At 34.4% G+C, this 72,089-nt stretch overlaps 3 protein-coding genes and 1 long non-coding RNA gene across 5 annotated transcripts; 3 read left to right on the top strand and 1 right to left on the bottom strand.

Annotated features, from left to right (window-relative positions):
• Window positions 1-39,498: 39,498 nt before the first annotated feature.
• On the bottom strand, window positions 39,499-44,898 carry LOC107644369 (kinesin-like protein KIN-13B). The gene is made up of 12 exons (XM_016348207.3): window positions 44,282-44,898; window positions 44,045-44,191; window positions 43,595-43,744; window positions 43,366-43,467; window positions 42,516-42,593; window positions 42,345-42,426; window positions 41,758-41,917; window positions 41,375-41,677; window positions 40,982-41,200; window positions 40,379-40,877; window positions 40,230-40,295; window positions 39,499-40,152 (listed from the first exon to the last, which is right to left on the bottom strand). Exons 1-12 carry the CDS (start codon window positions 44,366-44,368, stop codon window positions 39,973-39,975), a joined length of 2,073 nt encoding a protein of 690 aa, XP_016203693.1. The 5' UTR covers window positions 44,369-44,898; the 3' UTR covers window positions 39,499-39,972.
• Window positions 44,899-45,820: 922 nt separating this feature from the next.
• Window positions 45,821-47,226, top strand: LOC110262594 (uncharacterized). 2 transcript variants are annotated; one of them, XR_015883527.1, is made up of 2 exons: window positions 45,821-46,492; window positions 46,962-47,226. It is a non-coding gene; the product is annotated as an uncharacterized LOC110262594 (long non-coding RNA). The 2 variants fall into 2 exon arrangements; XR_002347424.2 differs by having other exon boundaries at window positions 46,959-47,226.
• Window positions 47,227-55,841: 8,615 nt separating this feature from the next.
• On the top strand, window positions 55,842-56,451 carry LOC148566170 (uncharacterized protein At2g29880-like). The gene is made up of 2 exons (XM_088487411.1): window positions 55,842-56,186; window positions 56,389-56,451. Exons 1-2 carry the CDS (start codon window positions 55,842-55,844, stop codon window positions 56,449-56,451), a joined length of 408 nt encoding a protein of 135 aa, XP_088343537.1.
• Window positions 56,452-68,826: 12,375 nt separating this feature from the next.
• On the top strand, window positions 68,827-69,847 carry LOC148566169 (uncharacterized). Its single transcript, XM_088486493.1, has 4 exons — window positions 68,827-68,952; window positions 69,312-69,424; window positions 69,495-69,588; window positions 69,674-69,847. The coding sequence occupies exons 1-4, from the start codon at window positions 68,827-68,829 to the stop codon at window positions 69,845-69,847; spliced, it is 507 nt and encodes a 168-aa protein (XP_088342619.1).
• Window positions 69,848-72,089: the final 2,242 nt, after the last annotated feature.

The raw sequence follows: 72,089 nt of genomic DNA, 5'->3' as shown, positions 1-72,089 counted from the left end.
CATCTACTAATAAAGCATATTATAGTTCACCTTTAGATAAAATTCTACAATATACTAACATACAAATAAATGTCATATTTATTATATTTGAAGATTGAAATTCTCTGCCAAATACATATACCATCTTTGGATAATATATATATCTGACTCAAAAATAATAAATTTTCTCTTTTTAAGTCTATTAATAATAAAAAAATCTTTGGGTAAATCTAATTCTAAAATTAATTAACACATTATTAACTATACTGACATTTTACATTATAATTTGGTCACTTTGGTGTAGTAAATAATCAAAATAAACTTAATACTATAAATAAAATATTTATAGATTTTCATAAAATTAGAGTACATTAGTACCCAAAATAAATTTATAATCGTCATCAACACTAAACATGAACTCAAAATTAAATTTATACATAAAGTATAATTTATGGCTAAATTAAAATTTTTAAAATAAAACATATAGAACATATACGATTACGAATATCCAATTTTGATAGACCAAAGAAAATTACATACTTTCAAAACACATAATTCTGATGCCACATGTAAACTTAATTTAAGCAGAAGTATTAATTAGGGTCTTAAAAGTTGTGATTTTTACCTGAATTGGTTGTCATAAGAAATTTTGGTTATGATAGAGTTGAACTTTAAAATTGGTTTCTCTCTCTTTTCTTTTCTTTCAAATTTTAACCAAGATGACAATTTTTTAGTATTTTCAGTAAAATAAAAATGGTAAAACGAATATTGGGTAGATAAAACCATGCATCTTTATATATGTCATTACCTTTAAATCTAATATGTCCATCAAACATTAATATTAACGAATAAGATTAAGTCATTAATAATTTATAAATAATTACAATTAAACCTTGTTTAAATTACAATGAACTTTCAACAATTCTAGGAGTTATAAGGCAGAAATTTAATTGATTATTATATAAGAGATTAATAAAATTTATATTTCTAAAAATAAAAATTTTAATTGGTGATTTTAAAAAGTTAGAGATTAAATTAATTTATTTATTTAATATTGAGAAAAAATAGACTTATATTTATTAAAAGTTTTAAATAAATTTTTAATATCTATAGAATATTATTTTTCATTTTTTCCTTATAAAATTTTTCTTTTAATTTTGATTTAACAAAATTTAAAACATACTCTATCTTTATTATTAATTGGTTTACCCGAAAATAATTCATGTTTATCAAAATTCTAATACTACGCATGATTGAAGTGTTGTAGACTAGAGTATCGCCTAAATATAAAGACTTAGAAGACTCTTTTATAAAACCTTGTGTCAATTGTATCTAATATAAATTTCAAAACGCATCATGCTTATGTCATTTCTATCGTCCAATGTGTCTTTGGCAAAGATTTCTGTACTTACCAACAACAATGATTTTCTTTAAAATTTTAAGCGTTTTCTCGACTAAATACTTATTTTGGTCCCTAAAATTCACGTGATTATTTAATTTGGTTCTCAAAATTTAAAATTATCTATACTAGTCCTCCAGATTTAAGTCTGGACATTAATATAGTCCCTCGACTTTTTCCGGCGATGACTAGGCAAACGGAGTGTTGAGATGGCACCCTCCCTACTACGTTGAATGATGAGTAAATAACATCGTTTACTCTTAGCGCCCAAACAAGTCAGAAATGAAGAATAGTGGAGGTAGAGAAAAAGAAGAATTCTTTATTTTGGGTCTCCATCATTTCTTCTCCCTTCTTATACAAAACGACGACATTTATGACTTGTTTGGATGCTAAGGGTAAACGACGTCGTTTACTCATCATCCAACGTGACAAAGAGGGTGCCATCTCAGCATTTCGTTTGTCTAATCATCGTCGAAAAGAGTCGAAGGACCACATTGGTGCCTGAACTTAAATCTGGAGGACCGTATAGATAGGTTTAAATTTCGAAAACCAAAATGGATAATCCCGTAATTCTCAAGGACCAAAATAAAAATTTAGTCAAGTTATTCAACAATGATAATTCATTAGCACTTGAAAGGATTAACAGTAAATTAATCTTTGAAAAAGAGTTTTTTTTTTAATTATTTTTAAAATATTTTTTTAATTAAATTAATTTTTTAAAATTATAAATTAATTATTTTATTTTTTATTTTATTAATAATTTTTATTAATGACTAATGATATAAAATATTAATTAATAATATATATGATACTTAATATATTTAATTAGATGTTGACCAAATATATTTATAAAAATATATTAATTTAGTTATTTTTTAATTATATAAACTCTAATTTCAATATAATTGAATGATTAAATTAATAAATTTTTATAAAGATATTTATTTAGTGTCGAATTGAACATGTTAAGTATCATTTATATTATCAGTTAATATTCTATATCATTAATTGTAGATAAAAATTATTAACAAAATAATTAAAAAATAAAAATAATTAATTTATATTTTTTAAGAGACTAATTTAATTAATAAAATTTTTTAAAAATAAATTTAAAAAATAATTTATTTTTCATAGACTAATTTAATCGGCTATACATAACACATAATGAGCCGAAAAGGCAAAAGGAAGCCGAGAGAATAGAGATGGAGGTGGACACGCGCGGCACGTGAGAGTGTGAGGGTAGAAAAGTGAAAGACCACTATTAAACAATAAACAAATAATAACAAAGATAGAAAAGAAAAGAGAGAGAACTGAAAAAGGAACTTGTCCAGCCAAACAGTGCCTTAGATTCGTGCGCTCGCAACTGTGATTCGCTTTTTTAAGGCATTTTTACTTTTTGGAGTTGATGTGGTGGTTTCTCTGGTGTCTGGTCCATAAACAATACAACTCTCTCGCCTCGTGCCTGCTCCCCATTGGTCCAAAACTTTTTTTATTCATCCTCTTAAGTTTCATAGATATCAATATTATTTCTAGAGATTTAATTTTATCCTATTTTTAATTTCAATAAAAATATTAACTAAAAAATCATATATCTTAAATTCTAATTTTTTATTAATTTAATTAATAAAGTTTTAATTTTATATTATCAATAGTCCCATCTCTCTCCCAAAAAATCAATTTTTTTTTAAATTTTATTTTGATGCACGGTAATATAAAATAATTTTACACGTATATTCAATTACATAATATCACAACAACAAAAATAATTACTTTTTACATTAATCGCGTGAATGGTTATTCAAAAAAACGGATGAGATTGTATAACTCTATAAAATATTTTACACCGTCAATACATCAAAATTAATTTTTTTAATTAGTATAATTTTAGAACCGTCCCACTACACATCCAAGTCTTTTTGGCAACTAAATCTAACCAAGTTGATCCCAACCCAATAAAAACCACTTCATTACACATAGCGTGTACACACGCGTGCGTGCTTCACTAATGCAAACATATCCTTCTTCTTCTTCACGTTCCTTCTTTTTCTCCGAGCTCTTCCTTCTTCTTTTTCGCATTCCTTCTTCTCCTTCGCGTGTTTTCTTTTCTTCTTCATTCATTTATTGCTGCTGTTGTTGCTGCGATTTTTCTTTTCCTCATTTTTTTCCTAGTAATTTTGCAGCATTGATTTTTTTTTCTTCTTTTTTATTTTATTCTTCTTAAGAGAATGAAATAAGAAGAATTATGAAAAAATGAAATAAGAAAAAGATGATGAAGAAGAAGAAGAAGCAGCAAAAGATGAGAAAAAGAAAACGGAAGAGGAAGAGTTTTGAATTATGCAGAACTTATCAGAATAAAAATACACCGAAATTTCTGAACAATAACACATAAATTTCTTAGTTTTTACACCTAAATTTTACTACAAAAGCACAAAAATGTCTTCTTTAATGCTGTATTTTTTTCTTATTTTTTTTCTTTACTTCTTTTTTCTTTTAGTTAAATGAATGTAGGTTTATTTTCTTCCTAGTAATTTTGCAGCATTATATGTTTCTTTTTCTTCTTTGTTTGATTTTTTTGTTAAGAGAGTAAAATAAGAAGAAACTTGAGAAGATAAAATAAGAAGAAAAAGATGATGATAATGATGAAAAAAAATAAGAAGAAGTTGCAGCAGAAGATGAGGAAGAGGAAGAGAAATGATTTTGAATTATGCAGAACTTATTAAAATATAAATACACTGAAATTTCTTAACAATAACACATAAATTTCTTAGTTTTTATACCTAAATTTTATCACAAAAGTACAAAAATGTTTTCTTTAATGCTATATTTTTTATTTTTTTCTTATTTCTTTTTTTGTTTTAGTCGAATGAATATAGGTTCATATTCTTTCTAGTAATTTTACAGCATTATATATTTTTTATTTTTTATTTTTTATTCTTATTAAGAGAGTAAAACAAGAAGAAATTTGACAAGGTAAAAGAAGAAAAAAAGATGAATAAGAAGAAAAAAGAGGATAATGATGATAAAAAGAAGAAAAAAAAATAGCAGAAGATGAGGAGGAGTAAGAGGAAGATTTTTGAATTATAAAGAACTTATCAGAATAAAACTACACCAAAATTTCTTAATAGTAATACATAAATTTCTTAGTTTTTATACTGAAATTTTGCTATAAATGCACAAAAAATGTTTTCTTTAATGCTCCACTTTTTTCTTTTTTTTTTTCTTATTTCTTTCTTTCTTTTAGTTGAATGAATGTAGGTTTATCGTCTTTCTAGTAATTTTGTAGCATTATGTATTTTTTTTCTTTATTTGATTTTTTGTTTTTATTTTTGTTAAGAGAGTAAAACAAGAAGAACTTGAGAAGATAAAACAAGAAGAAAAAGATGAATAAAAAAAAGGATAATAAGATGATGAAAAAGAAGAAGAAGAAGCAGCAAAAAATGAAGAGGAAAAAGAGGAAGAGTTTTGAATTATACAAAATTTATTAGAATACAAATACAACAAACGTTCCTAATAACAACACATAAATTTCTTAGTTTTTACACCAAATTTTTTTACAAAAACACAAAAATATCTTCTTTAATATTATATTTTTTTCTTTCTTTTGTTTTTCTTTATTTCTTTCTTTCTTTTTTCTGTTTATATATATATATATATATATATATATATATATATATATATATATATATATATATATATATATAAGACGACGATAATAATAATGATGATGGAGGAGGAGTAGGAAGAAGAGAAAAAAAGAAGGAGGAGATCGAAAAAATTTAAATGAGAAAAAAAAGAAGAGAAGGAGATGGAGGTGGTGGTAGTGACGATGAGACAATAAAAGAGAAAAAAAAAGAGAAAATGAAGTAGACGATGATGAAGAGAATACATAAAAGGATCCCGCTAGAGAGACAATGGACTATTTGTACAATGTGTACAATAAGTTATTGAGTTACAAAATGAACATCCTGATACCATCTAAAATAACCATCTGAGTACTCGAAATAATAAACATCTTCCCAAAAACTTAAACTCTTTTCGGATCTAGCGTTCTAATACCATGTCATAATACCACTCATCCCAAAAGTTTCAGCTGATGGGAAAAGGTAACACTAATGATTATATCTTTAATACTTCATAAACCTCCATTGTACACATGGTATAAATATTCCATTGGCTCCTCATATTTTCCCTACATAAAATGAAAAGAATACAGAAAATGCATATGTATATTTACACTTTAAATCAAAAGTTTGTTAAAAATAATAACACATAAAGATAAATTAAATTATAGCAATTTGATTGAACTTGGTTAATTAAATGATTTAAATGTTAAACTTTACTGATTTTTCGAATAACAATGATGATATATAAACATAGTTATACGTAAAAATACCTGAAGATGTAATGAAGGTAAAAATAAAAATGTTTAAAAGATAATAAAAATTAATTTAAAGTAGTCCAAATTTTTTATTTTATATTTATTAATTATTATTAAAATAAATAAATATTTCTGAATATAATAAATATATAATTATAAATACTACATATATAAAATTATAAATATTAAATTAAATAAAATAATTTCGTATTATTATCTTTCTATTATTACTCAAACAAAAATTATCACGTAAAAATAAGGACGGGAATAAAGATCTTCCTATGGAGAATTTTAAAATAGGGATAGTACTCTATTCTCTATCCCGGAAGGGTGGCATCCGAAAACAGTTATATATTAGTTTAATTTAGTATATATTAAACCAAGGTAATAAAAAGAAAAAAAAAGTTGCCATGTAGTCGGGTAAAAATAATAGCTATACTACTTTTTATGATAAAGATATTAATGTTCGCTTGAAGATTGAAAAATATTTTAAATATAAATTATTTAGTATTTATAATATTTTTTTTCAAAATTATATTATATACTTCAATTAAGATTTGAGTATTTGACTTTTATTATTTTTATTATACGATATAATTGAAAAAATATTAAATTTATTTTTATCTTAATTATAATAAAATTAGTGTAATTTTTATATTAAAATGAATAAACAACGTAAGGACTCCATAAGAGTATATTTCTCTACAAAAAATAAGGATGAAAAAAAGAACTTTTCTAACATGAAAAACGAGAATGAGAATTGTTTCGTCCTGGCACTGGAGTGGCCGAGCTTAACAACTCCGAGCAAGCGTCTGTCGGAGAGGAAGAGCTATACGTCGGCTTGGAACGAACACCGCGGCGGGAATACCTGCAAAAGATACTCCGACGCTCAAGTTAGTGATAATCTCGAGTGAGAGTAATGAAGTAAGTATGAAGACTGAGAATGGAACCTGAGACCTAACCGAGGATATTAGCTTGGTTTTATAGGAGTTGTTTTTACCTGTTGTGAATAAGTCCTAGTTTGTAGGTTGGTTATGATATTCTGTTTTGACGATTAAGTTTGTTTGAGCATGTTTCCTATTTCTTCGAATGGGTGAGGCCGAGCTTATCTGCTCACGTGCCGAGTATTACGGGCGGCTGATGCGGGACCGAGCTTAGTTGCCCACGTGCCGAGCTTTTCTGTCGACCGAGGATAAGGGTGACGTATCATAGCCCCAAGCTTGCCTTGGTTTGGACAGGACTAAGGCGAGCTTTCGAACCAGGAATGCCGCAATCCTCGGTCGCTGAGTTGTTGTCGTATATGCTCCTTACATCTGTTTATATAGGCGTTTGAGGTTGCTTAGTTTGAGTTAGTTTCGGGATTCTCCGGTTTTTCCGAAGTTATCCATAAGGATAACGTTTGACTTGTTCGCTGTGGTTCCGAGCTTTACATAGCTCGTCCGGATTTTGCGGGTTGTTATTATTTGATTTTGTTTTGTGCTGAGGTACACGTTTGTTATGATAGCCGAGGTATACGTTATGTACCATGAGTCCGAGAATCTCGCAGAGAATCATTTTGTGACTTCTTTGAAAAGGTCTTTTTAGGGTTCTTAACAAGTAACCGTTCTCTTTTTGAATTTGCTGCACGTGGCCGAGTTATAGCACATGCGGCCGACTTATACGGATGGATCACGAACTGCTCTGTTTTGAATTTGCAAGTGGCCGAGCTATAGCTTACGTGGCCGACTTATAAGGATAGATTAGACCTAATCTCCGAATTATAGCTTGTATTCGCCGAGTTATAGTGACCGGATCATAACCTCCAAGCTTGACCTGTTTATTTTTAAGAGAAGCATGTTGAGCTTTTGAGGTATAACTCGGCAGGATATAGAAGAGATGCGGTTGTGTTATAATTCGGAGATATGAGGATTAGCCCCCAAGATCAACCTAATAATCTTGAAAATAAAATTGGACAAGTTTGTCATGGGAAAATGGGTTGCTTATTTCAATATATTTTTGAACAAGCTTATAGATGATTGTTTGTTGGAATGGTGCCGACTTATAGGTGTCGGTTTGCTTTGATTGATTCAAACTTATAATCATCAATTTGTTTGGAGTGATTCCGACTTATAGGTGTCGGTTTGTTTGGATTGATTCCAACTTATAGGTGTTGGCTTGTTGTATTGACTCCGACTTATGGTTGCTGATTTGTTAGATTGGTTCCGACTTATAACTGTCGGTTTGTTTTTGTATGCCGACTTTAATATTAGTTTGCCATAATATGTGTAGAGCGTAAACAATAGCTGAACTAAAGGCATAGATAAAAATAAAGAATGATGAAGTTAAAAATAATATACTCTTTATTGAGAATTACCCTCTTAATATAAAAGATATAGGATGAAAGTGCCTCATTAAAAAGCTCTCCAAGCAAAATCCGGTGTAGAAAAAAGTCGTGTGAGTGAAAAAAAAGTACATCTTCGAGCCATAGTTCTTTGCCTAGTAGTGCTTGAAGGGTATAAGTCTCTTGCCGATCAATTTATTGATTCACAAAGATCCTTCTGGTCATCTTCTTTTGATTGAATTGGTTTATTGATCTGCCGAGCTTGTCTTAGCTCTTCTATTTCCATCTGGCCCGTGGCCCTTTCTCTGAACTCCTTAAGTGACTTTAGTTTGGTTATTGCAATTGTTTCTCAAAATTTTTCGGGTCGGAGGCCGGTCTTGATTGCATGTAGGTGGACTGCGGGGTCTAAGTCTGGAATCTCCATAGTGGCTTCGGCAAATCGGGTCATGTAGTCTTTTAGACCTTCGTGTTGTTCTTGTTTGATTGTGCCTAGGTAGTCTGATCCATGGACGTAAATTCTTGATGCAGCAAAATAATCAATGAATGATCTGGCGAGATCCTCAAAGGAGAAAATTGAACCTGCAGAAAGTTTAGAAAACCAGAGTAACGCAGCACCATCGAGGTAGGTGGGGAATGCTCGGCAGAGAACGGGCTCATTGTTAGGGCCGTTGAAGAACATCATTGATTGGAACTTCTTCACGTGGGCTCGGGGGTCGTCGAACCCCTTGTATGGCTCCAGTGCGGTGGGCAGCGTAAAATTTTTTGGCATATGGTAATTTGTGATCTTCTCGGAGAAGGGGTTGTCGAGGGTGAGCTTCTCCTTTGGCGGGACGATGTTTAAAGGGTCTGCAGCGCCTTGAGCCGAGCCTTTGGAGCTTTCTCTATTGTTTTGTGTAGACAGCTCGGCTATTCTTCGTACTTCCGCCTGAAGCTCGGCGATTCGAGCCAAGAGGTCGTCCTGTGAGAGTTGTGGACTTTCCTTGTCAGCCATGTTCGAGGATCGGGAATCCTGCAAAATAGAGTAGAAGACTAAACGAAGGAAAAAGTGGGGTTAGATGTACTCCGGCCCCACGGTGGGCGCCAAGTGTTTCGTCCTGCCACTGGGGTGGCCGAGCTTAGCGACTCCGAGCAAGCGTCTGTCGGAGAGGAAGAGCTATACGTCGGCCTGGAATGAACACCGCGGCGGGAATACCTGCAAAAGATACTCCGACGCTCAAGTTAGTGATAATCTCGAGTGAGAGTAATGAAGTAAGTATGAAGACTGAGAATGGAACCTGAGACCTAACCGAGGATATTAGTTTGGTTTTATAGGAGTTGTTTTTATCTGTTGTGGATAAGTCCTAGTTTGTAGGTTGGTTATGATATTCTGTTTTTGTGATTAAATTTGTTTGAGCATGTTTCTTATTTCTTTGAATGGATGAGGCCGAGCTTATCTGCTCACGTGCCGAGTATTCCGAACGGCTAATGCGGGACCGAACTTAGTTGCCCACGTGCCGAACTTTTCGGTCGACCGAGGATAATGGTGGCGTATCAAGAATCATGAAGAAAAATTCCATGATATGGAATGGAAAATAAGATATTATCTCGCATCCCGACTTTCTTATATTACCATCCCTAGAATAATTAATCTAACAACAAATTAAAGTAAACAAAGCACTATTAATTATATACACACATTACACAACATAATGAGTGGTGGTTACGTGTGGTCATATCCACAAGCAAACAAGAAGTTTTGATGGTTCGAACAAAATCAAAGTTAATTAAAGGGTTGCCTTCTCCATACCTTCTTTAATAGGAAGTGTTGATTTTTCAAATTTGTGTTCACCATCTAGTATTTTTTATTTCTATATAGTAGTGTATGTTTGTTACTATATATGTATACAAATAGTTTATTTGGAGGGGTGAGAATATAATATAATATTATACAGGATTCTACGGACCCCAGAAATCTATAATGCTATGGATACCTAATATTTTATTGTTAGGATAATTAATCATGTGCTGATTGCTTCTTTCCATTCGGGCAAAGTGATAAGATCCATTCCTTGCCCAAAGCAGAAATAGTGTCGCTAATTTGGCCATTGATTGAACAAAACACCTTTAATTTCCTTTAAATATATTAATTCACATTATATTCAATGCTGAAGCATAAGCTCCAAGAAAAGAATACTTGGCTACACCACCACTAATTCTTTCCTTTCTATCTATATAATAACGCAGGTAACTAAATTCGGTTGATCGAATGATTAGATTACTCATTTATTTAAGTAGATATTAAAAGTTTAAATTTTATTTTATACATTTAATAATTTACTAATTAGTTACAAGATTTTTATATAAAACTCAAATTCGTAGTAAATTAGTCTCTAATTTATCACTTTGCAAAAATACTGTGAGAAAAAAAATATAATAACCCAGGTAGGTCTACTAACTATTAGTAGATACGTGTGTACATGGCTATATCATTATTGACTATGTAGGTAGTTCACTAATTGGCTGAAATTAATGACTATCTTTAATTTCATATTAATCTAGTGGTGGATAAATTAAAGACAATAAAAAAATGAGTGACAATAATTCAGCTAAGGTTTATGATTTAAGATAGCACATAATAATAATAAATAAAAGATGCTTAGTTAATGGTTAAAACTTAAGAGGCCAAAAGGATAGGCAGTATCCATTATCATCTTTTGCTGGTTGGTACGGTTGGAGTTTCTAATATTAGTATTATTGGTTGGATGCTATAAGTGCTGTTCTATCTGTTGACTTTCTACTTTAGCTCATGGCCTCATATATAAATTTATTCCCACTAATTTCATTCGGAATCTTGTTTGCCAAACTATGAGAACTATTATTATAATGTACTTGGGGAATGGAAAAACCATATTAATGTAGTCTGACTGATATCTAACTCAGAAGAAAATAAAATCTAAATTATTTGGCATTTATGATAGAAGGCGAGTTCTCTAAATTAAATGAGTTTTTTTATTATTATTTATTGTTTGTTCTAGCCTCTTCCTTCATCAAGACCTCCTGATGGCCTCCGGGTATTTCTGAAAGTTGTGTTTGAGAAATGGGATTTTGGAGAAAAATAAAAGTGAAAGTGATAAGCGTTTTAAATGTTTGTAATATAAAAATTTAAGTATTATTTAAAAGTTATTAATTTATTAAGAAAAATTCTGTCAATTTTTTGTCAATGTTTATTAGGTTGGATTTTAGAGTCTATTTAAAAAAAAAAATACATGTTCAATTATTTATGGTAAATTTAATTTACTCTAATTACTACTAGTTTTCGGAAGTATATTTGAGTGTTGTTATTGTTGTACAAGACACTTTCTGTATTAGGGGTGTTCAAATCCAAATCGATTCAAATTAAACTGTTCATTCAATCTAATTCAAATCGAAAACCGATTAAAATCGCACTAATTTGAATTTGATTGGATTCTATTTTTTGCAAACCGCTAGATCGGATCGAATTTTAGATCTACTTTTCATAACCGATCCGATCCAATCCAAACCGCACAATGTGATCTAATATTATTATTTTATTATTATATTTATAATTATACTTATAACATGTTCAATTTTTTATACATTTTTATATTATTCATGTATTATTATTATTTAATGTTACGGCCTTGGATTCCCGCGGGTCAATCCGACCCGAGCTCCACCCGGCCCGACTACACGCCTCTCAACCGACCCGGACACGCGTCCCGTACGGCTCTCCCATAGCTATGGGACAGCGTCCTTGGGAATATGAGCCTGCCCTCCAGAGGGGCCCAACACTGACATGTATATAAGGGGAAGACTGGCTCTTCCCCCAAGGTACGTCACATCCCTACGCCACATTCATTCCGCCGGCACGTATTCTGACAAGAGCGTCGGAGTGTCTTTGCAGGTGGCACCCCCCTCACACGAAGTGCTCGGGACCTCGTGCTCTCGGACCGAAAGACCGTGATCAGACGAGCCCCTTCCTTCACCCCTGATCCTGACCTGAACCGTCCAGTAACCGACCTACCGAACATTGGCGCCGTCTGTGGGGAGGCTCGTCCATGGACTTCGTACTAGTCCAGACTGGGACTGGCAGCGAGGCCGCGCCTCCCGTGCTTGGGGGAGGCGCCGTTTCGACAGAAACTCGGCAACAGCAGAGGTCGCCTCCAAGGGACATGACGCAGACTCACGAAAGACGCCCCTTCGGAGGAACTGGCGACAACCACGCCAGGATAACGCAAGAGTTGCGCCATAGGATGCAAGACTTAGAACGCCGGCTAGCCGAAAGAGAACGCGACCAACGCACCCCGGAGCGGAGCCCCACCCGCTCCCGTTCAAGGAGCCGCTCGAGGCGCTCACCCAGCCCCCAATACGAGTCGGAGAGCACGGGGGGACGGGGATGAGCCAGAAGAAGAAGTCGGGACCCCATCATTTACGCCCGACACGAGAGACGACGTGCGTCGAACAGAGGCGAAGAGGACGCCCGTCGGGAGAATGACGAGCCGGGGAGAACTACCCGGGGAGAACTACCCGGGGACCAGTGATAATAGGAGTGACCCCTTTCCACCGTTCCGTACTCGAGGTCCGGCTGCCGAAACACTTCGACAAGCCAACGGACATGAAGTATGATGGAACACAAGATCCCCTGGAACACTTGACGGCCTTCGAGGCCAGAATGAACTTGGAAGGGGTGGCAGACGAGGTTAGATGTCGCGCCTTCCCGGTCACCTTGGCGGGCCCAGCGATACGGTGGTTCAACAACCTCCCGCAGGGCTCGGTGACTCAATTCTCCGACATCAGCCACGCCTTCTTGGCTCAATTCACGACCAGGATTGTCAAAGCCAAACACCCAATCAATTTGCTAGGGGTGACACAGAGACCCGGAGAGCCGACCAGGAAATACCTGGACCGTTTCAATGACGAGTGCCTAGAAATTGACGGTCTAACGGACTCGGTGGCAAGCCTGTGCTTGACGAACGGGCTCTCGAATGAGGACTTCAGGAAACACCTTACCACAAAGCCCGTTTGGACAATGCAAGAGATCCAGTGCGTGGCCAAAGAGTACATCAATGACGAAGAAGTCAGCCGGGTCGTGGCTGCCAATAAACGGCAGCCCGCCTACAATCAAGCACGGCACTATGAAGGCAGAGAAAGACCAAAGGAACACGCCAGGGATGGCGGTCCGAGTAAAACACCCAAACCGTTCCCCCGAGTTGGGAAGTTCACCAATTATACCCCCCTCACGGCACCAATCACCGAAGTTTACCAACAGATAACGGAAAAGGGGATACTGTCGAAGCCCCGACCTCTGAAGGACAGGACGGGAGGAAACAAGAACCTCTACTGCGAGTACCACAAGGGTTACGGGCACAAGACCCAAGACTGCTTCGACCTAAAAGACGCCCTGAAACAAGCTATCAGGGACGGGAAACTTGCCGACTTCTCCCACCTTATCCGGGAACCAAGGAGACGCAACCGGGACCACGATAGCGAAGACAGATCCCGGTCGACAAGGCGACGGCAGGAACCAGAGGGTGACGACCACGGCCTTACAGTGGTAAACGAGGTAACGGCCAGGAATACTGCCCCAAGGTCAAAGTCAGCACAGAAAAAAGACGCCAAAGTCCTAGCAGTCTCCACCTCAACTGTTAGAAGTTTCCGAGGTATCCCACCCATCTCCTTCGGCCCAGAGGACCAATGGTTTGACGAGGCACCGGAAAGTACGCCCATGGTCATCACGGCCAGGGTCGGAACGGGCCTCGTCAAACGAATCCTGGTAGATACGGGGGCAGACTCGAACATCATGTTTCGAAACGTTTTCGATGCCCTGGGACTAAGGGACGCCGACCTGACGACCCACCAGCACGGTGTGGTAGGGTTGGGGGACCACTTCATCAAGCCGGATGGAATCATCTCACTCCCGACCTCTGTGGGACAGGGGCAAAAACGACGAACAGTCATGGCGGACTTCGTGATATTACGAGACTCCACGGCTTATAACATCATCATGGGGAGAAAAATCATCAACGACCTGGGGGCGGCCATTAGCACAAAGCTGCTGGTGATGAAGTTTGTCACCGATGACGGATCCGTAGGATCCATCAAAGGCGACTTGGAAACGGCGGTCGCTTGCGACCACGCCAGCCTTTCTCTCAGGAAAAAATCCAAAGAAGCATCTGGGGTCTTCCTTGCTGACCTGGACACCAGGATAGACGACAAACCTAGACCAGAGCCAGAAGGAGACTTGGAAAAGTTCAGGGTCGGCGAGGAGGACGATAAGTTCACATTCATAAACAGGAACCTCCCCCATGAGATGAAGGAGCCTTTGATGGAAATGATCAGGGCTAATCCCGACCTCTTTGCCTGGATGCCTGCCGATATGCCCGGGATAGATCCCCAGCTCATATCGCATCATCTGGCCGTCAAGGCGGGAACCAAGCCAGTGGCCCAGAGGAGGAGAAAAATGTCACAAGAAAGGGCTGAAGAGGTAGCCAGGCAGACGGCCAGCCTCCTAGAAGCAGGATTCATCCGAGAACTGGACTACTCGACCTGGTTGTCGAACGTGGTCCTGGTTAAAAAGCACAATGGGAGATGGAGAATGTGCGTGGACTACTCTGACCTCAACAAGGCGTGCCCCAAGGATTGCTACCCCCTACCTAACATCGACGCACTCGTCGACGCAGCGGCGGGGTACCGGTATCTGAGCTTCATGGATGCCTACTCAGGATACAATCAGATACCGATGCACCAACCCGACGAGGAAAAAACGGCGTTCATAACGCCAGGGGGAATCTATTGTTACAAGGTAATGCCTTTTGGTTTGAAAAACGCTGGGACCACGTACCAAAGGCTGATGAATAGGATATTCAGTGAACTTATAGGCAAAATAGTAGAAGTCTACGTGGATGACATACTCGCAAAGACCACACGACCCGACGACCTCCTGAGCGATCTTGATGGCGTTTTTTCGTCCCTACGGCAACACGGCATGAGGCTTAATCCGCTCAAGTGCGCGTTTGCCATGGAGGCCGGAAAGTTCCTGGGATTCATGATTACTCAAAGAGGAGTGGAAGCCAACCCCGAGAAGTGTCGAGCAGTTCTCCAGATGAAGAGTCCGGGTTGTATCAAAGACGTCCAACGACTTGTCGGGAGGTTAACGGCTTTATCCCGATTCCTCGGCGCGTCAGCAGCAAGAGCCCTGCCTTTCTTCAATCTAATGAAAAAAGGAATGACGTTCGAATGGATCCCAGCATGCGAAGAGGCATTCAACCACTTCAAGCATATCTTAGCGGCACCACCATTTCTCGGAAAACCCAAGGCCGGAGAACCGCTCTACCTCTACTTATCAGTAACCGAGGAAGCACTTGCCACAGTGCTCGTTAGAGAAGAAGGGAAGACCCAACAACCCGTTTACTTCGTGAGCAGGGTCCTCCAAGGACCAGAATTGAAATACAGCAAGCTGGAAAAACTGGCGTTGGCGCTCCTAGTCTCTTCCCGAAGGTTAAGACAATACTTCCAGAGCCATCGTATAGTCGTGAGGACGGATCAGGTGATTCGCCAAGTACTGCAAAAACCTGACTTGGCCAGTAGGATGATGACCTGGGCCATCGAGCTCTCCCAATACGACCTACAATATGAACCCCGACATGCAATCAAAGCCCAGGCAATGGCAGACTTTCTGGTAGAGGTGACGGGGGACCCCCCCGAGGAAACGGGCACACGGTGGAGGCTCCACGTCGACGGGGCCTCCAACCAAACGTCCGGGGGAGCAGGGGTCATCTTAGAAAGCCCTGCAGGGGTCATCTATGAGCAATCAACTAAGTTCGAGAAATGGGATTTTGGAGAAAAATAAAAGTGAAAGTGATAAGCGTTTTAAATGTTTGTAATATAAAAGTTTAAGTATTATTTAAAAGTTATTAATTTATTAAGAAAAATTCTGTCAATTTTTGTCAATGTTTATTAGGTTGGATTTTAGAGTCTATTTAAAAAAATATACATGTTCAATTATTTATGGTAAATTTAATTTACTCTAATTACTACTAGTTTTCGGAAGTATATTTGAGTGTTGTTATTGTTGTACAAGACACTTCCTGTATTAGTGGTATTCAAATCCAAATCGATTCAAATAAAATTGTTCATTCAATCTAATTCAAATCGAAAATCGATTAAAACCGTACTAATTTGAATTTGATTGGATTCTATTTTTTGCAAACCGCTGGATCGGATCGAATTTTAGATCTACTTTTCATAACCGATCCGATCCAATCCAAACCGCACAATGTGATCTAATATTATTATTTTATTATTATATTTACAATTATACTTATAACATGTTCAATTTTTTATACATTTTTATATTATTCATGTATTATTATTATTTAATAAATATTTTATGTTCAAAATGTTATTTATTTATTTATTTATTTATTTTAATAACTAACCTATAATTTTATTTTTATGGTTATATTATGTATGTTGGCTTTTTAAGATATTATTGAGACTTGTTATGTCATTATTGATTATTTAAAATTTGATGTTGAGACTTGTTATATGTATTTAATTTTTTAATTCATAAAACCGCAAATCCAATCCAATCTAAATCGCTTGAAATTGGATCGGATCGGAGATTTTTTTAAAAAAGCATCCAATCCAAACGGTGCCGCAAGTAAAATTAGTGTTCGGATCGGATGAGTTTTTGACTCAAAACGGATCCAAACCGCACCGCGAACACCCCTATCCTGTACAAGACACAATCGCAAAAGACACCTCTGTTTAAAAGACACATCCACAAAAGACACCTCCATTAGAAGACACATGTATAAAAAACACTTCCTAAAAACACATGCATAAAAAGACACATCCATTAGAAGAACATTCATAACCCACATCAATAGATGATGCATTCGATCCTTCTTCTCCAAATATACGTTCCATTGACGAAGCCGTCGAAGGATGCAGGATTTTTGTTCGCGGCTTCGGCACGCCGTCGACGGATACACGTTCGATGGCTATCGGGTGATGGAACGCGCATGAGTTTTCATAATAATAGGTTTCACCGTCACGAAACGGCGGCGCACTAATGAACCGACGACGCAACGGTTATTGCGGTTGGAACAGCAGCGAATCGGCACCTGGCGAGGAAGATGATCGCAATCCGCACGATAAAGCTTCTGTCGAAGCAAAACGATTGCGCACCAAGAAACCGGTGACATGGTGGTTGTGCAGCTGTGACGGGAGCGTGCTGCAGCGGTAGCGAAGTGACGCTTTTGGCTAGAAAGAAGATGTCGCGATGATAGGAGGAAGACAAACACTAATCACAATGACCCATTGGGCGATTACTCAAATTCTTATTATTCAAATTTTTTATTAATGTGATTTTTTAAAATTCAAATTTATTAAAATAATTTAAAATTATTAATTATTAATTGAGTTGTCAAAAGTTGAAAGATTAATTCTTAGTACCCAATACTTTTTCTTTATTTAATTTGGCGTATTTTAATTTTGTTTATTTAATTATTAAATTGAAATTTATATTTATAGACTTTGTAATTTTTTATTTTAACTTAATAAGAGATTATAAATATCTCTTAAATTATTATAGTTTTTATGTTGAGAGATTAGAAGAACTTTTTTTTTGTTTCGTTTCGTGATGAAATCATGGTGTAAACAAATGAGGTTAGTGAGTCACGTACTCTTATTTTGCATTAGGAAATTGAGTAGAAAGTTGAGTGACTCCTTTCGATTTAATTTTTAAAATATGATATAGGCAAATTAGGTTAAAGAATTCATTTCTTATTGCATTAAAACGCAAGAAAAAATTAAATAAAAATTTAAGTAATATGATTCATTTTATATTAATTTTAATATATTTTTTATTTTAATATATTTTTTATTCAATTTTAATTTATACTTTTTGTTTATCTTTATTTCGTTTCAGAAGGAGCTAGACTCATAATAAAATAGACACTAACTTTACTTATTAAGTTATTCTATTCTCTCAATTTCTTTTATTCTTATCAAATTTTACAAAAATAGTTACAAATAACAATGTAAAATAGTTGAAAAACTTTAGATGCTATTTTTTTCGTAGTATCTTCTAATCGGATAAATTAAAGACAAATTTGTTAGTAGGTCAAAAATAAATTTAAGACTAAAAGACAAATAGGTCCCTGACCTTTTAAAATGGGGACATTTTCGTCCCTCAAGATTGGAAAATACATTTCGATCCCCCACGTTTTAAAACGGGAGACAATTATACCCTTCCGTCCGTTTTGGGCCAAAAACGGCAACGGAGCCAGCTGACATGGAAGGGCAGTGAATGACGTGGCCGTTACAGTTGGTGAGGTGGATTGGGACGAAATTTTAGTGGACAATTATACCCTTTCTTTCTTTTTCTCTCATAAACATTTCATCAAACACCATGTCAGCTCCACTACCACTAACCCTTTTTCTCTTCTGCATTATCATCTTCTTCTTCCATTGCTGCATGTGCAATGACTCATCATCAACAACAACCCTTCAAACCCTTAAGCCCATCCTCCCAAACAAAAGCCCAGGCCCAGGCCCATCTCATCCATCAACAGCAACCATCCCTGCATTCCCTGAACAATCTGATGTCAAAGGTTGCCCCTTGACACTCTCAGATGAACTCTTTGACGGTATAAAGAATGCTTGTGGAGGCGGTGGTGGTGGTGGTTCTGACATGGAGCTCCACCGCACACGGTGCTGCCCTGTTCTTGCATCATGGTTATACTCTGCATATTCTTCCACGGCATTAACCCATAGCCATACCCACACATCATCATTGTCATATGAGATGCCATTGTTACCAGATGACTCAGAAACATGTGTGAATGACTTAGAGAATGCACTGAAAGTGAGAGGGATTCAGCTGAAAAGACCTAATGAGACATGTGATGTTGTATTCTGCTTCTGTGGGATAAGGCTTCACCCTCTGAGTTGCCCAGATGCATTTTCAGTTAATGAAAATGGTGAACTTGTTGGGGATAAAACTGTGAGAAGGTTAGAGAAGAATTGCATCAGTAGAACCAACAATGTCAATGGCTTCCCTGGTCTTGGTGGCTGCTCCAAGTGCTTGAACACACTCTACAGGGTCAGTTTTCTATTAATCTTTTCCCAAAATAGATAAAAAAAAGAAGTTTTTGTTTTGATTTGGGGGTTGTTTGATTCGTTATTTTGACTTAGAATTTGATGGATCTTTGTTGAATATGATGAATTTGAGTTCATTTTATTGATGTTGATCTTCTTCATGGTTTGGTGATTTGGTAAAGTTGTGTTTGTTTTATCTTTCTGTTTGAGAGTTTGGTTGCTCTCTAAGTTATCTTGCAATGTCACCATCCTTCACGCACCTTTGGAGCTTGTGCGCTTCACGGAAGTCATAAGAACCAATTGAAGCCAAAGTTCTTGAAAAGGGTTGCAAGGAGATGAGGGCTAGTAGCCTATTACTGAAGTTTCTTGAGGCAATTCTCAAAGCTGAAAACCGGATGAATGCCGGAACTTCTAGGGGAAATGCACAAGGTTTCAACCTAAGTGCTCTTAGGAAGCTTCCTAATGTGAAAAGCATTAATGGGAAGACTAGTTTGCTACACTTCATTGTAGAGCAGGTGGCTCAGTCAGAAGGAAGAGGAGAAGCTATGAATCAAAAGCATAACATTCCCAAAATCAACGGTGATATAAGCAACTCCAATGAAAACAATAATAACCTTGTGCAACATGAGACAGAGAAAGAGTATCTGATGCTTGGTTTACAAGTGTTATTGGGAGGTATAAAGGATGAGTTATCTGAAGTAAAGAAAGAAGCAATAATTGATCATCAGAATTTCATTAGGATGTTATACATTCTCAATGCTCGTGTTAGCGAAATTCGAGAGATTGTAACCAAATGTTGTGGCGAGAACAATGAGAGAGGTGGATTTGTTAAGGAAATGAAAGGGTTTGTAGAGGAATGTGAGGAGGAGCTTAAAGTTGTGAAAGATGAACACCTTAGGATCATGGAGCTTGTGAAGAAAACCAATGAGTATTATCTAGGAGGTGGAGGAGGATCAAACCCCTTTGAACTGTTTCTTATTGTGAGAGATCTTGTGCATGAAGAACCCCCCTCGCTCATCATGGACGATCGCACAAGCAGCGGCCATGACTTCCACCTTGCGATTGGATGAAATAGGGCTCACCGGTGGAAACGGCGTCGTTTGGCACTTCAGGGACGAATTTGTCCAGTTAAATTTCGTCCCAATCCACCTCAGCGAGTGTAACGGCCACGTCATTCACTGCCCCTCCATGTCAGCTGGCTCCGTTGCCGTTTTTGGCCCAAAACGGACGGAAGGGTATAATTGTCTCCCGTTTTAAAACGTGGGGGATCGAAATGTATTTTCCAATCTTGAGGGACGAAAATGTCCCCGTTTTAAAAGGTCAGGGACCTATTTGTCTTTTAGTCTAAATTTAATTGCTATAGATTTAAATTTTATATAAAAAAATTTTATCGACTAATAAATTAGTAATTGTACAAAATAACATTTGAATATTCGACAATTATTTAAATAGGCAAGTGTGCTAACCATTTCAACCAAAAAACATCAAATAAGTAACATCATTTGTCAAAGAAGGTTGAAGCTCTTTTTAGGGAAATTGATATACACGGACCAAAATCTTTTTTTTTTTTTTTTTTTTTTTTTTTTTTTTTTTTTTTTTTTTTTATCTCTTGTTTGCTTGTGATTTTCTTGTATTTGTGCTATTCCCTTTGCTTGACGGTACTTTCCAACTTAGTATTAACTTCGGGGCCTACTTAGGTATGACTTATACTATATTGGTATTGATTTACTCTTGCATTCCTTGACCATTTCATAACAAATCTATGAAATTTAAACTGCAAATTATATTATTTATTAATATTACTATTTTACATCCAAAACAAGTTAAAACACGCCGAATTTGATTCATTTGTGTTCACATCTAATAATATTTAATATAAGTCATTAATCAATTAATTGATTAATTAACTATGGCCCATGATCAAGTTTAGGTAAACTTGCATGAAGTTGGCACAAGAGTGAATGCTCTTTTAATTTGTTGTCTTATCTCTTGAAATAGAAAGGTAGATAGCACAAATTGAAATAGTGAGGCATATATTCTAGCCTTTGATTAATTAATTGGTTAAGTAATCAGAAAATAATATTAGATAATTTGAGAAGTGGAGAAGCAGATTAAGCACCTGATTGGTTGGTTATTGGTAATTATTAGTTAATTCAAAGGGGAACGTTTTCTTAGGGTCTAAGTTTGATAAACAACTCCTGAGCAAGATTATTGATTTCCAACATGTGGATTAGTGAGTCCACCAATAAAATTGCCTGAAATAATTAAAATCAAATAGAAAATTACCTCCTTATATCTCTTTACTTGTGTGTATGACTTGTATTAATAGATTCAAGATTTGCACACCGTAGAGACAATCAAGGATAATCATCACTTAAATAGGATGGTGAATCCACTTGAAACAAAAAAACATTAATTTTTTACATACTCTTACAACACATTAATATTTAATATATTTTATAAAAATATCTCTGATGATTTAATTTTTATTTATAATATTAGAAATTATAGAAAAAATGAGTGATTATAATATTTTTAAAATACATATTAAATATGCTATAGAAAAAATTATAAATATTTTATACACACTAAAAATTAATCACTAAATTAACTATTATATACTTAAAATACATATACAAGTATTCTTTAATTTTTATATAATTTTAAATATATTATTTTATATTTTAACATATATTTTATACGTATAGTTAATTTAGTATCTATTTTTTTTATATGCACGCAGCATCTTTTATATAAAAATACAAATATATTTCATCACATCACATGTTCGAGAAACTGCTGTAATATTTTTTTTTTTTTTGTCTCTTTTTTTTGGGTAAAACTCAAATCTGGGGTTACCGTGATTGTCAACAACAATGTAAACAACACAAATTTAAGGGGGTTTCGAGAGATAGATACTATAGCATTAACTAAGGTTTGTGATGACCGATGATAGGAACATTTTGGATAGAATCTTAAGAGATATAGTGTCTTTGTCATAAGATACCATATAATGACTTCAATTAAATCTTCTTAAACCGACTTGAAGGAGTTTAATCTAGGATACTATTTATTTCATGTTTTATATGATCTTCAAGAAATGTCCAGAGAAGTGTAACACAGTGCCAGTATCAATTTTCTATCACAAGCTTCCTCATTAAATAAATATTTCTTATTATTAGCTGCATTAGTTTTGACATGACAAATTACTATACTCTATCTAACTAGATTTGTTCGTCATTATTCTATATATTAACATAGATAAATATACATAAAAACATAATCTAAATCTAAACCATATGATATATATTGGCATAACTGCTTTGCTAGTAACCTTGAATTTAACTTATAACTTTCTCATGAGTTTGGTAGGGTGGGAAGATACATGTGTACCTATCTTTGCGACATTGAAAGAGAGAACACAATCCAAGCTACTAATAAAAAGGATCCTTCTAAGGGGCATGTATTTTGTTGGTTCTATAGATTTTATATTATTCTACACTTTTCATAAGATATAGTAGTATGAATCTTATGATTTCAAAATCAACTTTATTTAATGTTGACATAAAATCACATCCCTTTTCCTATTCATATATCAAACAAAATCTTGATTAATTAAGAGGGGAGAAAAACAAAGGAGAATTGTTCTATTTATTTCTTATATATGATGAAAAATAATGCTACTTTACTAATTAAACTTTTTTTCTTTTTAGGGATTCTTGAAATCGATAAGAAATATTCAATAAAATAATGTTGTATGTGAAAAATAAAATTCAAACTTCAATACTTAATTATTTAAATAAACAAATAAGCTAACCACTTGATCTATTTAAGTTGGTTATGCTACTTATTAACAACTAACTAGTTTCCAAAAGCTTAATTAAAGATCACATGCATGAAGAGAGTTTTGAAAAATAACATTTTCACAGGTTGCTGGGCATGCAATGACTCCGATTCTGAACTATCATTCTTAGATCCCTTTCAAGTTCACTATTACACATCATATAAAGTTGGGGAGACGTGGAACTGAAATAACCAGTCACATTGCGACTGGTGGATGCCACTAAATTATCAATATCTCAATAGTGCTACATGGTTTTCTACTTCACATAGTAGTTAACAATCTCCCCTTTTTAATTTGTATATGATTCTCGATTAAGTGATTTATAGAAAAATAATGTAATATAATTATTTATCAATTTTGCGTTTATATTTTTTATAATATATACTATTTTGATATTAATATTTTTTTAACATTAACATGTGCTTTCTTTATTTTATTAATTAAAAAATAATTTAAATACACAAATAATTAGTAAGAACTGTATTTTTATATGAATGTTAAGAGTGTTTGGTGTATGATAAAAATAGTATTTTTTTTTACGTATTGTGTTTAGAATTCGGCTATGGCATATTGTATTTTTAAAAATTAAAAAATAATGGAAAAGACAATTCACTTTTAATTAATTATATTTTAAAAAATAAAAATAAAAATGTTAATTTGCTTTTCAAAAATTAAAAAATAGAAATGACAATTTGTTCCTAGCGAATTCACCTTTTTTTTTTTAAAAAAAAGTTGCAATTCACCAAGGACAATTTCGCTTTTGAATTTTTTTTAAGAATATACCATTTGCTCTAATAAATTCTCTTTGTCTTCATATTTCTGGAAATTACCAATCATTTATATTTTTTATTTCGCCTCCCAACAAATCATTAAAAAAAATTCGCCAACAATCTCTACCTATTTTTAAAAAAATATACTTTTTTCCAATTTTAAATAAGTGCTGTTGTTTAAATTTAATTTATATTAGGAAATATCAATTTATTTTTATTAATAATATTATTAAATATAAATAAACAAATAAAAAGAATAACATATGTGAAAAATGTTAGATTTCTAATATTTTTATTTTGGATAAAGTACTGTTTTAGTTTCCAATGTTTGAGGTGAATCCTATATTTTGGTCTTTAACGTTTAAATCGTCTTATTTTTATCCTAAAACATTTAAAAGGATATCAATGTGATCCCACCATCAAATTCCTCAGTTACACTTAATAGAAGTAATGACGTAGAATGTTTAACGTGGCACTTACAGTGAAGATAACAGTTAGAATGAAAAAAAAATTATAAATTAAAAATATAAAAAATGGCAAAACCTTACCCTAAATGCTTCCTCTCTTCCATTTCTCCCAAATCCATCGCATTCCGAGACAGAAATTGAAGGATTACCATGTGTTCATAACACGCAACGGAAGAAAAAAAAGTAATCCTAAAGATCTATTTTGTGCTTAAACTTTATTCCAATAATAAATATATAGTAGATTAGATCTAAATACCTGAGTACGCTAGTAAAAATCTTTTTCTCCTTCGATGGTACGAAGGCGCTATGCGTATCCACACCGAGACTAATATTTGCTGTCAACTCCTTGACCAATGGACATCTGATCTAAATTGAGAAACCTCTTGCAACTCTTTGCACACCATAAAATTCTTCTCCAAGAATTAGGCTCACATCCATTTATGTGTGTAGAGGTAAAGGAATAAAACTCGTGTGTTTTATTCTCATCTCTGTCGCATTCCTCTACTCTTGGTATACATATATATAGTATGAGATTTATTACCGATTTTAAATTTGAATCTCAATTCAAATTTAAATCATATCTTGAAATTCTAAATCTGAATCCTTCAAATTTATGAATCATATCATAACTCAATTTGAAACAGAATTAGTTAGGATCTCATCTAAATTTAGAAATAGAATAACTAATTATTCTCAAATCTCATTTAATATTCTCAATTATCATACTATTATTATATTCTTGGTGCTAGCAAAAAATATAATAATATTCCATTTAAATTAATATAATTATTTATTTGATCAAATCAAAATAATAATTAAATAATTCTATAGCAAAGATTAGAACACTCGTTAGTGTGTGACCCCATAGGTTCAATACTAAGCAGGTAGTAAATTAGTCATACTAAATTTACTAATAAAGGTTGGCGTCTAGCAACACTCCTCAACGACCCGATAGTTTGAAGTAATCTATTTTTACTAAGAACCTCAGAAGAACAAAGTATAATTCCTTCCATCTTTCCAGCTCTTGGTTAACCCTTAGAGTATGGTTTAATTGTCAAACTCTAACTTGTTACCATTATTATAATGAATTGTGAATGATTTAAGAAACTCATTTCTTCATTCATTCAATCCTTTGACCAAGGTTTTATTCATCTCAGTCCTTATAATCATAGAGCTCAAACTCTTTATCGAGAGTTGACGGATTTCTTATTGACTTATCATTAATTCTACAAGTATTTAAATTATACCCAATATCCATTCAACTAGCACCCTAAGGTATTAGGTGCCCAGAATCAAAGTATAATAAATACATTGTTAATTACTATGACAGTCGCAGGTCAAAGGAAACTCTATTACTATGTTCATCTTGAGAATATCCTATTGACAAATATGCGGTAATTATAACCATTAAGAATTTTCAAATTGAGTCAGCTCAATAGTCATATCTCTATATGCACCATCTATATATATAATTTAATAAATGAGAACTATTAATATTCATCCAATGAAGACCATTATATATATATTGATCTTTTCGGATTATTAATGTCTTTTTTTTAATAATTCTATGACCAAGAACAATTTAGATTAATTTATAAAAGATTCATCTCTCAATATTGTGATCACTATCCCAATGATAAATCTCTAAATTTAATCAAGGACGTTATTATATTAACATTTTAATATAATAACAATAACAAATTATTTGACACGTGATTGATTTGATTGTGGTCATACTACTTATTCCCAACAGAAGTTAGAGGTCACTTTCGAGATTCAATGTCTTCTCAATCATCTTGCCGCAATAACCCGGCCCGAAGGAGAAGAACCAGTTGCTTGTGCGGTAAAAGACCAATGCTAAAAACTTCTTCGACGCCTAAAAATCTTGGACGAAGATTCTGGAGTTGTGTGAACTATCAGGTAATATACCAAAGTTAGATTACTTCCTATGATGCAAAATATGTGGATTAAAATTTGAATTAAAATTCCTAAAGATATTATTGGATTAAAATTTCTAAACATATAATTAAAATCAGGTTAGAGAGGAATGTGATTTCTTTTCATGGGCAGAGCTTGAAGGAGAAGATACACAACTAGCAAGACTGAGGAGAAAAAAATTTGTTGAAGAAAAAACTTACATCTGTTGAAACAAGATTTATGGTTGCTATTGCAGTGGGTAGTGTTAGTTGGATGCTGGCACTTTTCTTACTATATGAAAGGACAATAAGCACAGAATAGAGAAGACTACCATAATTATGAACTAGTTGAAGAATAATAGTTAGAGAATTTAGGGTGAATTAGGGAAATCAATGTATTAAAGAGCAATTGCTTTATATAAAAATGTGTTTGCAGTCATTGTGAATGTATTCGGATTGGAATTAATAAAGTTGATCCTTTTTAAGAAAATGATTCTGCATAATTTTCATCAAAATATTGAAGTTTTTTGTTAAACCAAATAAACATAAAAATTCATAAGCATCTCTACTGTAATTTTCAATGTAGCAATATCATTAATAAAACTCATAAGTATTTGTAATTTTCATTATAGCAATATCATTAACAAAATGCATAATCAAAAAAAGTCTTCACCATAAAACAAATTAAGTAAGTCTTAGCCATAAATACATAATAAAAGTAAGTCTTAACCATAAACACATAATAAAAGTAGGTTTTAATCATAAATGTAATTTAGGCAACTAACCAAAGTCATACTCTAAATGGCACTACAGTTTATGCCAATACCATTACAAACCAAATCTTATAACCAAAGTAACCAAAGCCTAAAAAAAAACACACGGACAAAAAATGCAAAAAAATCACTTCAGATTCTTCAAAGTCCTTGGTGGTGTTTTTGCCATAAACTTCAGCACTCTCTTTGATGGGCTTTGGTGAGTAAGGTTGGAGCTATGGCCTTGAGCTTGAGTGGTGGTGGCCTTGGTCCTCTTGGTGGTAGTCTGAGACTATTGGGTAGATGCCACATTTGGTGACTTCCTCTTTAGCTCCTTGTCCACTGAAACCTTGCTCTTTGTCTTGGTTGATCCAGCATTTTTGTTTGATCCAGTGATTGAAGTTGATGGCATGGTCTTCTTGGTTGATCCAGCTCTCTTCGTAGCAATATGTTTAACCCAAATATAGAAGCATAAGTGAAGTTAGATCAAGATATCAAGAAACATGAATTTTTATTAAGTGAAGAATTATAGTATTTTTTATGAACTTGCTTCCACCTTGTGCTTCTTAGGACAAATTCTCTTGTTTTGTCTATTTGTAAAGCAATAAGAACACTTTTGCTATTGGCCTCCTTGGGACAATGTTGACAATGATCCATTATTGATTTCATTAGCACTTTTATTCCTACTCTTTTTTTGGCCTACCAATAGATTTTCTAAACACTGGAGGCAGCACATCATCATGGAGAGTCCTTTCCCATAAGTTAGAACCATTAACAGGATAAATAATATGTTCATAGCACCTAACATATGTATCTTTTTTGAAGCAGTCATCAAAATAACTATCAACATCAAAACACATCTTCATAATGCAACTCATTGCATGTTGACATGGGATACCCGCCAATTGATACTTCCTACATGAACATTCACGTTTGCTTAAATCCAGCACAAATTTTTTCCTATTTCCATGGGTATTATAAACCTCATATTTGTCTCTCCCAGCATATATGGCCATCCAGTTACCTCCTTGGTCAAGTTCTTTTTCTATTTTTTTTTAATTTTTGGTAGAACATTCTCTATATATGTGATTATACTATTCTTATTATCAGCACACCTATTCATCAAATAGACCTTAATGTCCTCCAACATAGACACAGTTGGTTTTTCTCTAACCTCTATAATAATTTAGTTAAAGCACTTACATATATTATTAACTAGTACATCACATACATCTAAGCAAAACAGAAAACCTAGACTTGCTCTAATATTTTGGTGAAATTTTCATCAGGTGGGTGTAGGCCACAACATCTATTTTCTAAATTTTGTGCATCCTTATTTTTCACTCTTGAACATAGGTTACCTTTGAAGCATACCATATCATCAGCTTCAATTGGACCCTGAAAATATCTTCCTGAAGTTAATGTATAAGTGTCTCATACAAATTCTATGATCTATTTCAGACAGCAACTCACTAAAGGTGGATATCAATCTTTGCATTTATTATACATCACACCAAGTCAGCAACTACATAAAATAAATTTGTTTAGTTAAAAAATGATGTGTAAATTAAATAGCATATCTTCTGTTGATCACTCATGAAGGTGCAATGTCTAATCCTGTCAACTCTCAAGTCATCACACAAATGATGCAGAAATCATGTACAGAAGTCCTTAGTTTTTGCCTCTACAACAACATAAGCAATAAACAAAATTTGGTCATTTCAATCCCACCCAATTGCTGTCAACAGTTGTCCTTCACATGGGATTTTGATGAAGCATCAATCAAGCCCAATGATATTTTTGAAGACCATGAATTTTTTTTTTGCAAGCGTCCAAACACACATAAACCCTCTCAAATGTTGGTCTCATATCCATCCAAGGAGGTGGTGTCTCTAAACCAAATTCTGTAGGTCTTCGAACTTGGAGATGAACTAAAGACCCTGGATTGCTCTTCAACAGCTCACTACAATTAGTCGTAAAGCATCTTGTATTGCTCTTCATATGTACCATTAATTTCATCAAGGACAAATTGTTTCACTCTAGCAGTTTGGATTTGGTGAGATCTACATTCCACTTGTTGTGTGCTTTTCTCATTAAAGTGGTTAGTTTTATCTTTAAATTCTCATCTATCTTCTTCATAAGCACTATACTTAAACACTTAGCATGCATGATTTCAATCTTAGTATACTTGCTGTAGGTGTGCTTATTATAGCAACTCTTCAGCTACCATGTATTCTCCCTCTTTAGCTTTTCACAGTATGCATACCAACTCCATTCATCTTGGCAAATCACCTCAACCCTCCTCCCATCACACTTGGTGAATTTCTAACCTCTTCCACTATGAACAACATAACTAGTAGCACAATCTTTGAATTGGTCTCTTGAAACAAACAAAGTTTTAACTTGTCACTTGTATTCACTCATGTTTTTTAGTTGCTTGTGCAGAGAGAAGTTCCTCAAGGCACATCTGATCTCCTTCTTCATCACTTATAGGAAGGTCTAAGAATTCATTACTATCATACTCGTCAGTTTCATCCCTGAACCCAGCAACCACTTTTTTCTTTGCTCTGCTCTCATTGGCCTCCATATTAATATTTTTAACTTAAATATTACCATCAAAATATCTAAAATCCTTCTTATTATTTATCTCAATATCATGCAACCCTCCATCACCACTCTAGTCATCATCACTATTATCAAATGCAATGTCTGCAGCACTATTTTCAAATTCATTGTCAGTCCAACATCAGGATCATTATCACTCCTATCCACAGACTCATTACCACTTCCACCCTCAAAATCATCAACCTCCACTTCAGTTATGTCCACTATCACTCTAGTTGTAGTTGCATTCATTTTGGCATCATCACTCTTCTTACTTTATTCATTCCTCTTACTAGGCCCAACACTTGCCCTAGCACCGGCCCAACAATTGCCTTAGTTCCTTTAGTAGAACCCATGACATCTTGCTTCTCAATTTTCTCAATGATGCAGGATTTAGTTAAAGTACCAGCCTTGTGCACCACAAACAGCTCCACAAAATGCTCTCTCATCCTAATTTTGGCCATATTCAAAGCATCATTGTCAATTCTAAACATCTTCAATCCATCCACTGTACCTTCCTTAGGAGATTTATACCACATTGTAGCTATGTCTTGCTTCATGTAACCCTGGTAGTTACTATATCAATAGCCTCAATTAAACTCCATCTATCTTCATCGCAATAGTCAACAATAGTGGTCTCTTCACCCACATAATGCAGGGGTTCTCCATCAAACTCAAACCTCCCACGGTGGTATATCTTCACACTAAAATGACTCATTGCAAAAATTAACCTGTAAAATGTACCAAAACACAGCAACAATAGACATCAACAAATATTAAAAGCAAAATTAACAATAAACCACATACAGAAACAAAGACCAACTCACACAATATTAGGGCAAGAAAGAAAAAAACATGCATGTACTGCAGATTTTGGGAACCCTAAAAAATAATGAGATACTAACAAGACACCAACGCACATCAAAGAAACACAGACATACAATAAGGACTTCAACAGCATAACAAGTGGACGAAGCAAGTGACGAAGAGTACTAACCTTCGAGTGTCGTGATTGTTGACCTTGTTTCCACCTCAACCTCACAATCTCTCAACCAAAAAGCGCTAGACTTTCTCTATTTTCTTTTGATTGATTGTTGATGAATGATCGTTAGAGCTGAATTTCGTATGAGGGGAGGAAAAAGAAGTTTTTCATATTTGAAGTGTTGGAGATTTAGTGTGTGTATCACAGGTGGGAATGATCAAACGTGGCATAACTATCACATAACATAACATTCTACGTCATCACCTCCGTTAAGTGTAACTGAGGAATTTGACGGTGGGATCACATTGATGCCCTTTTAAACATTTTAGGATAAAAATAGGACAATTTAAATGTTAGAGACCAAAATAGGATTCACCTCAAGCGTTGTGTCAGGGTAAATTTTAGAAGGTTAGATTTAACGCTGTTTGTATAGTTTTCTGGAGTGTTTGAGAATGCTCTAGATGGTTCCAAAATATTCTAGAAGATCCCAGAATACCCTAGAAGGTTTTAGAAGACTTTGAAAGGTCGTAGAGTATTCTAGAAGAGTGTGGATATATATAGAAGTATGAAAAGTAGTATGGAATAATCTAGAAGTATTTAGAAAGTTATGGTAGGATAGATATTTGTATTGAAGGTTCTGGATGATTAATCTGGACCATTGATTAAATTTAATCCTAGCCATCCATTAAGGAGGTGGATGGCTATAAATAGGAGGTGAGAGTTAGATTTTAAGTGTGTGAGTCATTTGTAATAAAAAACTTGAGTAATAGAGTGTCTTTTCACCAAAGCTTCATTTCTCTTGTGTTCTCTTGTGTTCTTAGCTTTTTTGCTAAATACTGAGGGTTAGACTGACCTGGTCCTAACTCAAGAGGTTGAGTAAGTTTGAGTATTGGCATGGTAGCGTTGGAGTGTGTCCAAGGCTGTGACAATTTGGCATCAAAACAAGGTTCGAGAGGGAGCACAAGTGGTCTGTGGGGAAGAGATACTATTCCTTCTCAATGGGGAGGCAAAAAGGTCCGTTCTTCAAGTGAGCCTAGAGATAAAGACTCTAACTTCTTAGAAGAGAGAGTTTCTATGTTGGAGAATGTTCTATCCTCTATGGATAAGCGCTTCCAAAGGATAGAACATGACAAGGAGACCCTCGAGACTCACGTGTTAGGAGAACTAGATGCTTTCAAAGAAAGCATGCTCCAAATTGAAGAGAAACTCGAGAATTCCTTGAAGCTATTTGAGAAAGTTCGAGTTTGGTTTGAGGAGGTAAAATCTTGACCAACCATTATAAGGGAGACGACAAAGATTGATCTCCCAAAGCCAAAGGAGTTCAAGGGCGTGAGGGACGCTCGAGAGGTGGAGAACTTCCTATGGCAAATGGAGAGGTACTTCGAAGGCCAAGGGGTGGTCGAAGAAGCAATAAAGGTACGCACTGCAGCCCTCTACCTTTCTGATAATGCTACTTTGTAGTGGAGGAGAAAGTGCGTAGATGGGAAAAATGGTACTTGCAACATAGCCACATGAGGAGATTTTAAAAGAGAGTTGAAAAGACAATTCTTCCCTGAGAATGTGGTCTATGAAGAAAGGAAGAATTTAAGGGAGTTGAATCACAAGAGTACGATTAGCGACTATGTAAAGGAGTTCACTACTCTGACGCTTCAAATTTCTAACTTAGCATCAAAAGATGCATTGTTCTTCTTCATTGATGGACTCCAACCTTGGGCAAAGCAAGAACTACAAAGAAGAAATGTTAAGGATGTCGATGAGGCCATCGTGGTGACCAAATCACTCACTGAGTATCATAGGAGAGACTTTAAACCCAAATCTTCCTCCAAGGCTAGTTCTACTAAAGGTGGGAGAGACAAGAAGAAGAGTTTCTTAACCAAGAAGGAAGGAAAATACTCTTCAAAGAAAGAGTACAAGGAAAATAAGAAGGCTTTCGTGCCCAAAGGAAGATGCTTCGTGTGCATGGGACCACACCAAATGAAGGACTGTCCCAAGCTAGGGACTCTAACATCTATCGCCGAGGAATGAAAGGCTTAATCTCAAGTAACTGAGTGTGTTGGATCTATCCAACTCATGAATGATGTAAAGGGCAAAGAAGCAAGCACTGCAGAAAAGAAAGGCTTGATGTATGTCAAAGCCTTTATCAATGAAAAACCCATCATGGCTACGATCGACACTGGTGCTACACACAACTTCATCATGCCTGATGAAGCAAAGAGGCTTGGGTTGAAAATCACCGAAAAGAATGGCTGGTTCAAACCCGTGAATACCAAGGGTGAACCCCTTTAGGGGGTAGCAAAATGGATTGAGATGACTCTTGGTCCTTGGAAGGACCTTGTGGATTTCTCAGTAGCATCCATAGACAAATTCAAAATAGTCATCGGGCTCGATTTGTAAAGGAAGGCAAATATAATACCTATGTCATACTATGACATAGTATGCGTTATGGAGAAAGAGTCTCCATGCATGATCCCTACAGTCTCTAAAGCTGGAGGACTTCCGATGCTTTCTGCTTTGCAACTCAAGAAAGGTTTCAAGAAGGGGGAGATGATGTCTTTGGCTCTACTACAAGGGGAGTCAACATCCGAAGAAGAAGCGGTTCCCCCTAAAATTGAGAAAGTCTTTGAAGAAAATAAGGATGTGATGCCTCCCAAGTTGCCAAAACAACTACCACCTTGGAGGAAGGTCGACCATAAGATTGAATTGGAGTTAGGAGCGAAACCGCCTATCTCAGTACCATACAGGATGGAAGCTATTTCCATGGTCGAAGGAGATATTGTGCATACCAACAAGGAAGGGTTGTATCATAATCCATTAGCCAAGAAGTTGGTGGAGTTGGCTAGAGAAGGTAAGACCAAAAGATATTGGCTAGAAGATGACCTTCTCTATACTAAAGGGAGAAGACTATACATTCCCAAATAGAAAAATCTAAGAAGAAAATTAGTGAGAGAATCCCACAACACTAAGTGGGTTGGTCACCAAGGCTAGCGAAGGACCCTGGATTTAATTGAATCTTCTTATTATTGGCCTCAAATGAGAGATGAAATGGAGAGTTATGTGAAGACTTGTCTTGTGTGCCAACAAGATAAGATTGAAAACAAGACACCAAGTGGATTGTTGGAACCTCTGCCTCCATCAGAGCGACTGTGAAAAAGTGTCTCTCTAGATTTCATCTCTTCTTTATCGAAGTCCGAGGAATTTGGATCTATTCTCATGGTAGTGGATCAATTTTTGAAGTATGCTACTTTTATACCTTCCCCTACTGACTGCACTACAGAAGAAGCAGCACGACTATTCTTCAAGAATGTGGTGAAGTATTGGAGATTGCCTAAGAGTATCATTAGTGATCGAGATCCACGCTTCACAGTACAACTATGGACAGAACTGTTCAAACTTCTTGGGTCGGAGCTTCATTTCTCAACAAGCTTCCATCCTCAAACCGATGGGCAGATTGAGAGAGTGAATGCCTTACTCGAGTGTTACTTGAGGCATTTTGTAAGCGCTAATCAAAAGAATTTGACAAAACTCCTAGACATTGCTCAGTTCTCATTAGGGGTGAAAATAGGCCAGGCGGCCTGCTAGGGGCCTACAGCCTGGCCTGATAGGAAATAGGCCCAGGCTCAGGCTATTAAAAAAGCCTATATTCTTTAAAAGGCCAGGCCTAGGCTTTTGAAATAGCCTGTTGGGCCTGTCAGGCCGGCCTGAGCCTGCAAATATATATATATATATAGAAAGTTTTATTATAGTAGTAAAAATGCTATTTGAAGGATTTGAACTTGGGTCTTCTATCTTATGAAAATATCTTTATCCACTCAGCCATTTGTCTCTTTAATTATATATGTGTATTTTGTATCAATATTATTCATAAATTTATTATTTTATATTTTATAATTTTAAAAATTAAATTATATCTTAAATTTAATTATTATTAAAAAAATAGGCCTATTGACAGGCTTCAGGCCAGGCTCAGTACTCATTAAAAAGCCTATACCAGGCTACAGGTCAGGCTAAGGCCGATATACTCTATTACAGGCCTGGCCTGTTAAGAGTAAAGCCTGGCCTGGCCTGGCCTATTTCCACCCCTAGTTCTCATACAATTTGCAAAGAAGCGAGTCCATAGGGAAGAGTCCATTCGAGATTGTGACCAAACAATAGCCGCTTACACCACATTCTCTTTCTTCCTCTTACTCAAGGAAGAGCCTTGGAGCTTATCATATGATTAAGTCATAGGAAGAACAAGCAGATGTCATTCGTTCTTACCTCGACAAACCTGCAAAGAGGATGAAGAAATGGGTAGATAAGAAGAGGAGGCATGCAAGCTATCAAGTGGGAGACAATGTAATGATTAAACTTCTTCCACAACAATTTAAAGTCTTTCGCAAGGTTTATAAGGTCTTAATCCGCAAATACAAAGAGCCATTTGAGATCATTGGACGTGTTGGGGAGGTTGCTTACAAAGTATAACTCCCTCTCTCTATGAAGATCCACCCGGTCTTCCATGTGAGTATGTTTAAACCATATCATGAAGATCAAGATGAATCGAGTAGAGGTGACTCGAGTCATGCTCCGCCTGTGGTGATTAGATCCTTTGATAAAGAAATCAAAGAGATCTTAGCTAATCGCGTCGTGCGACGAAGAGGAGTACCACCAAGTATCCAATACTTGATCAAGTGAAAATGACTCCCGCTAACCGAAACTACTTGGAAAGCTCGTGAAGATCTGTGGCAATTCCAAGAACACATAGAGCGCTATCATGAACAGAACACGATAAGGACGTCTGCGCATTAGGTGGGAAAGAATGTTCCGGTAAATTTTAGAAGGTTAGATTTATCGGTATTTGTATAATTTTTCTGGAGTGTTTGAGAATGCTCTAGATGGTTCTGAAATGTTCTAAAATATCGTAGAAGATTCCGGAATACCCTAGAAGATTCTAGAAGACTCTGAAAGGCCGTAGAGTATTCTAGAAGAGTGTGGATGTATATAGGAGTATAAAGAGTAGTATGAAATAATCTAGAAGTATTTAGAAAGTTGTGGTAGGATAGATATTTGTATTGAAGGTTCTAAATGATTAATCTAGACCGTTGATTAGATTTAATCCTAACCACCAATTAAAGAGGTGAGTGGCTATAAATAGGAGGTGAGAGTTAGAGTTTGAGTGTGTGAATCATTTGTAATAAAACACTTGAGTAATAGAGTGTCTTTTCACCAACGCTTCATTTCTCTTGTGTTCTTTTGTGTTATTAGCTTTTTTGCTAAATATTGAGGGTTAAACTGACTTGGTCTTAATTCAAGAAATTGAATAAGTTCGAATATCGACACGATAGTGTTGGAATGTGTCCAAGACCGTGAACCATGATAGTTGGACCAAAACAGTACTTTACTCTTTTATTTTTTTTATTTTTTCATTATATATGAAAAAATAAATCAGCGCCATTTTGTTTATTTTCCTGGTCTATCCCTAAAAATGATAATTTACTTGCGTTCACAAAAGTTAATAATTTTGTGACTCTGCATTAATTGTGTTATGGATCAACATACAAGAAGTCAAATATGATTATATACACACACACACATACTTAATGTGCTTTAAGTTGTGGGCTTATGGCACTTAACTACTTGAATGGGCACCATAACCACCGTTAGCTTGAAGTAGAGCTTTTTGTCTCACTAAGTGCATTTTTAACACTTGATTTAAAATTCATTTGAGGCAATGTGGCATTGGTTCGCGACACAATCTAGTAGAGCTAAACATTATTACAACCACTAAGAAATTATACTTGTTTTATTATTGGAGACATTTATACTCATAGCGCATAGTATTTGGAATATGTGATACATCGAGTATTTCCTACTCTACTTATATAATTTTATACTACGATCAATATCAATTCTTAGTTTTTCAAAGTTTTATTTTTTAAAAAAATAAAATTATTTTATATTGGATTGAGTATGGGGAGCTTGATCATATATTTAAGAAGAATGGTATATGCACCAATTTTGTATATATATTTTACTTTTAGTATTAACAATATTTTAATGTGTTGACAATATAAAATATTTTATACAATCATTCAATCATATTAATTCTTTTGAATGATCATTTATGCGATTAATGTAAAATGTAGTTATTTTACTATTTTATACTAATGATGCATTTATCATAAAAAAATTGAATAAAAGAGATGTAAAAAAAAAAAATTACAAACTTCATTTCTGCATATTTAATAGGAAGTTGAGGTCCCCCTTTCATAATTGTCGTCATCTTTGCGAATATCAATATATCATAGACCAGAAACAGTTGTGAATATCACATGCTTCAAACATGTGTTGTCTGAGCGTATTAAGCTTCTCATAAACTAGAGAGACAATTCCCTTGTTGATCGAACTTAATAAATTAGTATTAAGTATAATATCAATCGTGTTTTTTTCTCAATGTAATCTTGCTAAGATTATTGACTCGATGGAGATCAATTCATTTACTCTATTCTAAAAGTGTGGTACTTGAGAATAAGAAGGTTTTGCTTTAGAAAAGGGTTCTTGTCTACTTAGTTTGTCTTGACTCGGGAAAAAGTTATTGATGATTCTACACCAACATGCATGTTATTGTTAGTCTATTCGGTTCTGCTAAGCTATCCAAAAGATGTTGCCTACAAAAAAAAAATAAATAAATAAACTTGGATTTTACATTATCTGTATTGCTATCACAATTGCTGTTGGTTCGTTAACTATTATATCATGGTTACCGGTTAGGCATTGACAAAAATGTATCATGGAACTACTTTACCTTCTATTCGAACAAATTTAATCAGTATTCTTTAGAGTCCATATAAAGTGCCACCTTTCCCCATCTTACACCTAATAGTATGCTAGTTTTATCTCATGTTTCATCTTTAGATGTAAATTTTCTTCAACTATAATTCCTTGTAGCTCAGCTCCCAAGAAATAAAGTTCCTACTTGCTAGCCACGTGTGATTATTGAGATGTTGTTCAAGGATTTTCGTCGTAATGTTAATTGTTTTTAGCTTCATTTTGCTGGCTTTTGTCTTGATCCTATCCTGAATGCTCCCGTGTCCCAGAGCTCTTGGAGCTTATGTGCTTGTACCCGTCCCAAAAAAATAAATAAATAAGGGGAGGGTCAGGGTAAGAGCCAGAGGGATGGGAGGAAGAAAAAGAAAATTATTTACACGAAAATGAGCTGTATTTGGAATTGAAAATGAGCCCATAATGTATGACGAAAACAGTAAAATTAAATATTAACTAATCTTAAAGAAAATATTAGTACGTGTTATAACGATATGGTAATAGTTGTGAAATGAAATTTTCGAACTTAAATTATGCCAAAATTTTCAGATTCATAATGAGCCGACTTTAGTTCATGGACAAGTGCCAAAGTGTAAGTACACATATAACAGGGATTTGAGGCCAAACCGAAAAAGAAGGGTAGATGCTTTATTTACGGCTAGCAAGAGCCCCCCCCCCATAAACGATGTCCACCTAAACCCGAGCAAGGTCATCATCAAGGGTGACACAGACAAAGAGGATAATAACAAAATGGAGCAGAACGAAATTTCATTGGCCAGATCAAAGCGTTTCTTTTCAGCACCGTGTCTCTTGCACACAACAACAGGTGGCAGTGCCAAAAATACTTTGTGATCAATGCTCCACCATAATTTGTGATTCTGCTTCATTGTCTTGGTATGGCAATAAGTAATAACTAACAATTATCAATGAATAAAAGAATAAAATCACTATATTACCTTTCAAAAGATTCAACCAACGAGCTTTTAACTCACATTACATCTGTCCCCTTTTCCAGTATAGAGGTTTCGGATCAGAGCCTCTCTTAATGTAATAAAACAAAAAAAAAAATCACTATTTTACCTTTCAAATGATTCATTTATTAAAAAATGTTTAAAAAAATAATAAACACCTCATAGTAAATATTTGGTTTGTCTGACGATTCATTCAAGGTAAAAATTTTGTAAGTAAACTAAAACTTGAAGTGTGAAAATAGACAAATGACCTAAGACCCAATGAAACATAACCTTTTATATAACAACTATTTTGACAAATAAATTAATATTTCAAGGATTAACATGATAATTTACTTTGGATAACAGTAGTTTATAAGGAATGACACATCACCAGATTTTGAGAACAAAAGGACAGTAATTTGGTGGGCACTGAAGGTGTCCACTTGGGGCTGTGCAGCTATCATGGTCAAGGTGTTACTTATTATGACACATTTGACATTGTCAAAACGACCTGTACTACTGTAGTGACACAACAAAGGTTGTGTGCTTTGAATTTTGAAAGCAACAGGGCACGGGTGTTGTGGGACAGGTGTCAAGGGAGACAACGAAGGAATTCAATTACAATTTTGCAAGTTAGATTAGGGCAACATCATCAGAGTTAACAAGGATCAAGGGTGACCCTACCCTTAACCAATGGATATTATTTGCGTATGCCTAGAAATATTGAAAAAGATTTTGTGAAGCATACAACAGTTGCAATCTGCAATCTGCATCACCCAACGAAGTATTATAAATCCAGAGATTGTGACTTTAGATTTTGGCATGAAGTAAGCTGTTATCTAGAACTCCTCATTCAAGTCATCAACCCTAAAATGAGTCAACTTAGAAAAATACACACATTGACATCTACTGAGGCAAATCGAAGATGATCAAAGGATCTAGATGTGCTCCCCAATGGCCTTCCATATTTTATTTCCAGTATTTGGCCATTCACTTGTCAGCACAAGACCACTAGACACCCAGAACCAGTTTGTTTTGGTTTCTATTTTCGTTCTTAATATTTTCGATTTTTAGAATTGTGTGAACAAAGTGAAAATCATAAAATTTTATCTTTTATTTTCACTTCTTTCACAAATTTCTAAAAAAGAAAATACAAAAAATGAAACCAAAAGTACTTCTACTTTTCCCTTAATACAAAACTAACCCTGGGGTTTAATATTATCATAAAAGGAAGGGAAAGATAAGGGGGATACATTGAATGTGATATAGTATATAACAAGACACGATGACAAGTATGCCATGGTCAAATCCATCAAGGAAGACGGTACATAAATTAAAAAATACAATAATATAAATTGAGAATAAAGATTCAACTATTCAAGGTTGCAAGACTAGCAACCCCCCAACAGGGAATTCGACTGTATAATGTACACTCCTCGGATTGCGAAAATTGTGGATGCCCATCTGCATACCGTTCAATTCATTTCAAGCCACAGTAGTGGCTTGTCTGAGGATTTAGGGCAAAGAACAAAGACAAAGACAAGGGTGATTCCCATTTCTGAACTCCAGAACCACAATAATCTTGTGAACATTCTTAACTAAAACACATGAGAAACAATCCATTGCAGTGAAGATCTCAGCAACAATAAGTGAAAAGTATTGCACATCCACAACACAAACACACCAAGCATGACCTCATTAACACTATAAGTTACCAGGAGACATGAAAACGTTATACTCATTTAAGCGTCTCTGAAATTGAGCCAACTGCGTCTGCAATTGAAGGATTCCTGCAGCCTTTTGTGACAAAATGGTATTCAATTTAGTAATGTAATCATCCAAATGATTTCCTGGTTGGTCAGCTTCAACAAGCAAATTCATCTCCTGCATAAAAATTGCATTAAAGCAAACAACCAAGCTAGGCAACGCACTGAACTAAGCAATCAGAGATTCATACACACCTCCTTAACAATGTCTATTGTTTCCTCCACTTGTCTCCGATGAGCAGTTACAAGATCTTCCTCTTCCTAATCACCAAGCAAAACAAGCACCATTCAGTACTTCAATAGTCGCAGATATTATATCAAAATATGGCATAAAATAAACATACCTTCAATAGGGCATTTAAATCATCATCAGGAACAGAATGATTAGCCTCAAATTGTGGCGGATTTACATGTTTAACACACGATTCAATCTTCCTCTTGTCCTCCAAACTAGATAACTGGCTGCCATCCACCCTCTTATTAGTTTTTCTTGTTCTGTCTTGTTCATATATTGGTCCTGGATAATCAATTCCATTTTCAGCTTTGTCATTTTGACTGCCTCTTTGACCTCTTTGTAAATCAGAAAACACAGATGATGCCAAATTTCCACCAGTCCTACCACTTGGAACACGATCCACAATCATTGGAGGAGAAGGTTCTCTTTCAAGTTGTTTGGACCAACCAAATCGGTTCTTCTCATTATATACATTGGTTGCTTCATCCTCGAAGGTATCATCCTGAGATAAAATTGAAGACCCAGAATTCAATACAGTTGAGTCTCTAACATTTGACGAAGAAACAGGATCCTTTTTGGAGTTGTTCCCTTTTGACAGGCTCTTTACCCTGGAGTATGACAGTCCATTAGTATATTATTCTCATTTTGGTATTTGATATAATCTGATCAACCACTTCCTTATCAGAAACTTTTCAAAGTTCAAACTATATACCTGTCAGCATATCTCAAAGTGTTGAGAGTATGCTCACACGACCCTGAGCTTGGAGAAATGCATGATATCATCACAGTACGTGAGTCACCGACAAAAGAGTCTCGCAGAACTTCAGTCAATTTACTTCCTCTGAATGGGATATGCCCTTGGTCATTGTCTAGAGCTCTGATGCATTCTTTTAATGCAAGTAAGCTTTTATTAATCTCAGCACCTTCAATTCTGTACCATAAAATAAAAATCAGTTCAAGGAAACTAAAATAGGGAATCTAACAATGTAAACTCTAGGACAAACACATTACATCATATGATAAGTCTCCCAGTTATTCGAAGGAAATATGTAATGGAAGATAATAATTTAAGAATTTTATATTTGGAGGGGTGAAAAATCCCTACCTAGTCTGTTTATCATTATCTGTTGTATCTGCACCGCGTTCACTTCCAGCAAGATCTATAAAGGATAGCTTGCCAACAATTCGAGCAGGCTTTGATTCCGTCAAATCAGTTGATCTCTTGATACAAAGCTGAAGTATAGCATGTGATCTAGATGACTCCTCATTTGCGCCAGTTGTACCAGTACTTCTTGCAGCATTTCCTTTTTCAATAAGTTCCTTGATTGTCTCAACTTTAGCTACTCCGTATTCTTGGAGGCCAACAATGCACACCTGCTGTTTCCCATCCTCCCTCATGAAAAGTTTTCTGCAAAATGAAAATATAAAAAATTAGGCAAACAACCTCAAACATAGACTTTTTCTAGCCCACAAGTATATCTGACTTACTTTCGATCATTGAGGAGATCAAATACTTTACCCCCATATATTTCAAAAAAACTAACATTCAACTGGAAACCCTGGTTCCGATAAGTATGGTGCATTAGCCTCAAAATATCTTGAGATGCTTTCAGAGGCAATGGTTGCATAGTGTATGTCTTCCCACTTCCTAGAAAATAAATTAACAAGATATCAAACATAAACATCAGTTATGGGGTTGAAAATACATGAAGTAGAATAGTTGCACAAGTAAGAGATAGGCAGAGTGAGTTTATAGAGTTTGCAGAACAAAAAACTTGAAAGTGAAAATAATAGAGAAACGTAGATTATTAGGTAGTCAGTATGGATCCAGATAATTTCTAATGGCCTAGAAAAAAAAAATTAACATCTTTACTCATAAAGCAAAAAAATATACTTTGAAATATTTAAGAACGGTCAACATTTCATCATCAAAATATTGTGTTTGGATAGAACATTTTCAGTTGAGCTATATATTGTCGAAATATATTCCTCAATTTTACGATTCAGAAATCAGTGTTCAATGTATGCTCTCATAGGACATTTTTAGTATATAAATATAAAAAATAAATAAATACCAGTTTGGCCATATGCAAAGCAAGTTGCTTTTGTTCGCTGGAAAATCAGTGGAACTACTGGCTCCACGGTCTCTGCATATACCTAGAGAGAAAGAATGTAACCAGTCTAGTAAAACCAGCGAATTATTACTCAATGTGGTAAGAAGAACCACCAGTATATTAAATACTCACATTATCATTTGAAACACCTTCATTCAGCACAGCATCAAAAACAAACTCATGTTTCTCAACATATTCCGTTAAGTCAACCTGCAGAGTGAAAACATAGTGTGGAACACTCAAGAAGTAGAGGATGAATTCTTTTACTTCAATGCGTTACAAAAATGCCTCAGCATCAGCCAGAAAAATGTTGACCTTAGTTAATAATCGTCTTCCTTATGGTTTTTGTAAGGTGTAGTGCAATTTGAATTAACACGCAATAGGCATTGATCACTTTACGAGAATGATTATTAGTGGCAGCTGGTTTGAACTACATTGAAGTATTACCAACAAAAGTTTTACATGCTTAGGCTTTACTTTTAATATTTTGCTTGCTACGGCACTGGAGCTTATATCTGTTGAATGCTATTGGAGCAAACAAAGCACAACACACTTTATATGTGGGAGTTCAAGTCTAGTGTATGAACTCAAAGCTGCAGAGGGACATTATTTTATCGGTTTTGCTATGTGACCAGCTTCTCTTTAACTAACAATCAGCTAACAAAGTAGAGGAAGAGCAAAAATTAAGGGAGGGGAAGAGAAATTTAAAGAAAAAGAGAAATGGTAGCCGATTGTTGGCTGAAAAAAAGTTGATTCCCAATCTTTCCCCATTATCCTATTATGTTCAGTAGTTTGGTTGACTCGTGAAATTCTTAAGCATTCTGTATTCTGTATTACTTATAAAATTTGCACTAAATATTATTACAAAAGTAGCATAGACTTCAATGTACTGAGCTTGATTATATAACTTCGATAACAATTTCAGTTCAGAATTCATGCTGTGAAGACACATTTCCTAAGAAAACCTACAACAGACTCTCACCTTTAGTTTTCTTTCGTGAACTGTAAGAGAATTTGAATCTATGGTAATAATATCCTCCTCTTTCTTTGCTATTTCCTTCTTATTTAGCGGTCTCTTCCGAACCTGAAGCAGCAAGTAGCATTCTCAATCAACATGTAACTGCTAAAGTAACTAAAAGAACATTGATTAGCATCAAACAAAATGCAAACTACAAGAAGCATAGAAGAGAAACATGCAACACAAAGCATACCACAACTTTGATCTTAGCAACATTGTTTGCTCTCTCTTTATCTGTGGAGGAACTCCTAAGGACTTGGCTCTCAGACAAGCCGCGGAATTTGGTTCCAAGTCTGCTGCCACCGAGAATGTCCTCAGCCGAGTCATCAAAAAAAATTTGTCCCTGAATATTACCAAAATTTAAACACTCATTTTGTGAAACATTAAGACATCCATTGAGAGAATCAACTTGGAATTCCCAGCCACTTTACATGCTAACAAAATAAACCAACCAGCAATTAAGAAACAACCATTAACATTAAAATTATGCTCAATAAAGCAACTCAGCTTAATTTCAAACTAAATTGAATTAAAACAAAACTTTAATGCTTAAGCTTTTACACAGAGACAACATGTTCAGCTAAATGACTCTTTGATTCATAACAGAAAATAAGCTTAATCCAAACACACACCGTAACCGAACCTCAGGTAAAAGCTCAGTATTGAAGGAATGCAGGTCAAGGAGGCCACTGGTGAAAACACGATCATCGTCGTTCTTCCTCAAGCTCGAAGATCGAGTCCCTAACCACCCTTGAAATGCTCCTCCTCCACCACCGTAAGACCCTAACTCCTGCAAAGCAAACCACGATTCATTAGCATAGCTCGTTTGAATTCTTTCGACACATAAGATTTCCATACAAACGAAAAACCTCTCTCTCACCTGCTGAAACCATCTCCCGCGAGAGGTTGTATCGAAGATGAAGGTGTCGGAGCTCTGACGCTGATGGTGCGAGCTCGACCGCGGCATCTATGGAGGAAAATCCGACGACGGAGAGAACGACAGTGCGGAATCTGAGCAGGTGGTTGGTGAGGATACTTGATTGCTTCTATTTTAGATGCTGGCTCTGCTTTCTTTTCTTTTCTTTTCTTTTCTTTTCTCTTCTTTTTTTCTTCCTCTGCTTTTCTTGGGAAACAAACAGTGGTTTTAGGCGTGAGAGGAGGAAGTCGAAGACTCGAAGGGGAAAGGAAAAGGAAAAGGAAAATGATTTTGAAAATTGAAAAGGAGAAGAGCTGAACACTGGTTGGTTGAGGAAGCGCGTGGGCGGGGTCTATTTGTTTTTCAAAAGAGGGAGGACCGAGCCGGTAGTCATGGACCATGCAGCTTTGGGGTTTATTCAATATTGACTTTATGAAACCCCACTTGAAAGTTTTGAATGCTTGACCACGCGCTGTGGGTTGGAATATCGAACACGCTCGCGTCTGAAGTATAAAGCAGCCCGGTGAGGTGAGTGACTAGTTGTTGGTCAGATAAGGTGGGTCAAATGTCAAGTATCATAATAACCCTATCCGCAAATATCCAATTCGATTCACTTGGTTTGAATAAGGTTTATAATTCGATAAACTAATTATTTATGAACTATAAAATAATTAAATATTAATATTTAATTAAAAATAATTAATTTATTATTAGTCGAATCGAATAAAATCGGTGTAAAATTTTAGAATATGGATAAAATTAAAATAAAATTTGAGTTTTAAAATAAAGTTAAACTCGTGGATTGCCAGCCCTTTGTATCACAGGGTACACAGACTGGGGGCGGCGCTAATGAGGGTCATGTCGCCGACCAGGCTCTGGTCCTCCCGCTATAGTACGTTGCTCTTAGCATGAGTCGTAACTCATAACAAGCTGTGTTTTTTTTTTTTACCCTTTTTTGGAAGGGTTTCTTTTTGTTTCAAAATGGTACTTTATATTTGGATCCAACAAAAGTGTCTACTGGATTGGGCCAACCAGGGAACTTATTAACCTAATCCATAAAATTCGAGTTTTGTTGAAAAAATTTAGGGTAGATTTCGAATTTTTGATAATCTCTTCATGTAGTATAACATTCCTGCTTGTCTCCATTAGATGCTAAGTAAAAATTAAACACTATATTTGACAATAAGTAAAAAAATTAAGAGATATTTAATCATGGATGAAAAAGAATCAATTTAGTCAATTTTAGTCAAGATAACTAAGGAATGGGTAAAGTTAGGTAGAGTCAAAATTGATCCAACTCAATCCATCATAGACAGCTAAACAAATCTAATCCAACCATGACATATTACTTGTTTTGATTAGCCATTCTAAATCGCATTTCAATTGTGACAAAATTGGATAGATAAAAGTGGTCTCTCTTAATGCATTAGCATTACTGCAACATAGTTTAAAGTCACGTGACAACTACAAGCAGGTTATTTTCTACTTAACCATGTCCGGTATAAGTTTTTATCTGGTTCTGAAAACTGAACCGGACCGGTTGGTTCAACTAGATTAACTGAGAACCGGTTATCTAACCGGTCTGGATAAAGCCAAAAATCATTTAACAAAAAATCGGTGAAAAAACCAGTCAAATCGACAGTTAACCGGTGAACCAATAGAATCATCCGGTTTTTTAGCGGGTTTTCTGGTTTAAAAGTAAACCCTTAAACGGTGTCATTTTGTCTAAAAAAAAAAAGAAAGCCTGAACGTCTGAACCCCACATAGCCCCAGCCCCTTTTGTTCAGTCCCTCACCTAACCACACTTCAACCCTAATTTCCTTCCAATCTTCCTCCAACTCCAACGAAGAGCAGCCGCCACCATCACCGCTATCCACTCCTCATCGTGGGTTGTCGGTGCTTCTCCCCTCCTCGCCCTGCTCCTCATCGTTTCTGGCCGTCACCTCTTCTCTGCTTCCGTCAGTCTTTCCGTTGCTGCCTCTTTGCTCTGCACCGTGTCTCGTCACCGTTGCAGACATTGCTTCTCCTTGCCGTCGTCGCCTCTCAAAGATCTGCTTGGAGCTGTTGACGTCACAGTCTCTGTCGTCGTTGTCCTCGAGCCCTCTCTCCTTCTCTTTCTGTCCGAGCTGAATTTTTTTCCTCCTTGTCGTCACGTCCCTTCCTCCCTCGTTGCTGGTAAGCGTGCTACTTCAATTTATGATGTTGCTGATTTTCTGAAATAATGGTTATTTTGAATGATTCTGTTGAATTTTTTTTTTGCAGAATTAATTTTGTTGATGGAATTCTGAGTTGGGGTTGATGGTTAATTTTAACAGTGGTTGTTAATTTTGTTAATTTTGTGTTCTGAGTTTTGGGTTGGGGGGTTGGTGATATAATTCTGAATTTAATTTGGATGCTGATTGCTGAGTATGAATTCTTTGTTTATTTTTTCTGTTTTTGGATTTTTTAACTTTGGATGGTGAGTTCTCTGTGTTTGGATTCGAGTTTTTATTGTTGAATATTTGATTAGAAGTTGTTAAAATTTTTGTGATTCTGAATTTTTTGTTGCTGGTGGTTTGACTTTCCATGTAAGTTTGTTATTCTGATTTCTTTTTTGTGATTCTTGAACATGATCTTTTGGGTTCTGGCCTCCAAAAACAAGAAGTGTATGTTGTTGCCAAGGATGTGATTAGAGGTAAAGGGGAATTGCTCTGAGATGATGAACCTGGATAGAAGAATTATGTAGCACCAGTTTATTGTTGTGCAAAAAGTCAGAGAGAGTGAAAGAGAATTTGAGAATGAAGAAAGAAATTAATTTAATTATGATCTGTAGGTTTCTTTTACACTGAAATAGACAAATTTTTATAATAAGTTCCTTTAGTTTCTATAATATTTACATGTATATTAAATTTTATTAATTTTATTATATATTTTATTTAAAACGATTTAACCACGGTTCAACCCCATTGAACCATTGAACCATTGAACCGGTCACTTGATCAGTTCAATGACCGATTCGGTTCTCGCAACCTTGGTTTTTATCATTAACTAACTGAAGCTAAGTTCTATAAAAAAAGCTCAGTGGATAATAAAAGTTTAATTATTCTGTAGATTTTTATAGTTTCACTAAATTTTTAATTAAGTTTTTATATTTTTTTTTAATTGGGTCTCTTTATATATTTTTTTTTTAATTTAGTCTCTATTAACATTAAATGTCAAAAAATGTTAGTAAATTATGAAATTATTTGTATACCTTTAGGGACCCAATTGAAAAGAAAAAAATTATAAGGACCTAATTAAAAATTTGGTAAAACTATAAATATTTAATGAAAAATATTCATATAATCTCTTTTATTTTGTTACTATTATTCTTTTACTTATTTATATACAAATTGTATAAAAAATCTGGTTTATCTGTTTGTAGCTTCTTTTTATATCATACGGGCATACGACAGTAGCAGCCAAAATCTTAATCTCAGTATTGAACATAGCGGCATAACTTTATTAGTCATATTAGGAATTTACAAGATCACTTCTCAAATCTCAACACAGTTCAATAACTACAACATTCAATCAATGAATCGGTTTTCATCCAAAATAGCTCAAATTTTTGTTAAACAAATAGATATAACATACTCAATCAACTAAAAAAGAAGAAATTATCACTATATATTTGAATAATAAGTAGAATCTACTACACTACAACAAATTTAAACAACAATGAATTAAAAAGGCAGACATGATTTACTTATACAATTTGAACAATTTTAAAACAGAACACTTATACTGATTATTTAGGTAGAATATTTGAAATTGATACTTTATTGACCAAAGAATCTTATCAAAAGCATTTGATGTTGGCTCTTCTTTGATCTTTCTTCCAACTGAAAATGCAGGATGATTAGGAATAGAAAATGTTGTCTCACTTGCTAGCATAACAACCACTGTGTGCATCTTCTTGTACAAACAATAAACCAGTATGTAACCTTAGATTTTCAAAACCAACTAAGCTCTCAATCCACATTTATAATCTAATTATACTACAAACTCTATAAGAACATAAAATTCCCCTTCTTTTCTTCCTAAATCCATCTGAATTCTAAAGCATTCATCTTTCATATTCATATTCAAATAATATAAACTGACCATTCAGAGATGAAGGAAGTATGGTCCATTGACTCACTAGAGACATCCTCATGCTTAGAATGCTTCTCCTTCCCACCCACCAAACTCCACGAGTTCCCAACCGCGGTAGTCTGTGGTGGCACGTCAATTAAGACAACGCTCCTGGCACCAATCTTAGCACCTTCACCAATCCTCACGTTGCCGAAAATTGTGGCACCGACACCAATCAGCACACCATCACTAATCTTGGGGTGCCTATTGATGCGTGAGCATCTTTCCTATCTTTTTCTAGTGAATTTGCATCTAACTTGTTGAGTTTAATTAAGAATTAATTATATTTTAGCCACTATGGATGCTATTTTGAGTTTTGTGCAATTTTATTCATTTTAGGTAGCATTCGGATGGATTTGATGAAGTTTCTGCAGAGAAAGAGAAGAAGCCAAGGAGATGACCAGCGAATACCGACGCGGACGCATGGCTCACGCGACCGCGCGGAATGGAGGAAATCGCAATGACGCGATCGCGTGCCTGACGCGAATGCGTGGACTGAAATCTGCACAAATGACGCGAACGCGTGGACGACGCGGACGCGTCACATGAGCGATCTGCAGAATTGACAGAAAATGCTGGGGGCAATTTCTGGGCTGTTTTAACTCAGTTTTCAGCCCAGAAAACACAGATTAGATGCTGCAGAATGGACAAATCAAGTTGTCCTCACCCATCAGTTGAAGACTTGTTAATTAATTCGAATTTAAATTCAAATCTTAAATTAGGAAAAGATATTATTTTAAGTTTAATTTTAAATATTAGATTTTAAATTTATTAGGATTAGTTATAAAAAGGGACCTGATGCCATCAGATTGGAACTCTGTACATTTTACCAGAATCCTAGTTTTCTTCTCTGAACTATGAGCAACTAATCCTTCATTGTTAAGGTTAGGAGCTCTGTCTATTTCTATGGATTAATTTTATTACTTTTTCTATTTTAATTCATGTATGAATTTATAATTTAAGAATTGTTTTCGCTCTTTATCTTATGAATTTGGATGGAACGGAAGTATGACCCTCTTTCTATTTGAGTTCTTGTAAAACTTGGAAAAGCTCTTTACTTGAACAACAGCTTGAAAACAATTTCTACTAAATTTTAATTATCTGAATTTAACAGGATACTTGATATATAATCCTTTTACTTCTTGGATAATTAGAGTTTTTGTGGCATATAAACTAGAAATTGATTATCACCCTCTAATTGGAATTAATTGACCAAGGAATTGACAGTTAATGAATTTTAGAGGAGACTAGAAAGGTCTAAGGAATTAGGGTCTAGTCACATACAGTTTGCCATAAATTAAATCCTGCATAATTAAATTAGTTAGTAAGAAAAGTTAATCCGGAAAAATAGATAACTCTGAAACCTTAACTATTTTTTCCATATTTTCTTTCCAATTTATTTACTTTACTATTTTAATTTCTGCACGATTGAATATTCAAATAATCTTTTCTATTTGTCTAACTAATCCTATCAAACACTATTGTTGCTTAATCCATCAATCCTTGTGGGATCGACCCTTACTCACGTAAGGTATTACTTGGTACGACCCGGTGCACTTGCCGGTTAGTTAGTGGGTTGCAAATACCGCACCACCTATCCCCACCAATCTTACCGGTACTATCGAGGGTCACATAGTGCAAAATGGAGACAATGTTGCCAATCACTGCAGTCTCTCCAACCACCAAATTTAAACACAAGCAGAAAACTGGAATATAAATATATATACCAAATTTGAACAATTGGTGATAAAAATGGAAAACTCTGAAAGTAAAGCAGAAATGAAGAACAAATTCACAATTTGAGAAACAAACAGAAGTTGCAAACAATTAAGTAAAACTGAAATTGAACTATAAATTCACACAACTTAAGAATTCACAGCTTGAGAGACAGGGTCTGAAAACAACTAGAAAAAACTGAAATTGAAGCACAAATTCACACAATTTGAGAACACAATAATAATAGTAATCAATTTTAATGTCACATGTTTTGGCAGATCGAGGAGAGGCGTAGTGCGGCGAGGCGAGGTGAGGCGTGGCGAGAGACGCGAGGGCTGCGACGGCCAAACAGTGCAGAACAGAATAGCGCAGAGAGAAGAAGGCGACGGACGGACGACGACGGATATGAATGAAGACGACGAACTGACGGAGGAGAAACGAGAGCACATGATCATCAGAGAGCAGCTGCTTAAGGCTTTTTTTTTTCTTTTGGACAAAATGCTAAGGATGTTTTTGGTATTTTGAAAAAACAGATGTATGTTTAACTAGTTATTTTAATTCAATTATAAGAATATTCATTTTTTAAATAGAATATTCTATTATCTTAAACGTTATTCTCATGGCAGGGACTTAATTAAAAAAAAAATTAACGACAAAAATCCAATTAAAAAGAAAAAAGTATAGGGACCTAATTGAAAATTTGGTAAAATTATAGGAACTTGCGGAGTAATTAAACCGATAATAAACACTTACATTTAATGTTATCAAATTGGTTTTTCAATTGAGATGATTTATTAACTATAGATGTCATTATAAGTCCTGCATTTTTTAAAAGTAAGGTCTTTATGATGATTAAGGGTTAACTTAGTAAATTGTTTTGAAAAAAGTGTTTATATCTTTTAAAAGTACATACATTTTATTTTATATTTAATAATTAAAAAAAATTATGTACTTGTGTTTATAATTTTTAATAAATTTAAGTACTTTTGGAAATATTTAAAGAGATAACATTTAAAGACGTGTTTTTAAAAATTATATTATATTTATTAAAATAAAAAAAATATAATATCATTTTATATATTAATAAATATTAAAATTTATTTTTATATTTATGTTTATATGATCTTTATAAAGTTTAAAATTTTAGTTTACTAAACAAAATTATTATTGTTTGTACTTATCGAAAATCATTTTGATTGAAAAAACATGAATGCATAATATGAGAGTAAGAGACTAATCTCTATTTTACAAGTATAGGCACACTTAGAAAATATAAAGGGATACTACAATATAAAAAAAAAGTAAGACTAATTAAAATTGAGTTAATATTCAATTTGATTCTTAAAATTTGATATTAGATTCAAATTGACCCCTAAAATTATAATGAATTTAATTCGGTTTTCAAAATTTATAATATTAATTTATGTTAGTTTTTGAATTGGTTTTTGTAAATAGCATGTTGATTTTGCACATTAATTTACTAGAATTTTTAGATTTTATGTGACTAAAACCTACTAAATATCTTAGAAGTTTGATTGGCTTCCCAACATCCAGAGACGGATACACAAGGACAAGTTGAGGCCTCTCCCCCCCCTACGCTGTGTTTGTTTAGGGGGAAATAGGGGGGAATTGAAAATGAACGGAAAAAAAAAGGAAGGAAATGTGAAGTTTCACTTGTTTGGGAATGAAAGAAAATGTAAAGGGAAAATAACAACAGTAACAAAAAGTGATAGGGACCCACCAAAAACTTTTCTCTCCAAGTAAGGCGAGAAAATGGAAAGAAAATTCATTTCACTGCATCATTTTCAAACCCTACCCTTCTGAAGCTCTGAAGACTCTTCTTCAACCTATTCAGCTGTGCATGCTACCCACTTTCAACACTATCAACTAGTGCAAGTGTTACTAACGTCCATTCCTCCACCACTTCTCAATCATTTTGGTCACGGCATCTTGCATCTACGGGTCAAATCTGGTAAGTTTTCCATGTTACTCTTATTTCACCTTTCATTCTTTATTAGCTTTATAGATCTGTGGGTTTCAGCTTCAACTTTGCAGTATAGGAACAAAGATTACATTTTAGTTTGAATTATGAGTTTGTTAATTTTCATGCCTATAAACTGTTTGATAAAATATTCCAGTGAAAACATGCAAAGGTATTGAGATCTAACTTAATCAGAGTTAAAAAAATTAATGTGTGTATATACTATAGATAAATTTTTTATGTTGCTCTTATTTTTTATTTGATGCTATATGTTGATGGATTTGTGTTTGTGATTTAATCTTGAAGTATATGAACAGGGATTATATTTTGGTTAGATTTATTACTTTGTTAATTTTCATGTATGTAAACTGCTTGATCAAATGCTCCAATAAAAAAATGCTTATTCATACTTTGTTAACTTTTATGCCTATAAATTGCCTGATAAAATGCTCCAATCGAAATATAACTGCTAAAGTAAACTTAGTTTAGGTAAACTAATTGATTTCGTTGGACACAAAATTCATGCTAATATAACCATAGCTTATTTATTTTGGTTTGAATTTTGATAAAAGACTTTCATCTTGCTATGATATAGGTTAAAATATTTTTATAAAACATTTTATAAAATAATAGTTTTGCGAGAATATTTAATATTATTTTATAAAACATATTAAAATAAGAGATAGGATACGTTCAAATATTTTCTAGAAAAAGCCCTGCCTGCAATGCTAAATTTAGCGGTGATTCTGTTTGTGAAAAATATAAGTAAATATTTTTCAGAAAAAAAAGATAAATATAAATCTAGAACAAGAACTTTGCACCTAGCTATTATACTAACCATCATTGTTCGTACATTCAAGCTAGAAACATATTAGTCATTATATTTTGATTTTCACGAATTTGAGGGGAAAAAAATAGAAATCTTCAATAATTGAATATGTTTAAATTTTCGTTCATACAAAATTATTATTATTTGGGAGCTCAATTATTAAAAATGATACGAATTAACAACTTACCTTTCACCGCAAAGTAAACTTGTTCCACCGTACTTGTTCACAAATTTGCTCCATAATCTACACTTTTATAACTATTCAGCTAATTTATTTACTTGTACACAAAATTCATAACTAATTCTCACATGAATAGGTGTTGAAGTTGATTAAAATAATTTTTTTTAATCTAAAAAGGACAACTAAAAAAACGTTAAGCAATTTTAAAGGATTTGATTAAGTTAATTTATGATATAACATATAACAAATTAATTACTATCTTCATGTGAATAGTCTATATATGTAAAAAAAAGATATCTTTCTTCATCATGACTATCAAAGAGTCCATTACTTTATCTGTTTCAAGTTCAACAAATAACTTTGGAAAGTTGCAAGGCACTTTGCATATGCCGTCTCTGACCAAATTCAAGTTTAGCTTAGATTTTTCTGCTTGTTTTTCACTAAGATAAGATCTTTAATATGGTCTCTTGTTTAATACTTTTCTTCTAAAATACTATTTTTTATATATCCATAAGTTTTTTTTATTTTTATGTAAATTTATACCCAAAACCACATTAACAGCTATTACTTGCTTTCATTTTCTGTTTTTTATTTTTTTTTTTATTTTTTCTTTCATATGTAGTTTATGTTTAAATTTTTTTGAACGGTATAAAAAATTGTTATCTTTCAACTGGTTGAGATTCTTTTACACTTAATTATATTCTTCGATTAGGAGGTCATATATATTAATACTAGTTATTTAACTGCATTGCTTGTGCTTTACATATGATGCTATCTTTTTTTGTTTTTGTTCGTATTGTAAATCTACGATATGTACATTTGAAACTACAAAATGCTTGTTAAATGGATAAGGCTGATCATGAAGAAAGTTTTTTGGTCCCCAATATGGAAGACATCTTTAATTGTGATTTCCCACTAAACCTTTCCTTTAAGTTCAGGGTCGATAATCAGGAAAATATGTTAACCCTTGAAAACCAAGAACGTATATTAACAGTTTTGAGGGAGGATTGGAAAAGACGACAGAAATTATGCACAATAACACTGATATGTTACATCGTGCACATGTTATATTTATTGAGATTTATGTCTACGCGGGTTGACAAATCCATCTCCCATAAATTGGTTGGGCGAGAACAAATTCGAGCTACTTTAATGCAACAGTTAAGAGAAACTCATAGGTGTCGTGACATCCTACGCATGGGCCCTGATGCATTTCTTCAATTGTGTGAGAAATTAAGAGCAACACGTCAAGTGAGGGATACAAAACATGTTACAGTAGAGGAGCAAGTTGCTAGGTTCTTGTATATAATAGCTCATAATGTGAAAACTAGAACCGTTTCTTTTTTCTACCACCGGTCTGGAGAAACTGTTAGCCGCCACTTCCATGCTTTGTTAGGGGCAATTATTTTACTAGAAGATGAATTTCTTCGACAACCATCTGCATCCATTGTTTCTCCGGCGATCCTTCACAATCATAGATTTTATCCTTATTTCAGGGTATTGACATGTACAATTACATGAATAAATAATTTTGATTGATATATACATTTTCATGTTACTTTATTAAATAATGGACTATTATTTAGGATTGTATTGGAGCTATAGATGGAACACATTTTTGTGTCAAAGTACCCATAGCGGATCAACCTAAATTTCGAGGGAGAAAAGACTGGCCGACACAGAATGTATTAGCTGCATGTGATTTTGATATGAAGTTCACTTATGTATTAACGGGTTGGGAAGGAACAGCATCTGACTCAAAAGTTCTTAAGAATGCATTATCGAGGGATGATAATTTTAAACTTCCACGAGGTTAGCATGTACATAAAACTATATTGTCTCATTAGTAGGTAAAGATTAGTAGTTTGTGTGTTTATACTAAATTAATCATTTTTAATGATGGATTCTGTAGAAAAATTTTACCTTGGGGATGCTGGATTTATGCTGAAGCATGGATTAATTACCCAATATCGAAGTGTAAGGTATCACCTAAAAGAGTATGCAAGCCGTGGCCCAGAAAATGAAAAAGAATTATTTAATCTTCGTCATGCTTCATTGAGAAATGTTATCGAAAGGTCATTTGGAGTTTTAAAGAAAAGATTTGCAATAATCACAAGTGGCACTGAACCACATTATGACTTTGAGACTATGACTGAAATTGTGCTAGCTTGTTGCATATTACATAACTTTTTAATGGGTGTAGATCCTGATCCACATCTCATAGCTCAAGTTGACCGAGAACTACAAGAAAATAATCCAGAAGAGGATGAAGTAGTTCGACATGAACAAGATGAAGACTATAGGTGGGGGGCATATTAAGGGATGAAATAGCTGCTCAAATGTGGGCTGACTATCAACTAGGACTCTGATCACTCATTTACAAAATTTTGCAAATAAAGTTATTAGTTGTATTATCTATGCGCTGAGTTGATTTTATAACTATGATTTGTTATTATTGAATTCATGTTACCTCTTGAAGTGTTATCATATTCTGTTTGAGGACTTTGGTTTGCACAAGTTGAATCACTTTGTCATATGTTGTACTTATGGAGTGTATTGAATCTTTATTTGTTGAATAATTGATAAGATAGTTTACAAATAGTTTGATTTAAGATTATGGATGTTATTTCTATCCACTTATTTTGTATATTGAGAAGTGTTAATGGCAAAGAGAGCATCATGCCAAGGTGAGGCCACTAGTCGGGATACTCTAAGATGGACCGACGAAATGGATACAACCTTCATTGATGCTTTGATTGAAGAATGCCGCAAAGGTAATAGAGTGGATGGCATATTTACTACAATGGCATATGACAACATACTTTTACTTTTGAGATCTATGTATGGTAACCACATCCGCAAAGAGAATCTTAAGAATAGACTCAAGACTTTAAAGGATCATTTTGGAGTTTGTTATGATAATTTTCATGGGCATAGTGGATTTTTCTGGAATCCAATTACAAAGATGTTTGAGGCTGAAGCTGAAGTCTGGGAAGAATTGATTAAGGTATACTTTATGCATTTACTCTCTTTTTGGGTATTAAATGTCACTAGTAATTATTGAAGAAGTATCTCAATAATATATCTTTACATATAGGCACAGTCATAGTAAATATTCTTCTATTTGATTTAAGAAAAACCAGAAGTGAAAAAGTGGATGCGTACTCCAATCAAACACTATAATAAACTATTTGAGATATATGGTACAGACAGGACAACAGGAAAACATGCTGAAAGTGCCAAAAAAAAGTGAAAAGGTGGGAAAAGAATAAAGAAAAAATTAACTTGAATGATGATGATAGTTTCTTAAATATGGAAGAGGAGTGGAATGAGGATCCAATTACTCCTCATACTACTAGTTTTACAATGGGTCATAGTCCTGAAATTGGTTTATCTAACCAATCAATTGGCTCTCAAGGAACATCATCAAGAGGTACTAAACACAAAACAACCATGAGTGATAAATTAGAATCAGAAATGGAAACAATGAGTAAAGGCATTCAAGCATTGACTGACATGATGAAAGATGGGAATCATTTTTATGAGAGATCAATTAATATTGCTGAAAAGTAAGTGTTAACAGCTGAAGAACAAGTGCATGTAGCTAAGGAGCAAGTTCAAATTGCTAAACAACAAGTGCAAATAGCTGAAAGGGGTCTTGTGATTCTTGAGCAAAGTAGGCCTCGCATTTACTCTGAAAATGACGTGTGGATTGAGTTAGAGAATTTAGGTGTGATGCCAGAATTGCGTATGAGGTGTTCCGGTTTTTATGCAGAGAAGATAGAGCTAAAAGTGAATTTTTTGGTGTTCCAGCTGACGTACGTCTTGCCACATTATATGAATTGATGAAAGAAGCAGGTGCACTCTAGGAACAATAGTCCTAGTAATGTGGCTAATATTTTGAGAATGGCACAAATATAACTTTAAGATCAAGATACGTAAAGTATCTTCATATTTTGTGAGTAACATATCTATGACTTAATTAAGGCTTATAATCATAATACCTCATGTCTTTGTATTTTGTGACTTTCATAACTATAACTATTGTTAACTATGCTATTAGTAATGAGTTAGTCAAAAAAGTCAATGCTATGTAATGACTTGATGAAACAGTCTCTGTATTAAATTTGTTAGTTTCATATGTAATGACTTGATCATGTAAGACTTTTTTTATATGTATTTGTAAGTGTAATATAAGGCATAATATATTAATCAAATGATATAATGTGATTGATTAGCCTCTTTAAAATTATGTACATGTAATTATTGATTTAGATATTTCTTCTTCTTGAAATTATTTCCAGTTTATGTATTGAGATGAGTAGTAAACAAAAATAAAATTAATATTTTATCTAATTAGATCACGCTAACTTTATTATTATTATTATTATTATTATTATTATTATTATTATTATTATTATTCCTAACTTGTTATATTATAAATATAATTAAATTTTGTTGTTATTATTTAATCACATTTATAAATATTTACATAATTGTATACATAACAACATGACTATATAATATTGAGGGTAATATTATCATTATATAACTTAATTCATTTTTTCTCTCCATTTTTCTTTCCAAACAAACAACATAAATAATTCATCTTTTAATATCTTTTCATCATATTTTCCTTCCATCCAAATACACCCATATTAAATTTCACTTCAATTTCTTTCCTTTCTATTTCTTTTCACTTAATTTCTCTCCTTCCTATTTCTTTCCACCCCTAAACAAAGTGTTAGCTTTTAAAAAAAAAAATAGTAGTAAGAAGTAAAAACTAAGAAGTCCAACCCAAATAAAATATAATAATTTTTAAATCCCTAAACGGTAAACACTACTCTTTCTTCATGTTCTTGTTCCTTTTGACATTCGGTGTTCTTTTGAAGCCATAGTCACGCCCTCGCTTCACTGACAAATGTTACAAGTCTTCAATCATATCATTATACCAATTAAAGTAAAGGTACTCACTATTCACTCTATTTTTTATTTCTTTTATATAATTGTATAAAATTATTAATTAACAAATCATATTTTTTACTATACAATAATACAATCTTTTTTTTGTTCACATAGATAAATGATTTATCAATCTTTAGGATTTATTCTCTCTTTTTTTTTAAGTAAAATTGATAGTGACTTAATGGAAAATATTATTATTGATGTTTAATTAATAAAAAATATTTAGACTTTGTTTATTCATGTGAGTATATAATTATTTAAATTCTTTTTTTCAGGTAAAAAGAAACTAGAACATTTTATGATGAGAAAGTAAAGTAAAATTGATACAATTTTTAAGAAAAAAGTTACTGATAATGTTGGAGTTCAAACAAGTCAACCCTCTAATCTTATTTCACAAGAAGTTCAAGAAGTGAACTCTCTAATCTTACTCAAAATACATATCAACATGAAGTCAAAGTTTCAATATTAGAAAGAGATGTTGATATCTCTTTACTAGAAAGGGATCCAGGAAAGCGACATCCAATTTGACAGTATAATGTCAATGAACGTGATAAGATTCGTAGAGCATACATAATAGTTGGGCCATACCAACCAACAAATATTAGCTATCTAGCTTTCTGGTAATAATAATCACTGTCAATATTTTCAATCTTTTTGGTTTAAGAAATTTTCAAGTTAGTTAGAATATGCACCAGAAAAAGATTATTGTTTGCCTTGCTACTTGTTTGGTAAACATTATGGTGCTCGCAACGATGAAAAAAATGTATTTTCAAAGTTAGAATTTAGTAATTATTGGAAGAAAGTAAATAATGGAGTGAATTGTGCATTCGTATGTGTGAAATCTTGTGATGATTTAATAGCTCAATCTAAGCATATAGACAAAGTTCTTGATAGGCATAGTGATGAAACTATTGCAAATAACCACTTAAGGTTGAAGAATTTATTGATGCTATTCGATGGCTTGCATTTCAAGCACATGCATTTAGAGGTGACGATGAAAGTCCTGGATCTTTGAATAGGAAAAATTTTATTGAGTTAATTAAGCTTTTAGCTTCTTGTAATCAGAATGTTAATAATGTTGTCCTTGAAAATGCTCCTGAAAATACCTAATATATCTCCTGGTGTTCAAAAAGATATATTGCATATCTTTGCTAGAAAAGCGCGTGCAACAATTCGAGAAGAAATTGATGATTCTAAATTTTGTATAATTATTGATGAAGCAAGAGATGGGTCAAAGCGAGAACAAATGTCTGTGATTTTGATATTTGTAGACAAGCACGGTTGTATTCAAGAAAGATTTTTTTATCTTATACATGTTTCTAATACATGTTCTTTGACATTGAAAACAGAAATTTCATCAGTTCTTTCTCGTCATAATCTTGATGTTCAAAATCTTAAGAGACAAGGGTATGATAGAGCTAGTAATATGCGTGGTGAATGGAATGGATTACAAGCTCTATTTTTGAAAGATTGCCCTTTTGCTTATTATATTCATTGTCTTGCTCATCGATTACAATTAGCACTTGTTTCTGCAGCCAAAGAAGTTTGCTATGTTCATCAATTCTTTTCAAAACTTACACTAATTGTGAATGTTGTGACTGTTTCTCCTAAACATCATGATCAGTTAAGGGTTGCTCAAGCAAATAATATTACAAACTTAATTGCCAAAGATCAAATTGTGACAGGTAGTGGACTTAATCAAATTGGTACTTTGCAAAGATCTGGAGATACTAGATGGGGTCTCATTTGAATTCTATACGTATCTTGCTATGCATGTTTGATGCTACTTGTGAAATTCTTAAAAAAAAATACTGAAGAAGGTAATTTCTCCACTCATGGTGATGCTAGTGCTGCTTATGATGCTATCACATCCTTTGAATTTGTCTTTATTTTACATTTGATGAAAAATATTTTGGAAGTTAGTCATGATCTTTGTCAAGCTTTGCAACGAAAAAATCAAGACATATTGAATGCTTTAACTCTGGTTTCTACTACTAAGACTTTAATTCAAAGAATGAGAGAATCAAGTTGGGAGGCTTACATAAAAGAAGTTATATTATTTTGTGAGAAACATGAAGTTGAAGTTCCTGATATGAATGCATTGCATATTCCTAGAAGAGACCGAACTCGTAAAATTGTTGATCAAATTTCAATGGAGTATCATTACCGTGTTAATTTATTTCTGCCTGTAATTGATATACAATTACAAGAGCTTAATGGAAGATTCAATGATAATATGGTGGAATTGCTTACATTAAGTTCAACTTTAGATCTTAGAGATAATTATAAGTTCTTCAGTGTCAACAAAATATGTGAATTAGTAGAATGGTTTTATTCAGGTGACTTCAGTTACCAAGAGAAATTTCACATTAGAATGCAAGCTCAACATTATAAACTTGATGTTCCTAATCATGTTGAGTTAATAACTTGTGCACAATTTCGGAGTTATGTCAAGGATTAATGAAGATAGAAAAGTCTTTAACATATCCTTTGATTGATCGTTTGATTTGTTTGGTATTAACTCTTTCTGTTTCAACTGCTACAACTGAAAGATCTTTTTCAGCTATTAATATTATGAAGAATAGACTCAGAAACAAAATAGAAGATGAATTTCTTGCTAATTGTCTTTTGATTTACATTGAGAAGAAGATTACTAAAAGATTTGATACATATTCTATTATCGATTAATTTTATGATATGAAGAATCGACGTGTACCACTTCGTTAGTAAAAAGCACACATATTTTTTTGTACTTTAAATATATATTCTCTATCAGTATATTTTTGTAATGCATCTTACATTATAATTTATTTACATATTCTTTTAATATTATATATGTTATTGGCCCCCATGATAACATTTCTGGATCCGTCCCTGCCAACATCCTCATAAAAACGATAATAACAAGATCAATTTGAAAATTTTGCGGGCTTAGGAGCAATAATCAAGCTTCTGGAACTCTAATAAATCTTGATCACATGAAACCTAAGTGAGGAATCCAAATTACAACAAGTTAATGTACTAAATTAACACATTGTTAACGGAGATTAGTTCAAGGGTTAGTGTGAGTTATGATTATAAATCTCATAATTCAATTTGAGTCCATTGAAATTTAAGGGTCAAATTAAATTCGACTTCAAATTTCAGGAAGTTAATGAGTATTAGCTCTATTAAAGTTTAAAACTACTTTAAGCACATACCAGACGAGCTCATTTGCAAATTGTCCTAGATTCACTTGACAAAGAGGCTGGCTTTGTCAAGATAATAGTACAACCATATTTAGGGGTGGCAATTTCGTCGAACTGAGTGAATATCTGTGGGAATTTACTCGTGGCGGGTACAAATTAAAGCTGATGAGCTCCCAAGAAGGGTTTCAAGTGGGTGAAAAATTCCAAAAAATTGTTAAATTTCTCGAAAAAAGAAAAGAGAAAAAAAACATCTACATTCCTACTTTGCCAATACCCTGTAATCTTATAGGAAACAAGCAATAACTCTTGCCAAAGATATTATGCTAGTGTTTCACTCGTTTTTTGGTCGACTTCGACAGGTAGTGTCCCAACGAGCTTGTATCAAGATCTCAAGTATCGGGGAGCAAATACGACTCCTCTAAAAAAAAAGTGAACTCGACCCAAGAATTACTTAATTATGGTGTCAAAGTAATTTTATGTCAAAATTACCGGTGGAAGAATTATGAAAAAAATAAACAACAAAGGAATAAGTAATTAAATAAAGAAGACAATGAAAATATAAAATATTGATCAAAGCAAAATAATAGCAGAATTCAAAGAAAATAAGCGAAAATGAATCAAATAAACAAAAGAAAACAAGTTAAAAATTAACTTCTAACATTAACATACACTTGCACTCCATATTCTTCCGTTGCGTCGCAGAGACTGTGAATTTTATGAGTTTATGTGATGATCTAGTGTTTTTGATTGAAGTCCCCCAACTCTTTTGAATTTCTCCTGATTATAGACCATGGAGATAGACTTGTCAAATAGCATGTTGTCCACTATCTTACCTCCTCCTTTTTCTCAGTCATGATATTGCCTTGACCATGAAGAATCCTGATCTCCAGGTTTTGATACTCACGTCTTCCTTAGTCTTCAAGTCCCACGTTTCTTCAACTTGCTCTTCAAATTTCGCACCTATGTTCTCTACTCAATCTTGATGATCGAGTAGGGAGCCTTGATGCTCAAGAAAAGGCAATAACTACCTTTCGACTTTAATGCTCTTTGTACCATCTTTCTTCGATTTTAATTTACTCATCTTTGCTTCTGTAGTCAAAACCTTTGGTAATCGAAACGGCCTCTTGTCGAAAAAAATCATTTTTCTATACCAACAGCTAGATTGGATGATCATCTTATAATAACAATATGCATGATAATATGATATAATATTGTTACTGCGTAGTAATAAATAATAACATAAAAATCATTCATCATGTATATTGACATAATAATGATATAATATTGTTATTGTGTTATGTTAAAAAATAATATTTTCGATAAGATGTTTTTCGATGAAATACGACATTGTGTCAAAGCATCCTAAATATATTTAGTGAAAATAAATTATTCGATAAGTCACTGTGTAACAAATAATAAAAAATGGTAAAGTTATTTGGACTTCCATCGATCTAGTTCAAAGTGCAAAAAAGGTATTATTCTGTCGATCAAGTTTCAAATACGAAAAAATACCAACTTTAGAATTTGTTACTGCAATTATTGAATTTGAGCCAAATTTCAAAGTAAACGCTAAGAACAATTTCTCGACAAGAACTAAGGCTGCATTTGTTTTCAGGGACAGGACACTGAGATAGGGACACGGAGATACAAAATTGTGTTTAACAGATGAGATATGGATAGAGACATTGTGTCAGGGACACTGAATTAGTGTATTTTGTGTCCATCCTGACTGAGGATCCATTGGAACTCTGGAAGTGCAGCGATGAAGGAAGAGATGGAGCACCACAGCGGTACGATGCGGATGACGATGCTGACTCGCTGAGACCCACCCTGCCGTTGCTGCTAAGGACGACGCCGTTGAGGAATGAGAACGATGACACTGACTGGCGATGGAACAACGCGGTTGCCACGACGATGACAGAGAGAACGACGTCGCTCTGAGGTTGAGAATGAACGACGCAAAGAGAGATACTGAGAATGAATGACGCAGAGAGAAAGGAAAAGAACAATGCTGTGAGAAGGACTGAGAGTGGCAGCGATTGATGGGCTGGACAATAACAACAGATATCAAAAAAGAGTGGAGGTGGTGGTGGTGGTTCTGTAGATAAAAAGGCGAGTGAAGTGAGATTAGAGGGTAAAGAAATTATGGTTATCCCAAATGAATTTTAAAATTATTTGTGCCGTATGTAAAAAATTAATAATTATTATTAAATCCCATATGGGGTCATATTTAAAATTATTAATTGTGTATATCACAAATGCTCAATTTGATTGTGCTTATTAAAGATAGACCTTTTATTATCTGAATTTGGATCCTCTAAGGTGAGGAAGTTGATAAAGTGATAAAGAGAAAAATTAATCATTATTGATTTTATAACTTTCATAACATATGTGCTCTACTGTCTTAATTTAAGAGTAAATAATTTCTCATTTTACCACTTTACCAACTTTTTTGTCCTTTTTTCTTAAAATTTCTATTGATATACTATTATTTGAATTGTCAAACCACGTGTGAAAAATCAACCGTTGTCATTCACAAATTATCAAATAAAAATCAATAAAACATAATGTTATTGATATAAGAGTCGCTACTTTTAGAAATTATTTTTAATATGGAGATGAAAGATGGTGTTTTGATTAAATATTGATATTTGAAGTGTATTATTTATAGTATTATGGATATGCAAAAAGAGGCCTGCTACACATACAAGCAAAAAAGGCCTACAAGTGTTACAAGTTGGCCCATCCCATAAACATTACACACGCACTCACTCCCTTTGAATGGAGCGTCAAAGCCACGCGCGTCACTCAACGGTTACGCTTCGCAAAAAGCGCTCCTTATGGCGCACTCTTCCACTTCTCCTTCGAAGAAAACACAATCCGTCAAGTTTCGAGTAACATTCCAAACTAAAGAGATAGAACTCGTTGCGAAGATTAGCAGAAACCATCAACAAAAGATAGAACTCTCCATCAACAATCTCAAGAAAAAACGAAGAAATATTACTCAAGGTACGTTACTATTTTACTCATCTTGTAGATTTTTCACATTTCGAAATCAAAGAACTAGGTTTTATTGTTCTTCTACGTTCTTCTAGGTTTTAGTGTTCTTCTTGTTCTATCTCTCATTTTACTGTTTTTAATGTTCTTCTTGTTCTAGGTTTTACTCTTCTTCTTGGTTCTAGGTTTTACTGTTCTTCTTAGTTGTTCTAGGTTTTACTGTTCTTCTTGTTCTAGTTCTTTTCGTAACTGATTTTTGGGAGTATATTGCGTAATTTGGTGAGTGTATATGGAGTAATTTGTTGGGTGTATATGGCATAATTTGTTGGGTGTATATTTTTGAACTGATATAATGTAATATAATCAACTATTGCAACTATTCTAATATTGCTTGTCCTTAGGTGTATATTGCTTGACCTTATAATGTTGCTTGACCTTGTATATTTATGCATGTTTGAATGAATTGAACATCATTTTGAACTGATCTAATTAAATACTTATGAGAATCCGTATAGGTGTATGTGGCTGATCTATGGGTGTATCTGACTGATATCTATGGGTGTATTTTTCATTTCAGAAAAAATGGCAGGCAAAAACCAAGCTGAAAAAAATGTAAGAACAAATATATGTCTTTGATCAAATCAGTTTTTCATAATAGAAATATATCTGACTCTAATTTTTCTTTGTCAACAAACCAAGGACCTTAAGTGTGCAACCCATCTGTTGAGTGAGAAATTCAGAAATATGAGCGAGGAGAAGAAAGCAATTGTTAGGGGTTTGGGATTTGGTGGCCTGATGCACATCCCGCCGCTAAGGGTGTATCACTAAATATTAAAGGAGTTGGCTAACTCCTTTAAATTAGGGAAAAACACACTCGAAACCGGCTACGGTTCGTTTAAAGTAAGACCAAGAACAATAGGGGCTGCACTTAGCATCAACGCGTCAGGTAACTCGTTACAAACATAGGTGTATATGAGCCATATTGAGGTGTATTTCAAGTGATGCTTGGGTGTATTTCAAGTGATTTTCATACAATTTTGTTTCCCTTTTTGTAGGAGATCTACTGCCTCAGAAAGTCAATTATAAGGATCTTTCTGAAGACAACAAACAAATTTTTAGAAGATTCCAGGGAAAGACCCTAAAAAATCTGACAGATGAGATGATGGTTATTGGTGTTGATAATGAATAGGATCGCCTCATGTTTAAGAGAATTTTCATCCTCTATATACAGATGGCGTTCCTGTTACCAACCACAATAAACAAAATCTCCCCTGTGCACCTGGCACCAATTTTCAAGATGGACACAATAACAGAGGGGAACTGGGGAGCACATGTTCTGAATTTTATCATCAAGGGAATAACGGATTACAATCTGAAAAAGAAAAAGGAAATTGATGGCTGCCTGTTTGCCCTAATGATAGTTTACTTCCATCTATCAAAAAGTAAAGACAAGAAGGGGGAACAAAGACCTCCAGAACCCTGGATTGCCAACTGGACTAGAGAGCAGTTAGTTGAAAAAATGAGGGCAGAAATGGAGGAACATATGGTAAGTGAAAAAGAATATCTTGGGTGTATTTTATTTACCTGAATGCTGCTAACTAAAATTTTTAATGTTTCAGGGAATCGTAAAGATGGCCGAAACAAAGGAGAAAATGAAAGAAATAAAGAAAAAAGAAAAAAAACAAAAAACCAAAAAAACAAAAAAAGGAAGGCAAGTTCATCATCATCATCTGAGACTGAAACAACTGAAAGTGAAGTCCATTCTACCTCTGAGTCTGAGACTGAAGAAGACTCAAGAGGATTCAACAAGGACACAACCCACCCGAAAAGTCAAAAAGTAAGTAACATACTTGGATGTATTTTGTTTATCCAGTTAGGTGTATTTTGTGCATTCATTTGGGTATATTTTGTGCATTCATTTGGGTGTATTTTGTCCCTTTTAGTTTGTTTTTGAATAATGATTGTTTGCCTTCCAGAATGGAGTCCAAAAAAAGAAAGAAGATTCAGGAGGATTCTGATTCAGAACCTGAATCAAATGATGAGTAATGTTCTGAAATTATTACTGCTTTTCTTTGGGTTTATTATCAAGATTTCATGTATTAACAGAGCGTCTCTTATTAACTTTTAGAAGCGAAAAATCATCACCAGTAGAGAAGCGAAAAAACAAAGAAAAAGACTTAGAGAAAACCAAAAAAGTAAGCACTTCTTTGGATAGTATTTTCTGATCAATTTAATTTTGTATTTCTGATTCATACTTGTTTTTTCCCCCAGAACACAATCCAAAAAGAAAAAAGTCATTGTTGAGGATTCATCTCCTGAGCAAGCTCAATCCTAACATGGATACAATACTTTGTAAGCTATATTACCATCTATCATCAAAATTATATTTGTTAACATGTTCTTTTATGCATGTACTATTATATCTGAAATTGGAACTGAAGAATTAGATAAATTCTTAAGGAAAAGAATGAAAAATCTGCTGCACAGGGGTATGTCTTATTAGGGTGTATATTTCAGATTTTAACGTGTTTTCTTTGCTGATAATTGTTTCTTGTTTGCCAGGGAGAAGGAAGCTGACATGCGATCGACGGAAGGTCACTATGTCTCATCTGAAACGTAAGAAGCTTTATTTGATAAAATCTTGTTATCCTGATTTAACAGTATGGTATTTTTTATGAATAATATGTACTCTATTATGTTTAGAATACCGGACTTAAACTTAGGAAGTGATGATCCTTCGTCTCAAGGACACACAGATCAAAGTAGCGTAAACAAATCGGCAAAGAGCATGTAATTTCTTTTTCTAATAACCGTTGCTTTTATTTTTTTACCTTCTACTTCTAATTCTGTATGTATTTTTTTTCAGAAAAAAAAGCCCTTTAATGTTTTATTCGAGAAAAAAAAGGCAGGAAAAAAAAAGCAAAAACTGGAAGTATGTAAGTTCTCAAAAAACAAAGCCTGTCTTCCTTTTGAATGCTTCAGGTGTATTTTTAGCTTTCTTATGGTGTATTTTAGGTTGAGTCTGGTTGAAGAGTCAGCCACTGAGCCAGCTGAAGAGAACATGATGGTTGTGTGGGTAGAGACACAGTCGCAAACAGAAGCGCTTGCAATGTGAGTTTTTCAAGAAAATTTCAACCTTATAACCATTTTATTTTCGGGGGCTTTGTTAACCTTTTATTTTTCTTCTTGTTTAGAGTTCCGATTCAAGTTTGTCTACCACTGTCCCAAACAACCACTCTGCCCGAAATTGAACTAACCCCTGTGACAGAAAATGAACCAACCCCTATGCCAGAAATTGAACCAACCCCTGAAAAGTCTCCAAGTGAAAGAAATAATGAAGGAACTACAAAAAGGTAAAGAATAGTCTTGGGTGTGTATTTGGTTACAGTTTGGGTGTATATTGCCCCTGTTGGGGTGTATATTTTCACAATTGATCTCTGACTAGTTTTTTATGTAACCTTGCAGCACTCCTGAACCACCCAAAAACCTGAAGAAAGCACACCCACGCTTCCGCCAGCTCCAGCTAAAATGTAAGTTCATCAGAGTAAAATCAATGTTTCGTTATCATTCGTATATTCTTATTCTTATAATACGTTATACATGATCACGCAGTAATCCAGCCCTAGAAGACACTGCTGCGCTGATGATGATGATGGCACGGACAGTATCGTACATTCCTAAACAAGGTCCAACGCCATCATTCAGCCTTGGCTTTACTGATTCAAGCCAAGAAGAAGCAGCAACGCAGGAGGGGGCGGCAACGCAAGATGGAGAGAGGGCAAAAACTCCTGAAATCCCAAAACTGCTAGAACAATTAGGGGATCTGGTTGAAAAAATTGCAAGTGGTGGAGTGTCAACAAAAGGAAAAAGTCCACAGATTCGAAAGGAGAGTGGCAGAGAGAGTTTCGAGAAGTTTGAAACTCCTGCAAGGACGAATGAAGATACGACTGACATGAAAGAGAAATGCTACATCTGGGCCACACGAGTGAAGACATACGGAAATGGACTAACTAATGAGTATGACACCGTGTGCACACTCAAAGCCCAAGATAGTTACATTTTGTCAAAAATCCACCTCGCATCACTCGCAGCTGAAACGCATATAGAAGCTGAGGTAATATTACAATAACCTTAATGTTTTTATTACCAAAATTAATTGCAATGTTGATTGATGTAAATTGATTTCGGCATCTTTTTCTAGATTGTCTCTGCCATGTGCCTCATCCTAAACCAGCAAAAGATTAAAAGGTTTCAAGAGGAAGTATACTGTCTCCCCCCTGATATTGTGGTAAGGCTTGCTTCAATAAATTTTGGGTGTATTTTCTGCCTTTTTTCGGGTGTATTTTCTGTGTTAAATTGGTTATATTTCGTGTGTTCATTTGGGTGTATTTTCTGTGTTCAATTGGGTGTAAGTTGTATATTCATTTGGGTGTATTTTCTGCATTCGTTTGGGTGTATTTTCTTTATTCATTTGGTGGTTCACAATTTTTGCAAAACATGGCCATTGGAAATCATCCAGACGGGGTATTCTTACAACCTAAAAATAATAAGCCATTCAGGGTAGAAGACTACCCAATGTTTATACCCTTCTTGGACCTTAAAAAATTAGCATCGCATCGTTATGTAAGTTGTCATTTCTAAAACTTCTTATTACCATTCTTTACTTATGTGCCAAATAAACTAAAACAGTGTTCAATCTGGACATACTTCAGATTTTTGCACCTGTTTGCCATTCACAACATTGGTGGTTATGGTTGGCTGATACAAGGAAGCGAAAATTTTATATACTCGATCCATATCACACGAAATCTCCGTCCGATGAGAGAACGGCCCTAAATACATTCATTGTAAGTTGATTCTGTGTTCTGTATTTTAATAATTGGGTGTATTTCTGTTCAATATAAGGTGTAATTTTGTGCTCCTTTGGGTGTATTCCTTTATTAAATTTATTCATGTATTACTGATTTGTTTTGTGTTTTAAGGGATATGTAATTTCACGAATTAGAGTATATGCTGGGGGGGCACCTCTGAAGACAAGGGACAAGGACAAGGAAATTGAACCGCCATACATTAACATCTCAGGCCAAAAGACAAGGTATAAATCTTTCACTCTGAAAATTAAACTTTCCTATATGTAATTTGTAATTTATTTTCTTGGTTTTCAGCTATGACTGTGCTGTTTACGTAATGAAGTGGCTTGAGATAATTCATCCCGAAAATATTAAAAGGTTGAAGTATGAGTGGGACAATTGGACCCAGGTAAATGTGTTTAAAACTAAATAACTCTGTATTACTTTACTCAATTAACATGGTTGATTAAACATAATATTTTTTTTAACTGTAGGACGAGATGGACCACTTTAGAGTAGAATATGCTTCCCGGATTCTATTCCATAAAATGAATCAAGACAAAGCTGAAGCCATTAGGGGAAGTAATGCAATAAGACTGTCCAAGCCATCCTCATTATTATTGAGTCCATATTGTCAGATAGATTCTAATGATATTGACACTGATTAATGTAACTGTTATATAGTCTTGTAATAAATTGAACACATGTTGTAAATATTTGCCAATTATGAGTAAAACTCTCTCTGCTGTATTCAAAATATCTGAATTACAGGTACTAGAATATGAAGGAACACATCAAACCAAATAAACACCCATAACCTGACATTTTTTACACCCAAAGAAAGTTGAATATACACCCAAACATCTATCCCCTGATGCTTTATCCCTGAACCCTGAATCCTAAACCCTAAACCCTAAAATCCTAAAATTCTAAACCCTAAAACCCTAAATTCTAAACCCTAAAACCCTTAAACCGTAGTAAAAAAAACAAACAATATTTTATAACATAAACAGCAGATTGTGATATATATATATATATATATATGTAAAATGTGAAACACAAGAAACTTCAGAAATACACCCAAAAAAACAATGCTTTTACACCCATATTCTGTAACTATACACCCAAAAAGTTATCCGCTGCTGCTGGTTCCCTGAACTGATAATTCATAACACGTCCTTGATATTGGCTAGAATTTGAACGCACCACTGATGCAGCATTAAAGAGGTTTAACTGGATATAATAAACTCACATATTAGCTAAACTATTAACAAGAAAATTAAACTCAATCACCACATATTTAAAGAACATCACTTTTACCTCGTTGAAAGCTTTCGTTTTCTTCTTCTTTGAGGCATTTGCAATATGTTTGTCCAACTTTGAACCTAGCCTAATTTTAGGACGTCCTCTTGTTCGAATCCTTGGAGGGCTTTGAAGCTCGTTAACGGATTCCAAGTTTGCGTCTTCGTGAGATAAAGAAGATGTCCCCTTCCTTTTGGCTTTCAATGATCTCATCTCAACCATGACGTTATCGTACGCACGGTGCAGAATCGCAGTAAGCTCCTCCAATTCTGATGCAAATTCGTAAATATTTTGCGAATGAAAAACCAATTCGTCAAAAATCTTGCTTCTTGGCTCCAACAATGGCTCGTCATGGCTGCTCTTGATGTGTGTGTGTCATCTCTTTACCTTCTTGCTCCATCGTTCCAATATATATCTCGATGACACTTGGCTTACTCGTTCAAAGCTTAACGCGCTTAGTGCGTGACGGCACAATATCCCTCTTGACTCGAATAATAAGCATTGACATTTTACATCGGCTGCTACTAATTCGTAAGTAACCACAAACTTGCTGAAAATTGAGCTGGAAACTTGTTCTCCAACTTCGTATACTGAATAGCCTAGAGCGGAATTCGTTAATCTAGTGATGCAATTCGCCTTTCCTCTAAATTGTGCTTGGACTTCCCTAAACTTTTGATGATTGTACACATCTTGAAACTTAGCTTCAATGGAGGATTTGGTTGCACACGGTATGACCGTATGAAAATCTACAGCATCTGTTTCTCTCTCTGCTTGCTCCCTGCTTCCGAGGCAATTATCGTATTGTTTGACAAATTAAATAAGCGAGCTGTTCCGGGTAATAAACTTGTTAAAAAATGAATGCATGCTCTCGCTCTTTTGTGTGCTTTTCATCCCTGCCCAGAAGTGGTGATCCAGATAGATTGGAATCTATATATGACGGTCTATATAGAGATCTGTAGAACACACCTAAAAACAGACTATAAATACACCCAAAATAACATGCAATTTACACCTCTGCTGCAAATTTTAAACAAACATTACCTGAAAGCCACTTGTTATCCACAAGACCAAAATTCAGCAGAAAATCATTCCAATTCTTATCAAATGAATCTTTACTATGAGAGTTCCAAACAACTTGGCTCATTTCTTGTTCAATTTCAGCATGTCCCTTGTACCCATTTAATTTGCTTGGAATCTTCTTCATGATGTGCCAAATACACCAACGGTGAATTGTTGTTGGTATACAAGCCTCTAAAGCCCTTTTCATTGATGCGCATTAATTGGTGAGAATCTTTTTCGGAGCATTTCCTCCCATGCAACGAAGCCAACATTGAAATAACCATTTGAATGATTCAATTTCTTAGTTTTTCATCAAAGAGCATCCAAGAAGTGTTGACTGACCGTGGTGATTCACCCCAACAAAAGAACCACAAACCAAATTATACCTGAAACAAATTACCATAGTGCAGAATGAAAAATCATTACGTACACCTAAAAAATGACTTTATACACCCAAAAACATCCAATTATACACCTCTGCGGCAGATTCATAAAACAACATTAATTTAGCATCATAAACATGGACAGTTTATTACCTGTTTGTATTGT

Source organism: Arachis ipaensis, chromosome B5, assembly GCF_059453495.1.
Source record: "Arachis ipaensis isolate K30076 ecotype BB chromosome B5, ASM5945349v1, whole genome shotgun sequence".
NCBI classification, from domain to species: Eukaryota; Viridiplantae; Streptophyta; class Magnoliopsida; order Fabales; family Fabaceae; genus Arachis; species Arachis ipaensis.
The sequence above is the reverse complement of the archived record's forward strand: the minus strand, read 5'-3'. Positions and strand labels throughout refer to the sequence as shown.

Bases quoted from the DNA above. Each gene is read 5' to 3' on its own strand.
- LOC107644369 (XM_016348207.3), bottom strand. From the start codon at position 44,368: ATGCCGCGGTCGAGCTCGCACCATCAGCGTCAGAGCTCCGACACCTTC. The intron at 43,745-44,044 runs GTTCGGTTACGG...GGTAATATTCAG, and splicing joins ATACTGAGCTTTTACCTGAG to GGACAAATTTTTTTTGATGA. The intron at 42,427-42,515 runs GTGAGTATTTAA...CTTTCTCTCTAG, and splicing joins AAGGTGTTTCAAATGATAAT to GTATATGCAGAGACCGTGGA.
- LOC148566170 (XM_088487411.1), top strand. From the start codon at position 55,842: ATGGCAAAGAGAGCATCATGCCAAGGTGAGGCCACTAGTCGGGATACT. The intron at 56,187-56,388 runs GTATACTTTATG...TATATGGTACAG, and splicing joins TCTGGGAAGAATTGATTAAG to ACAGGACAACAGGAAAACAT.
- LOC148566169 (XM_088486493.1), top strand. From the start codon at position 68,827: ATGGCCATTGGAAATCATCCAGACGGGGTATTCTTACAACCTAAAAAT. The intron at 68,953-69,311 runs GTAAGTTGTCAT...TTGTGTTTTAAG, and splicing joins AATTAGCATCGCATCGTTAT to GGATATGTAATTTCACGAAT. The intron at 69,425-69,494 runs GTATAAATCTTT...CTTGGTTTTCAG, and splicing joins ATCTCAGGCCAAAAGACAAG to CTATGACTGTGCTGTTTACG.